The sequence below is a fragment of the Diceros bicornis genome, chromosome 13, assembly GCF_020826845.1.
Source record: "Diceros bicornis minor isolate mBicDic1 chromosome 13, mDicBic1.mat.cur, whole genome shotgun sequence".
In the NCBI taxonomy this organism is placed as follows: domain Eukaryota; kingdom Metazoa; phylum Chordata; class Mammalia; order Perissodactyla; family Rhinocerotidae; genus Diceros; species Diceros bicornis.
Window position 1 is genome coordinate 49,455,654 of NC_080752.1, and position 72,089 is coordinate 49,527,742.

At 37.5% G+C, this 72,089-nt stretch overlaps 1 protein-coding gene and 1 pseudogene across 5 annotated transcripts; both read left to right on the forward strand.

Moving 5' to 3' along the window:
• The first annotated feature begins 6,449 nt into the window (after window positions 1-6,449).
• Window positions 6,450-39,298, forward strand: ZMYM1 (zinc finger MYM-type containing 1). Of its 5 annotated transcripts, XM_058553629.1 has the most exons (11): window positions 6,450-6,516; window positions 20,713-20,896; window positions 23,132-23,301; window positions 24,441-24,513; window positions 25,627-25,876; window positions 31,320-31,494; window positions 31,586-31,798; window positions 33,602-33,755; window positions 34,635-34,772; window positions 34,959-34,996; window positions 35,527-39,298. In XM_058553629.1, the coding sequence occupies exons 3-11, from the start codon at window positions 23,143-23,145 to the stop codon at window positions 37,837-37,839; spliced, it is 3,513 nt and encodes a 1,170-aa protein (XP_058409612.1). In that variant the 5' UTR covers window positions 6,450-6,516; window positions 20,713-20,896; window positions 23,132-23,142; the 3' UTR covers window positions 37,840-39,298. The 5 variants fall into 5 exon arrangements, with proteins under 5 accessions (XP_058409612.1, XP_058409613.1, XP_058409611.1 ...); XM_058553630.1 differs by lacking the exon at window positions 20,713-20,896 and having other exon boundaries at window positions 6,452-6,516; XM_058553628.1 differs by lacking the exon at window positions 6,450-6,516 and having other exon boundaries at window positions 19,887-20,896.
• A 21,248-nt stretch (window positions 39,299-60,546) lies between these two features.
• Window positions 60,547-62,459, forward strand: LOC131412486 (large ribosomal subunit protein uL6-like; annotated as a pseudogene).
• Window positions 62,460-72,089: the final 9,630 nt, after the last annotated feature.

Consider the following 72,089-nt stretch of genomic DNA (forward strand, 5'->3'; position numbering starts at 1 on the left):
CACTACGCTACCGGGCCAGCCCTATTACTCAGTCTTCTTGTATCAACTTTTATCTAACTTTCTCCAGGAAGCCTTCCTTGACCTCCAAGCCTGGGATAGATGGTGCTCCTATGGGCCTCCCAACATCCTGTACTTCCACTCTCATAGCCTCATGTTGGCAATACCTATTTACATGTCCAAATCCTCCACTAGACCAGCTCCATGAAGGCAGGAACTGTATCTATCTTGGTGCTTTTGTTTATCCCCACCATCTAGTTATAGTGCCTATCACATAGCACTCAACAGATGCTTGTTAAATAATAATAATTACTAACATTAATTCAGCACTTACGTATATTATCCCATTTGATCTTCTCAGCAACCCCATAAAGAATGATTGTCATCGCCATTTTACACATGAGGAAACTGAGGCTCAGGCAGGTTAATGCCCAAAGTCATTCAGCTAGTAAATGAGAGAGCCAGAATTTACACATAGGCTGTCTGACTCCAAAGATAGTATTGCTATATGTTGACCTTTGAAGTGGGAAGATGAGATAGCAGGAAAAGAATAGTATTCCAGGCTGACTATGAATCCTAAAAAGTGGGAGAGTTCTTATTTCAGATGTTACCATGTAGGTTGGCCCAGATTAAGTGACTCTAAGCCTTCCTTGGAGGTCATCATGGAAACACTGGGGAACAGTGCCAAATGTTGTGCCCCCATAAAGTGTTTGATAGCTGAAAAACAAGCCAGTTTCAAGGTGAATTTAAAGATTTTATTTATTTATTTTTCCCCCCAAAGCCCCAGTAGATAGTTGTATGTCATAGCTGCACATCCTTCTAGTTGCTGTATGTGGGACGCGGCCCCAGCACGGCCGGAGAAGCAGTGCGTCGGTGTGCGCCTGGGATCCTAACCCCGGCCGCCAGTAGCGGAGAGTGCACACTTAACCGCTAAGCCACAGGGCCGGCCCAAGGTGAATTTATTTAGCACTTAGTCATTTGGATTCATAGCTCAGACTCTGTGACAATGAGAAATAGAAACAAAGACGTCCTGAGGCAGAAAGGATAAATTTACCATCCATTCATTAAACAAACATTTATCTAGTGACTCCCTGTCCGCTATTGTGTTAAGTACTAGGAGATGAACTGTAAGAGACAAAAACATCCAGTCTCAGAAAAAGAGAAAGTGCATGTCAGGCAGAGATGCAGAGCAAGACCTACACAGAAAGTTGCATTTGAGTTTATTTGTTTGATAACCAGCAAATAAAACTCCAAATATATTTCAAATAGTTGTCCTGAGACAGGATGTTACACATAATTAGGATGCTTTTTAAAAATTTTCTGTAGCATAAAGAACCTTGAAGAGAGAGAAGGGCTCTTCAAGGAGACAAACAGAATTATGACTCATTCTTCCTCTTCCTCTTGCAGGTTGTTCCACTTGTTGGCCATTAACTGCATATTGACTATCTGGTGAAATCTCATACTACTATTTTTCATCATTCTTTGACTCTTGACTTTTTCCCCAATAAATTTATGGGGCTTTCTTGCCATTATAAAAATGATACATGATTGTGGTTGGGGAAAAACCATTTTATGTATATATATACACACATATATATATGTATATATATATATATTTTTTTTTTTTTTTAAGTTACAATGTAAGGGAAAAAGAAATCCACCCTCAGTCTCATTGTCTCAAAGACACCTATTCTTTACATTTAGTGTATTTCCCCATCTTCTTTCTGTGAGTCGTTTTTTAAAATATATTTGAAATTGTGCTACTTATGCAATCCTCCATTCCAACCCTCCCCACTGTGTGGCAGCCATGTGCTTTGAATGGAACTGACACTATCCCCAAATCCAAGGGTGGTCCCTGATTGGTATAATTCAATAACAGTATCCCAGCCTCCTTACCACCCTAATTTGTTCAGAAGCAGTACAAGACCCCAAATAGGCCAACTGGTCCAATAGTTTTGAAAAGGGCTACCCTCTTTCTTCCTGGTTGTGAATGAGGAAGTATACTCCATGGTAATAACCTTGCTACCATGAAGGAGGCCAGTTTGAGAATAAAGCCAAAGCCAATCAAAGAGGGCAAAGCTGAGAGAATTACAGAAAAATGCAACCTAGTCCTGACTGAGCCAAATATGGAGCTTGTCCTCTTTCTATACTTTTCAATTTTATGACTCAATGCATTCCCTTTATTGTTTAAACCTGTTAAAGTTGGATTATATATCACTTGCAACCAAGCGTGCTAAACAGATATACCATCCACATGGGATAATCAAATGAAGCAATTTTAGCATTATGCTCTTAAAAAATAAATGAAGCTTATTTTGGGGGGTATAGAATATAAAGAATAAAGTTGAGGTATTAATTCTCATTCTTTCTGAACTTCTACTCTTGGACTCAAAGCAGGATACTCTTAATATCTAGGTCTTTTCCTAAGGGTATGAATGTCATTGGTTATGGACGAGATCCTGGAGACTTTTCTTGGACTATGGCTTGACTGCTACTGGGCCTCTCTCTTCAGATACCTACTCAAAAGAGGTAAGTCAAGGAACCAAGTTAGGTTCCAATGCTTCATCCAAAAGCAACAGGTATGAACTTTAGGACATATTCAGGTATGGAGAAAATAAAATGAATTATGATTTTCTCATAATCAACTTAAATCCAAATCTGAGACTTCATGTTGCTACACTGGCAGAAAATTTAATCACAGTCATTATTGGCATCTCAAGAAAAATGCCCCCAGAGGTATGTATAGGTCCCAGGGTGGGTCTTATCCACCTCCAAAGCATCTTTGAGGCTCTGCAGCTATTGGCTTAATAGTCCAGACTGGTTATCCCAGAGATAGCCATTGCCCCAGTGCATGTTCTCATCAGGACCAGTGGCTTGGGGCATGAGCATCTTCAGCAAGAATACAACTCCTTATGCTCAGCGTCCAGCCTTCTCCCCATATTACTGTCAAAGAACATGGTGCAGGTCCCCTCAAATCACACAACTATAGACCTTCACCCTCTTCCTAGCCTTCTGAAATCTTTTCCTTGGTTTTGTCTAAGGCACTTCTCTGTCTCCTCAAACAAAACACACACACACACACACACACTCTCTCTCTCTCTCTCTCTCTCTCCCTCCCTGGATACTTTCAAAATCTTTTCAGTCAGATTGAATTTTTACAAAACATAAGACCAGCTCTTGCCTTCCAATACCTCCTGCTTTTGGTCTTACCAAAATCCCCAAGACAAGGATGCAAGGGAGGAAAAGTATACAACAAACAATACAAATTAGTATCTCAAAAATTAGATAAGTGCCCCATGAATAAGCAGTTTGCACACCCAATGGAAGTCCTCACCTGGGACCAGGATTCAGCCTTTTTTATAGCGTTTTTTTTTTTTTCTCAGTCCTGTTATCAGAAGCAGGAATGTGCACTCACTGCTCCAGTTCTCCTAAAGTGGTTACACAAAAGCTAGGGCTTATCTTTCACTGATATTTTTTACACGTAAGAGTCATTCATTTATTAGAAACAGGAGCCTACACATCTTATAGGCTCAACTGCTTTACCTTGCTTAGTGAGACAAACTTCATTAACCTAAAAACTAAAAAACGTTTGTTGTCAGGAATTGCTCACACATTCATTTATTAGAACTTTTATCTGTGAGTGACAGAAAACCAAGTCAAAGTAGGTTAAGTACAAAAGAGAATCTGTTTGCTCACATAATTTGGAAGTTCGAGAGTTGGACATCACAAATGGCTGGATTGGGGAGGGGAGGTATCAAAATTGTTATTTTATGACCTAGACTGGAACCTGAGAACAGTAATCCTACTTACCCACAGTTTCACTTTCCATGATTTCAGTTACCCAAGGTCAACCATGGTCCCAAAATATTAAATGGAAAATTCCAGAAATAAACAATTCTTAAGTTTTAAATTGCAGATTGTTCTGAGTAGTGTGATGATATCTCGAGCTGTCCCACTCTGTCCCACCCAGGACATGAATCATCCCTTTGTCCAGTGTATCCACACTGTATACTCTACCCGCCCATTACTCACTTAGTAACCATCTGGGTTATCAGATCCATCGTCAAGGTATTCCAGTGCTTGTGTTCAAGTAATCCTTACTTTACTTAATGAAGGCCCCAAAGCACCAGAGTAGTGATGCCAGCAATTCAGATATGCCAAAGAGAAGCTATTGTTGTTAATCTCTTATTGTGCCTAATTAGGAAATTAAACTTTATCACTGGTATGTATGTATGTTACTGCCCAAGGGGGGTCGTCTGCCCACCACAAGACATGCCAATATCAAGAGTTAAGATGGTAGGAGAGAGAGGATTTTATTACAGCTTGCTAGCAAGGGGGAAGGTGGCTGACTAATGTCCAAAAGAACTATCTTACAGAACAAAGACTACAGGCCAGTTATATAGAGGACTGTTCTCCAGGTGGGGGAGGCATCTGGCTTCACGTGGGGGCATCCATTGGATCTCTGGGTGAGGGCAGACATCTGGTCTTTGTTCCTGATAATCTTTTGTTTTACTGGATATACATCAGAGACCGGAGCAATGCCCTATACCCAGATCCTTCAGTTGTCATTGATGATGGCTATCAGCATAGACTCCCTGCCCAGGGGTCATCACATTCCTAAGGAACTCAAAAGAACAAAGTTATTGACTTATCACAGCTGGGAGGGGCCATAAAATCTACAAAGCATATATATCTCCTGGAGGGTGCATATCCAGCTAGGTTAGTTAATCAGGTCATTCAAAGTTATAATATGGTTTCTTTTCTACAATATGGCTTCCCTTCTGTCAACCTTGTGTTGAGCCAGTATCATGTATAGGAAAAAACATAGTATATATAGCATCCAGTAATATCCATGGTTTCAGGCATCCACTGGGGGTCCCCGGGGGATAAGGAGGGACTACTGTACTCCATCTTCCAGGAATTGTGATTAGGTCAGTGATGGTCATCTGATGGAGTTAGCACTTTGCTGGAATTTTTTTCCCCTAACCTATCAAGAAACACACTTCTATATCCAGTGAAAATATCCTTCAGGAATGGAGGTAAAATAAAGACATTATTAGAGGAGGAAAACCAAAAGAATTTGTTACAAACAGACCTCTAAAAGAATTGCTGAAGGAAGTTCTTCAGATACAAGGGAAATGATACCTGAAGGAAACGTGGAACATCAAGAATGAAGAGCAACAGAAATGGTAAATATCTGGGTAAACATAATAGACTATTCTCCTCTTGAGTTCTTTTAAAAATATTTGATTTGGCAGCAAAAATTATAACACCCTATGATGGGGTTTACAATTCTAATACATAAGACAACTATAACTTAAGGGTGGGGAGATGATAAAGGGATTTATATGGTGGTAATATTTCTGCATTTCACTTGAAGTGGTAAGATATTGATTCTAAGTGGACTATGAAAATTTACTTATGTTTATTGTAATCCCTAGAGCAACCACTAAAAAAAAAATATAAAGAGATCTGGTCATAAACACAATAGATAAATCAAAATAGAATACTAAAAAATGTTCAAATTAGCCAAAAGAAGGCAAGAGAAGGGAACAGAGAACAAATAATGGTATACCTAATTACTGTATACTATATTAGGAAAGTAATAACTGTTGGAGAAATTAACTTCAGTTACCAGTCTAGTATTCAAAAGCACCAAAGGATCTGAATTTGAGGTTAACTGCAGAGGATATTAGGAACCATAGCAGCAGGGGTCAGGAGGCCCTTTTGGCATAGATATCCCATTCACAAAGGGCCTCATTTAAACTTTTAATAGCATCTCAAGAAGCATGGTCAGAGACAGAAGTGCAGTAAATTCATCATTCAACTTTATGTACCTTTTATAGTCCTATTATGCTATTCAAAAATAGCACAATTATTTGATCCTATACTTTTTCAGGTGTTGAAAGTGTTAATTTGTTAAATAGCATTTAAAATATACCATGATTTTTGCCACACTGTTTTGGGATTATTTCAATTTTAATATACTAAGAGCTCCCCAAAATGGAAGAATCCTGAACTACCACTCTGTTTCTGCGGATAATTCCTTTTACTGGGAATCTACTTTGTACCTAGCCCCTTACTAATACTGTCTTTCTAATCATCAGAAGCCTATGACGTGGGTACTATAATTATCCCCATTTCAAGGATGACGAAATTGGGATTTACCGAAGTTATCAATAAAGCCTTCTCTCGAATCCAGGAAATCTAATCGCCCTGCCTAAACTCTGAGTCAATCCCGACGCCGCCCCAGCCTTTAAGGGTCCATATTTGGTTGACATCTAGGTATGGCTTCAACTGTAAGCTCCCAGGCAGTGTTAAGGGCTCTCCCCCGCCGCCTCTCCCACCTTCTTTCCTATCCCAAGATCGCTGTTTCCAACAGGAAAAGGAGACGCGCTGGGCCGGCCGCGCTGCGCATGCTCGGCCGCAGAGCACGGCGGGAAGGGGGCGGGGCCCGCGGGGCCGTTTCGCGTCAAAGTTCCTTGGAGATACCTCGCGCGGGGAGCGTCCCTGAGAGAAGTTAGTAAGCGTTCTTGAGTGGCTGTGGTGTGGGTCTTTATTCCTCTGCCTTAGCGGAGACGGACGGAGAGTTCCGCCAGTGGGAGGGAGGATGAAGCATCGGGTCGGGCCGGATTCCTAGAGACGGGGCCGTGCCTGCGGATTCCGCCATAGGAGGGTCGGGAATTCCGGGTCAGGCCCGTGGATTCTGTTTGTCGTCTCCTTTAACCTTGTCCGCAGAGTCGGGGGTCATTGCCCGCGTTTCCCGCCGCCCACTGCTCCTGCGTCGTGATGGTCTTTCAGCATTTGGTCTCTCTCCGCCGCCTCTGTTTCTAAAACATGCATCTGGTCTCACCTGTGGCTCTCCTTTAAGCAATGATTTTTTCAAACAACAAAAAAATCATAGAACTCCATTTGCAAGTAGAATTGTACACGGGATCTCAGCTAAAAGAGATTAAATAATTACTCTAAAAATTTGACTCTTGATGAATTCGGACTTGAAATTGGGATTTAGATGAAGGAGCAGTATTTATCACTTGATTTCAGTAGTTGGCTCTAGTATACAGGATTGAGAGTATCTTGGTTTGCATGGACTAGTGTTTGCAAACGGTAACTTTTCCAGTTTTCTCAGGATGCAATCTCAGCATACTTTTCAATTAAACGAATCGAAAGCTTGAAAATAGATAAGTGAATTTTCTCTTTAAGAGTTGAATCACTAATAACATCTGACAATAACTTGTAATCCTCATCACAAATATATAAGACAAGAAGCCCTTAAAATTGGTAACAAGAACTGTATTTTGTTTAGCCCCGACAGTATCAGGGCGCGACACTTTGCCAATTTAACTCTTAGGATAAGGCAAGAGCATTGGAGGATTTGATGCCTTTGCTAAAATAGTGTATTTGCCTCTAGGGTTTTCTGTGAGCGAACATGTACAGGTCAGAATCCAAAAAGGATAGGTGCAAAGCTGTAACCTTCCTCATCAGTGGTACAGAGACAAGGGATTGAACTGTATTCACCCAGATAAGCAGGAAAAGCTATTTGAAGGTCTCTTAACCTAGCACAAAGTAATGCTTTGGAGGGCTCCAGAATACTTAACAATTGGTATATAACACAGTTAAATGTATCTCAAGATTTTATTAGTTTTTTAAAGTAAATTTTTGTTTAAAAAACGAAATATGAATGAAGTGTTTGCTGGACCCCCAAAGCTACTGATTTACAGGATGAAGTTCAAGGTTTTTATTGTTCAGGGACTTTCCTGATATGACCCATGTCTGCTTTTCCAACTTCATTTCCTTCCACCAGCACTCCTGCATTTTATCTTCAGCAATAACTCCCCTTCTTATAGTTCCCTTATATTGGTTTTTGCACAAGCTGTCCCTGTACCTAGAATATCCCCCATTATTGCTTCTTAGACATCTACTTTAAAACCTAGCTCAGGGCCGCCCCGTGGCTTAGCGGTTAAGTGCGCGCCCTCTGCTACTGGCGGCCCGGGTTCGGACCCCGGGCGCGCACCAACACACCGCTTCTCCGGCCATGCTGAGGCTGTGTCCCACATACAGCAACTAGGAGGATGTGCAACTATGACATACAACTATCTACTGGGGCTTTGGGGTAAAAAAGGAGGAGGATTGGCAATAGATGTTAGCTCGGAGCCGGTCTTCCTCAGCAAAAAAGAAAGGAGGAGGATTAGCACAGATGTTAGCTCAGGGCTGATCTTCCTCACAAAAAAAAAAAAAAAAAACCTAGCTCAAATTTCACCTTCTTGAATACTTCTTTAACCATCTTCTCTTCCTTCATTTCACTTTGTACCTTATATACACTTACATTGTTGCATACTGTGCTAGGCAGAGTATTATGAGTGTGACACATCCTAATAATCCTATGTCTGTAACCCCAGTACTTAGGCACTTCATAAATAGTGGCTCCCCATTGCCTGCAGAACTAAGCATGGACATTTTAGTTTGGTTTGAAAAGGATTTAGCCTTCCCCCAGCCTTCCTATCAAGCCAGTAAAAGAGCTTGCAGAACTCAACTGAATAAAACAAATCTTTGCAAAGTGTAGTGTATAAAGAAGTAGCTGTAATGCAAAGAAATAAGAGGTTGGAGTATACCTGCTGCTGGACTCTTTCGTTAGTCATTTTATTTTTGCTTGTGTCCATACCACCCTATCTTAATTACTGTAGTTTTATGGTAAGTCCTCCAACTTTTTTCTTTTTTGAGATTGTCTTGGGTATTCTAGGTTCTGTATATGTTATATATACATTAGAATCATCTTGCAAATTCCACAAAAACTCCTCCTGGGATTTTGATGTGTACCTCCATTTGGAGAAAAGTGACTTAACAATATTGAGTCAGTCAATGAGCATGCTATTATCTCTGCATTTACTTACATCTTCCTTAATTTCTCTCAGCATTGTTTTGTTTTCAGTGTAGAGATCTTGACATATTTCATTAGATTTATTCCTATGTTTGATGTTTTATGATGCTATAGAGAATGGTTATTTTAAAATTTTTATTTTCTAATTGTTCTAGTACAAAGAAATGTAATTGATTTTTGAATATTGACTGTGCTAAATTTACTTAATAATTCCAGTAGTTATTTGGAGACCCTTTTGGATTTTCTGTGTACACAACATATCATCTATAAATAATGACAATTTTACTTACTCCTTTTCAAGATTAATATCTTTTCTTTTTCTTGCATTATTGACCTGAGTAGAACCTCTAGTACTATGGTGAAGAGAAGTGATGAGAGAGGCAGTTTTTAATTATTGACCTTGTATTATCCTATGATCCTGCTGAATTCATTTATTCTTATAGTTTTTTATTGGAAGGAAGAGGAGATTCCTTAGGGTTTTCTATATACACAATCATGCTGTCTACAAATAAAAACAGTTTGCTTCTTCCTTCTCAATCTTTACACCAAATTTCATGAGTATTTCACTTTAGCTTAAAGAATTTCCTTTAGCATTTCTACAGTGTAGGTTTGCTAGTGATAAATTCTCATCATTTTCGTTAATCTGAGAACGTCCTTGTTTCACATTTACTTTTGAAGGATTTTTTTTTTTGTGAGGTAGATCAGCCCTGAGCTAACATCCATGCTAATCTTCCTCTTTTTGCTGAGGAAGACTGGCTCTGAGCTAATGTCTATTGCCAATCCTCCTCCTTCCCCCCCCCCAAAGCCCCAGTAGATAATTGTATGTCATAGTTGCACATCCTTCTAGTTGCTGCATGTGGGATGCGGCCTCAGCATGGCCGGAGAAATGGTGCATCAGTGCATGCCCGGGATCCGAACCCGGGCCGCCAGTAGCGGAGCGTGCGCACTTAACCACAAAGCCACGGGGCCGGCCCTTTTGAAGGATATTTTTACTGAGCATAGAATTTTTGGGAGATTTTTTTCCAGCACTTTAAAGATAATCCACTGGTTTCCGGCCTTCATTGTTTCTGACAAGAAAACAGCCTTCTTTCTTATTTTTGTTTCCCTGTATGTTAGTGTCCTTTTTCTCTAGATGCTTTTAAGATTTTCTTTTCAATTTTGGTTTTCACCAGTGTGACTATGATGTGTATGGTTGTGTTTTCCTTATATTTATCTTATTTGTTGTTCATAGAGCTTCTTGAATTTGTGTGGTTTGATATTTTTATTCACTTGGGGGAAATTGTCCAGCTAGTATTTCTTCAAATATTGCTTCTGTTGCATTGTCTGTTTTCTCTTATTCTGGGACTCTGTTTACATGTGTGTCACATGTTTTTGCCATGACCCACATGTTACTTACATTATTTGTATTTTTATCCTTATATGCATCAGTCTGACTACTTTCTACTAACCAGAACTGTCTTCTGGTTCACTAATTTGATACTGAATTCATCTATTGAATTCTTAATTTCCCTATTTTCCAGTTCTCAAATTTTCATGACTTTTCTTTTTTAAACAAATTCCAGGACTCTAATGAACTTCTCCATCTTTTCCTCTATTTTCTCAAACATATCAAAGGCTTTACCTGATAGTACCAATGTGCGTCACCTGTGGATCTGTTTCTATTGTCTTTTTTTTCCCTTGGTTTTTAGTCAGTCTTGTTTGGTTTTTTTGCCCATAAACTTTTATTGTGTTATGAACATTGTGGATGAAACGTTTTGGAGACCTGAGTTGTACTTCCTCCAGAGAGGACCAAGTTTCCTTTAGGCAGATGGGTAGTACTAGCAGGTTACATTGATCCATTGAGGGTTGGTGTTAGGTCTTGCTAGGCTAATCTATTTCGATTTGCCCTTGCTTCTAGGAAGCAATCTTTTCTCCTGGGATGTGGCCCTTACTCCTAGGGCATGGCACCCCTGGAGTCTCAACTGAAAGCTTAGGTGGTTAGCAAATCCCCTCTACTTTGCCAGGCTTAAATTGCAACTGTTCTTAGCTCTGCAAAGCTACTGATCTCTTCTCAGCTCTCTCGCCTCCCAAATGCTGTTTTCTGCTAGGTTTTTTGGAGTCTTACTCTGTAGAAGTACACTTTAGGAGTCAGCTAATAATTGGAGGAGGGGAATATTTGTATGCAAATTTGAGGGCTTATTTCTCTGTGGTTACCTCCTCTCCCAGATTGTGCCTCTTATGTTCCAACTACTTTGACAACTGAGAACTCCTGTCTCCTTAGCTCACTATGCTACTGTTTTGTACTTGGGCTTTTTCCTCTACTCTGTCCTGGAAAGTGCTCTCAGGGGTAAAGCCTATTAATTTTATAATTGATTCCAGTGGGAGGTTTTAGCATGCTACTCTGTTATGCCTAGATTTATCAGTCTTATTTTTAATTCATACCAATCTGATAAAATCTGGGGCTGAGTTGATTTAAAAGCTGAGTAGGATTTGAATAAGCAAAAATGACTTTGCAGGTTGGAGAACAGTATGAGCACAAGTATAGTGGAGAGGAATTAAAAGATTAAGGTGAAGCAGTTTGAAGCATCAGGTTTATATAAGCAATATTGTGCTAATTTTCCAGGAGGAAAGTGTATACATCCCCTCTGGAATTCCATTTGTGTGTCTGGAAGTAACACCTGATGACTTGCAATTTCTTTGTGGTCTCATGTTTTACTTTAAAAATGAATATGAATTTTGTTTTCTGCTCTGTGATATATCCTTCTTTGGTTTAAATTAAAATATTTTAAATTACTCATTACCATGTAGTATTAAGCAGCAGGAAGACATGCCACATTTATCCTATGACTATTAATACTCTCCAACATATGTGGTTTAGCCTCAGTTTGGAAAGATGGGTGGAACTATATTAAAAAGAGTTCTTTAGGACTTATTTTACTCTAATGTGCATCTTGTTGGAAAAGGAAGTATGGGCATACCTCGGAGATATGGCATATTCGGTTCCAGACCACTGCAATAAAGCAAATATAGAAATAAAGCAAGTCACACAAATTTTTTGGTTTCTCAGTGCGTATAAAAGTTATGTTTACACTATACTGTAGTCTTTTAAGTGTGCAATAGTATTGTGTCTAAAAAAACACAATGTACATACCTTAATTAAAAAATACTTCACTGCTAAAAAATGCTAACCGTCCTGAGCCTTCAGCACCGATAGACTTGCTCAGTGCAGGGTTGCCACAGACCTTCAATTTGTTAAAAATGCAATATGTGCAAAGCACAATAAAACAGGGTATGCCTGTGATGGATTTATTTTTCATATATGTTTTTGCTTTTTTTTGTTTTTCTCACAGCTGTATACCATTTTCCCCTGCCTCAGAAATATATTTTAGGTTAATTACATTTTCAGGCTGCTTTCCATTATTGGCTTATTTGTGTGATGACTGGCAAGTTTGAAGGAATTCCGAGATGCCAAAGCTCATAGATGTGCTTTTTTTTTTTTTTTTGGTGAGGAAGATTGGCCCTGAGCTAACATCTGTTTCCAATCTTCCTCTTTTTGCTTGAGGAAGATTGTCCCTGAGCTAACATCTGTACCAATCTTCCTCTATTTTGTATATGGGACACCGCCACAGCATGGCTTGATGAGTGGTGTGTAGGTCCATGCCCAGGGTCTGAACCCAGGAACCCTGGGCTGCTGAACCAGAGCGTGCAAACTTAACCACTATGCCACCCGGCTGGCCCCTAGATGCTTTTATTTATTTATTTTATTTTTGTGTGTGTGTGTGAGGAAGATCGGCCCTAAGCTAACATCTGCCAATCCTCCTCTTTTTTTGCTGAGGAAGACTGGCCTTGGGCTAACATCTGTGCCTGTCTTCCTCCACTTTATATGGGACGCCACCACAGCATGGCTTGCCAAGCAGTGTGTCGGTGCGCAGCCGGGATCTGAACCCGCGAACCCCGGGCCACCGCAGTGGAACGCGCACACTTAACTGCTTGCGCCACCGGGCTGGCCCCTAGGTGCTTTTATTTTTAATTGATGTTTAGACTTGCATAGCATATTTACTTAATGACAATCTAGTAGTTAATTTCCAGTAAGTTTTGCTTTGCTGGTTGTGTGTAATGCTCAGATGGGCTGGGAAGAGGGCATGTGAGCTTTTATTGCACTTCACAGTAAGGCCTATTTAATTTTCTGCCTTGGAGTAGGGACTTTCAGTAAAAGCTGAGTTAAAGATCAAGGTATGGCAGGTGGTTGAGTCCCAAACTCAGAAATAAAAGATAATGGCAGAATTTCTTGGGTCTTTCATGTACTAACTCTGTATAAAACCATAGACCTGGAATTACTCCTGTAACAACTTTAACTTATCAATATCTGTTTTACTTATCCCCTACCCTCTATAATCATTAATTTAAAAGGCAAATTTGCCTGTTATTTTACCCTCAAAATGAGTTTATTCGGGAATAGCCAAAAGAATTGCAATTCTGAATGTGCATGCTATGCCTAACCTAGGCAAATCCAGAAAACAAAAGAGGGGAGCTTGCTTTTATAGAGAAAAAAGGAGGGTAGGGCTGTTCTAAACAAAAGTCCGTTGGAGGAAAGTAACAGTTGAGGGCGGCAACAGCTGCTCATTGGCTGAACTTTGGCATTTCTCATTGGCTGTGCTATTGCTGTTTGGAGAGAGAAATTTTCCTTCAGTAGTAAAGTAGTTGTACTTCTGTGGGAGATGCAAGCTATGTCTCTTCCTGTTTGGAATAATTGAGGGTGTATGATAGAGCATGAGTGCTCCCCCTATAGGCCTTTCCAACTCGTTTAGTTAAGGTATTTTTAATTAATTTCCACAGTCATGTTACAAAACAAAAGTCAACTGAGTAAATTTGAAGATCTAATTGGCTTTATTCAATGATTCATGAATTGCCCAGCATCCTATCTAACAAATAGAAGGACTCTCCAAGGAGTTGTACAAGATAGAAGGCTTTTTATAGGCAGAAAAAGGGTGGGACAAGGAAGTTATTAGCAAAAGAAAAGATTGTATCAAGCAAGGTCAACTTCCCTTAGGGGGAAGGGCAGGGGGTCTTATCATGCAGATTACCTCACTAGTGTTGATCAGGAAGTTCCAGACTGATTGGTTTAAAATTCTACACTGAGAGAGACTGAAACTGCAGTTAGGTTAGATATTAAGTCTTGGGGTTTAATACAAGTGACTCCGTTTTGGGCTTGTTTCTTTTTAGCAGTTGTAAAGCCTTTTTTAAAAAAGAGTATCTGTTTGTCTTGAGGGTGATCAAGGAAGGGAAATCCAGGGGACTTGTATGCTGCAGCCAAGCTAGGGTGTCAGGAAGGGAAAGAGTTCCAAAGGATTCAGAATTGGAGATGGCACCTACCAGAAAAATGGAAAGTAGACATCAATTAAGGAAAAAGAGAAGCCAGCCCTGGTGGTCTAGTGGTTAAGATTTGCTGCTCTTACCACTGAGGCCCGGGGTTTGTTTCTGGCTTAGGGAACTGTCACCAACTAGGTGCCCGGGGAACTCAAGGATGGGTTTAGAAGACAACCAGTAGCCACCCTGAAGCTAACCAAGCCTCCCTACAAGAGCTACACCATGACCTTGCCTTAATTTTAATTCGAAGATCTCTTCAAGAGGAGATTAAGCCTCATTACCATAATCTGCAGTGTACTCGCCTCTCCGTTTTGAATATTCATTCCCCAACCAAATAAAAGTTCCTCCTTCCTTTTGTTCGGGGACACCATGACTTTGGAAATGATTCCTCATGTCCTCCTGTTTGCTGCAAATACACTGTACTTTGTGAGACAACTTCCACTGCTGTAGCGTCTTATTTAACTCACCAGGAGGCGAGCCCACTTGATTAGGTAACAGAACCACATCACCCATCTGTTGGTTGTCATACTGTGGCAGCCATGTGTTGCTGTGATGCTGAAAGCTGTGCCACCAGTATTTCAAATACCAGCAGGGTCACCCATGGTGGACAGGTTTCAGCAGAGCTTCCAGACTAAGACAGACTAGGAAGAAGGACCTGGCCACCCACTTCTGAAAAAATTGGTCATGAAAACCCTATGAATAGCAGTGGAGCATTGTCTGATATAGCACCAGAAGATGAGAGGATGGTGCAAAAACACCAGGCAGAGTTCTTCTCTGCTATACACAGGGTCGCTAGGAGTTAGAATTGACTTGACGGCACTAACAAAAAAAAATAATAAGGAAAAAGAAGAACACAAGGAACCAATCTGTCTTTGAAAAAGAGGCCTTGGGGCTGAGTGATCAAAAGGCTCCTGTAGCTCCTCAAAAGTCATAAAATGGAATTCTTTTTTTTAAGCCTGAATGCACAATGTTTTATATTGCGATTTGGGGTTTTAGCTATCTATTTACCAAAAAGGAATCCATTGATTGGGGGCAGGGGGGTACAGGCATGAGGTGTAATGGGAAAATAGATTCAAGACATTTAGAAGGTATATTTGATCCAATTTGGTGACTAGATGTGGGGACTTTGGGAGAAGAGGAACTTAAGACTACCACCTAGATTTCTGGCTTGGGAAATTGGGTATATTTGATAGTGCTGAAGGCAGGTACCTGAGAGTTACTGTAAATATTCAGTAAGATTACCTTTTGACCTTATGAAAAGTTAATCTTGTCAGTTTGCTATTTTCCTATTTAACCTGAGGGGTAACTCAAGGGTGACAAGGATTTATGAGCTTGTTTTACAGAATAAAGAGAATGCCTTCAAGGATCACAGGATAACCAGCCCCCAGCCCAGAAGTTGATGCCCAGAAGTCAGATTGCCCAGGGGCTTATTGAGAGTGAAAGTAACATTGATTACCCTTTTGTTTCTCTGAAACTCCTCCTGCCACACCCCTTAGCTCTATAAAACTCCCTGCCTTCTCTTGTTAAGGCAGATTTGAGAGAACCCATGCTCCCGCCTTCTCCTCTTGGCCATTTCAAATAAACTTTTTTCCATCTCCAAGCACTGATGTCTCAGTGTTTGGCTTACTGTGCATCAGGCACGCCTAAATTTGAGAATTAAGAGGTCTGGTAACAATTTGGGCAAGCCAGCCAGGAGGCTTGTGCCCATGGCTGGACAGCCCCTGGGAGGGTTTGAGGGATCAGTGGTCCCCAGCAGCTGTCCGGGCATCTTTGCCCAGAGGACTTCCTTTGCTGCTCCCGCCTTCCCATTGGTTGGAGTGGAGAAACGCATTGGACTGCAGTCTACTTTTTGTCCTTGTATGCATGTGTTTGTCTTGTATGTGAGTAGTTTCCATTTTGCTTTGCTGGGTCAGTCACCAGGACACTCACAGTCATGAATTCCCTGTCTCTCTATTTGCATTTCGTGTGAGTAAAAGGAGGGACCCTCGTTTGGGAGAGATCTAGGAGACTATTGGACTTCACCTGTGGAAAGGAGGGACCCTCGTTTGGGAGAGATCTAGGAGACTATTGGACTTCACCTGTGGAAAGGAGGGACCCTCATTTGGGAGAGATCTAGAGGATTATTGGACTTCACCTTCTGTCTTTGTTCTGCAGGGGTATGATACCAAGTGGCCAAAATAACTCTTTATGGATCCTTAAATTGGAAAAACTTCTAAATTGGGAAAATTTTTAGAGAACTGTCATAATGACTAGTCTTAACTTAATCAGACTTGGGGTCTCAGCTTCCTAACAAAAACTCCACATACACATACTTCACACACACACACACACACGCACACACACACACGCACACACACGCACACCCCCGTAGGGTAAATTGGTTTAGAGTTGAATTGTTGCTCTTGGAACAATGGCCTCTATTGAACACTTTCTGCAGACTTATTAAAGGTATGATACATTGTCCCAAAGTTTTAGAACATAAAAATCTTTTGATTCACTTAAGTTAAAAATCTCCCTGACATAAAGAAGCAGTTGGAAAAATGCAGCTGAAAGGGTGAATCAACCTCTCATCATTCAGCCTGTAATCCATTTCTTTGGGGAACTGGAAATAATTGTCTTTGTCTTGCAAATCCCTGCAGGGCCAGAGGCGCTAGAAAGTGGTTCAAAGTTGACTTGTCCTTTTGCCAGTCCCAAAGCCTCTCCTGTTATACTGGGACTGATGAGGCAAATAAGCCCCAGAAACTCATTTTGGAGCAAACTTGAATGCTTTCTCTGTGCCTTTGCGATGTAGATTTTCTGCTCCCATCTTCTCTAGGACCTGAGAATCATTCTTTGAAATGACGGAGACTTGTTATTGAAGTCCTAATGAAAGCTATAATTAGAGGTATAAGAGTTTATGGAATTAAGTGATTACATCTATTTTGCATGATTGTATTATAAATTGTATTGTGGAGATAGGCATCGTGTCTCACTGGAGGAAACACTCCCTGAGTATTAATATTGTAAAACAGCATACTTTTTTTTGGTAAGTAAGCTTTGGTACAAGTGACCAAATTCTTATTTCTTCTTCCTTCTGGTTTGACTTCCAAAAAGGAAGCCTTGGTTTGGCCTTCAATGTGAGGGTCTTGATTTGGAGGATGCCCAATATTAAGGAAGAATTAGGGGATCTGCTCACAGAAGTTCTCTTGGCTTGGTTTGGTTTTGAGATCTCATTCTAGCTGCAGCATAAGTATACTTTTGACTGGCTGTGTCTAAATTCTGAAACAATGAGAAACTGCTACCCTTAAACAGTCAAGGGGAAACTAAAATTAAAAATGTTAATGGAGTTGGAGTTAACGCTGTCTGGAATAGTTACTGTTTGTCCCAGCTGAAACTTGACAAGATATTTGAAAGGATTTAGTAACTTACGATCAGAAATTTGGCCAAATTGGAAGTTGATATTTAAAGCCTGATAGGAATTTTTTTAGGCCTTCTTCCCTAAATTAAGATAAAGCTATGTACCCAGAGGGAAAGAAGCAAATTTAAGGATAATGTGACTGGATGGACATTTAAAACAGAGGCTATAAAATCTTTGTTGCATCTATCTATTGTTATGTGTATGTATATATGTTATAAATGTTAGATATTTTTCTACCTCTGGATGCTATCGCAAAAATTAAGAGCTCTGTTTAATTGGCTTAAAGTAAGCGCTTACATAAATTCACTAAAAATTAAGGTATATGAAATAATCTTTGGTAAATAAAAGCTTATTTAAGTTTGTTGGTTTGATTGAAATAGGCATGTCCTTAGAGTTATATAAGCATTGAATATGATACAGACATGCAACGTGGGCTTACTAGTCAAATACAAATTTGTCAGCAAAATAATAGCTTAAAATTATAGCTAATTTTGTGTAATGTCTTACGAAGTTTCCATGGGTAATCAAAATGCAATTCTTGGGAACAAATGGTTTAGATAGATAAAAATGGGTAAGAGTTTTTGGGTATAATAATTATGTCTTATGGTCTGTATACCTGAAACAGCTTCCAAATTCTTTTTTTTTTTTGTGAGGAAGATCAGCCCTGAGCTAACATCCATGCTAATCCTCCTCTTTTTGCTGAGGAAGACCAGCTCTGAGCTAACATCTATTGCCAATCCTCCTCCTTTTTTTCCCCAACGCCCCAGTAGATAGTTGTATGTCATAGTTGCACATCCTTCCAGTTGCTGTATGTGGGATGCGGCCTCAGCATGGCCGGAGAAGTGGCGCGTCGGTGCGCGCCTGGGATCCGAACCTGGGCTGCCAGTAGCAGAGCACGTGCACTCAACCGCTAAGCCATGGGGCCGGCCTACTTCCAAATTCTTTTTGGTAACTTGAAACTTTATAATTTTTGCTAAATTAAGTTAAATGATGAAAATTTGTTGAGTATCTAGGTCTTTTTGGTAACTTGAAACTTTATAATTTTTGCTAAATTAAGTTAAATGATGAAAATTTGTTGAGTATCTAGGTCATTAGCACATAAGATAAAATATTAGAAATTGATTATTAAGGATAGATTTATCTGCCTTTGGTTTCTTACCTCAGAGAAACTAAAAAATGCTTCAGTTTGTTGATAGGCATGTTTTGTACATTCTGAGGAATATTCTAAGAGAAGGCATGTATTTCTAGAAAGTCTGTATACAAGGAAAGTAAAATGTTTTCAGTAAATAAGGTATAAAGAATAGAGATATTTGTTTGTTTTGTTAAGAAAGATAAATTTGTCCTAAAGTACTAGGAAAGAAAAAGGAAAACTTGGGACAAATTCTGAATGTAAAAAGAAAGTTACAGAAAGTTTGTGAAGGTAAAACCCTGAGGAGTTGTATGCATGGTCAAGTTGTCTAAGAGTAAAGTGAATCCAATTAAGTAAATTTTTTGTGTGTGTGTGAGGAGATCAGCCCTGTGCTAACATCTGCCAATCCTCCTCTTTTTTTTTTTTTTGTGAGGAAGATCAGCCCTGAGCTAACATCTATTGCCAGTCCTCCTCCTTTTTTTCTTTCCCAAAGCCCCAGTAGATAGTTGTATGTCATAGTTGCATGTCCTTCTAGTTGCTGTATGTGGGACGCAGCCTCAGCATGGCCAGAGAAGCAGTGCGTTGGTGCGCACCGGGATACGAACCCGGGCCGCCAGTAGCAGAGCATGCACACTTAACCACTAAGCCACGGGGCCGGCCCCCAATCCTCCTCTTTTTTTTGCTGAGGAAGACTGGCCCTGGGCTAACATCTGTGCCCATCTTCCTCCACTTTATATGGGACGCCACCACAGCATGGCTTGCCAAGCAGTATGTCAGTTCGCACCCAGGACCCGAACCAGTGAACCCCAGGCCGCCGCAGCAGAGCGCGGGCGCTTAACTGCTTGCGCCACCAGGCCAGCCCCAGTAAATGAGTTTTAATGTCAAAAGTAAGTTGGTGCAAAATTAGAATTTGCTATAATTTTCTTTAACTTTGGGTCTGCTCTTGATAAAGAGGATATAAAAGGTTTTCTTTACCTTTGAATAAGTCTACATAAAAGACAGAAAAAACTATGTTTTATTAAAATAATTTCTGTTGTCACTTTGATTAAATGGATAACTAAGCCTTGTTTCCTATTTTACCAAGTGTTTTAAAACTTTTTGATATTTTTGATGAACTTCTCCCAAAATTAAAGTCTTTCTTTTGACTTAAAAAAAAAAAAAAAGGAAACTGAGAACTTCCAGTTATTCTCGGGACTACTGGAAGAAATTTGTTCTCTGTCTTCCTACAAAGAAGATACTAAACTAATTAGGCTTATTTGGTATGTTAAATTACATGGGAAGCATTGTCAAATAAGTGATGGTAAACCTTCTTAGGTGGTATTATGTGGGTAAATGTTATTGATATAAATGTTTTAAAAATTATATAACCTTCCTAAAATTCTGATCTGTCATGGTTGTCAGCCATAATTCTATTTATTATCTTGAAGTGTTGTATGTCATAGCAATAGCCAAGTTTCCTTGTCTTTTGCAGATAGTTGTTGTTTTACTCTGATGTTTTTACGGATGTATTTCATCTTCAGAGAGATTCATGGAAAGGACACAATCTAGAATACAAGTTTCTGATAAACTTTCAGATTATAACACTGAACAGGGTAAGAAATTACAGAACTCTAATGGAGAAACTAATGACTTCATGAAACTGCTTACAGAAGATCAAGATCAAGAGTTGATTACATGGGACTGGATGAACTGATGAGGAAATTTTTTTCTCTTTTCTCTCAAGCTAACTATGACTTATAGCAATTTGGTAAATTATACTTTTGCAAGCAAAATTGAAACTTTTATCTATTTCTCCCTACCTGATCCCTCCAGAATTTGGAAACTCTTAGTGAGTGAGTGAGTGAGTGAGTATTGTTTTCATGGCAATGTAGTTATTTGCATAACTGCACTAAGAATCTGTTCTTTGCATAAGTGCAATATAGTTATATGCATGAGTGCAATAAGAATCTGTTCTCCTTATAACAGGGCACAATTGGAAACATTGGTTATATTACCAAAGCTTTGACTGGAATGTCATATTTGAGAGAAACATGCATAGACTCAGATATGACCAGACAGCTTTTGAGGAATAAAGGTTGACTTTATGAAATAAAGCCACTTGGAAATATTGGCCTGATACCTTGTACCTGATACCTAGCAACCTTACCAGGTGAGTAAAGATCACTTCTCTAGCAGGTGCCTGGAACCTCAGAATATTTTGGGGACTTCAAGAAGAGAGGAATTCACCGAAATCTATAGGTATCACAGGTGGAGTCTGTTGACAGGTTCTTGGCTTGGCTTTCCTGGCCTCAATAGGCCTTTAAAGTTCAATCTGAGATTCCTTATAAAAAGTTCCAGCAAAGCAGATTTAAAAGAGTTTATATGATCAATTGCTATTCTTGGTGTACATATGTAAATAATTGGGCCAAGTTAACTGATTAGTCTTAATTTGGCTATATTTAGTAAAAATGAGGGTGATTTTAGAGAGAAAAATTATGTTTCAGTAGAAACTATAATACACACTTGTGGATATTAGATTCTAGTTGTGTAAATTGTCTTTGAGGTTTTTGTTTTCTATCTGTAAACTGGCTATTATGCTTCCTTGTTGACTTTGACCCCCAAGCCTGGAAGGACACTTGGATTATTAGAATTTCTCAGATGTTGTCAAAGGCAAGTAATCTTTCTAGAGTTGGATATGTCATACAATGTCTAGACTGGTTTTCAAGACTGTTCTCTTGGATTCCCCAAGGGATTAGATCTATTCTTCAGGGACTATTCAAATATGGATTGTCTGTATACTACTTATTTTTCTGGCCAGATATTTGATGATAAAATGTGCTTTTAGATGTTGTACTAAAATTGGTGAATGAGGTGCAACAATTCTAATAACATACAATGCAAAATATAAGCCAGTATCCAAGAGTATTTTCAGTCTCAGGTTGAAAAATTTCATTCCACAGTTTCCCCCTCTTCACCCCCTTTCAGCAGGAAATAGCCAGAATGATTGACACTCTGCTTCCTACAAGAATGAGGAAGGGAAAAAAAGACAGTGAGGATTGAAGCCAGGTACCTGAGGGTTACTGTAAATATTCAGTAAGATTACCTTTCAACCTTGTTATGAAAAGAAATTAATCTTGTCAATTTGCTATTTTCCTGTTTAACCTGAGGGGTAACTCAAGGGTGACAAGGATTTATGAGCTTGTTTTACAGATTAATGAGAATGCCTTCAAGGATCGCAGGATAACCAGCCCCCAGCCCAGAAGTTGATGCCCAGAAGTTAGATTGCCCAGGGGCTTATTGAGAGTGAAAGAAACATGAATTATGCTTTTGTTTCTCTGAAACTCCTCCTGCCACACCCCTTAGCTCTATAAAACCCCCTGCCTTCTTTTGTTAAGGCAGATTTGAGAGAACTCATGCCTCCCACCTTCTCCTCTTGGCCATTTCGAATAAACTCTTTTCCATCTCCAAGCACCAGTGTCTCAGTGTTTGGCTTACTGTGCATTGGGCACACAAACTTGAGAATTAAGAGGTTCGGTTACAGTGCAATTTACCAAGAAAGAGAACATGTGTAAAGCATGTTTATAGCGATAATATAAGAGTATAGTTTTAAGTCTCTTGAGTTTGAGGGACCACTGGGACATCCAAGTGGAGATAATTAATAGGCAATTAGTTATATGGGCTGCAACTCAGGAGTATAGGGGAAAATCAGCCTATAGATGATAGTTGAATTTAAGGTTGTGCTCATACAGCAAGTGAGAAGAGTCCTGGGGAATTGTGCTTTGGAGGAACACAAATATTTTAGAAGCAAGTGAAATAAATGAGAAGACGACTGGCAAAGAAATAGGAGAAACAGATCTTGGAGTCATAGGATTCATGGAAAGAGAGAATTTCAAGGATGAGGGAGGGAGTGGTCAGAGAGGGCAATAGCTTTAGAAGTTGGATCCTTGAATGTATTTAAGTCCTTAAATGTGAGGACCAGTAGGAGGGAAAGAGGAGTTGAAGATGCAGATGATAATGGGCTCTATAGGAGGGCAGTGTCGGGGAGAGGTAGTGAGTACAGGTGGTTGGATTAACCTCAGATAGAAGGCTTTATATTTTCTAAGACTGTTTGATAAGTTAAAAATAAACTTGTAGGTTTGGTGTTTTTATGCTATAGTTAGGCCTGGGGGAATAGAAATGGAGAAGACCAGTCCCAGAAGAAAGCGTAGAGGTATATCTACCGGAGAGGTATAAAGCAAAGTTATATTGGGGAATAATGGATAAAGAAAAGGAAGCCAATGTTGGTACTGTGAAAGAACCTTGAGGCCGAGCTGTCTAAAGACCCTTTTGTACTTCTAGAAAATTACCATATTTAAAAGGACTGATTTTAAAATCAGACTCTTCATCAATTTATATTTTATTTTAGGAATCTGGAAAATGTTCCCCAAGAAGAAGCCCATTAGTTTGGAACTGAAGGATTCCTTTGCATCAGATACTAAGATGAAAGAATCACTGGTAGATAATGAATGTGACAAGGCAGTGGCACCACAGCTAGGGGAGCTAAATGAAATTAAGACAGAACCCGACAATTCTCAGGTAAATATTTTACCTTATTTTCTTTTTTCTAGAGCAGCATTTAATTATAAATTTTAGTTATTAAGATGCTGGTTTATTGGTTGAAAATCGTAAATCCTTATCATCCCCAAAGCAGTTGATCAAATGATACAAGGTGTGTGCTATTAAATGCCATAACAAGTATACACAAGAATGTGATTTGAGAGAAGAATGGACTGTTTGGAATTTGGTTTTGGATTGATAAAAGCATTGCTTAGGATATTATGGGCCTAGCTAAAGGTACCACTTTTTTGTTTTCATTTTTCTTGAATAGAAACAATACAAATAACCCATTATATGTTTTTATGCTACTGCCTCTATTAAGTGGTAGAATTAGTAAATTTTAAATTCTTAGAATTTTTTTCTTTATAATTTTTTTATCCAAAATAGTTTCATGTTTATTCTTAAACTTTTTTAGGCGTATCAGATGCTAAAAAACATATAAAGGATAAAGTGACTAAAACTGTGAGTGTTCTTAAGTAGGGCCAAATTTCCTTAGAATGTTTGCATGTGAACCACTTGAAATTTCTAACGAAACAAAAAGTAAATTCAGTTTTAATTTATTTCTAGTATTCTTTTTAGCAATAGGCCTAAAGTAAATCAGTATCAAGTAAGGATATGACTCCCATTGAGCTGGTGACACTGGGCAATGTTGTCCATTTAGGAAGTATCTGTTGCTTCTTCAACCCATGGACATTCAAACACATAGATCATGTTTAGATAGATTACCTGCTGCTCTGAAAAAATCCTCCTTTGTCAGACTCATTCAGCCCAATCTAACAATTTTTGTGTTTAAGGTCTTTATGAAGACAATTAGCTGTTAGTGATTAGAACAAGGAGGGAAAATAGGTGTCATTATTAAGTCTGTCTATTTGTAGTAGCTACTGAGGGACTGTGTTAACAAAAATTTTTGAAGTCACATCTGAGTACAATAGAAAATAATGCAGTAATTGATTGGTATTATCAGCCAAAGGTCACCAAAAGGGGAGTGCTTACATATGTACCATGGTTCAGTTCAATTATACAATTCACTGAACAGACTTGAGCATAATTTGTCATTTTCCATAGAATGGCTGGTTGTTTTAAACACATTGTATTCATTATTTTCAACTCTTTTTTAGGAGTATTGTCAAGCCCAACAGCCCAAAACTCAGGAGAATGAACTGAAAATAAATTCTGCGTTTTCAGACAGTGGTAACAGAATTGTTTAAGTTAATCATATTTATTCTGACCAATATAGTAGTCAATTTATTCTACTTCTTAATTTTATTTTATCTATTTATTTATTTTTGGTGAGGAAGATTGGCCCTGAGCTAATATCTGTTGCCGGTCTTCCTCTGCTTTGTATATAGGACTCTGCCACAGCATGGCTTGATGAATGGTGTATAGGTCCATGCCTGGGATCCAAACCCAGGAACCCTGGACTGCCAAAGCAGCGTGCGAACTTAACCACTACGCCACTGGGCTGGCCCCCTACTTTTTTTTTTTGTTTATTTTTTAACATTAACTCAAATATACCTTTTAATGTTTTCTCATAGTCTTCATTTTTTTCATGGTTGCATATTTATTCCATCATATTGATAACATCGTAGTCCCTGTAATCACTTTCCTGTTCCTGGGTATTTGGGTTATTTTCAGTTTTCATATTTAAAAGGAATATTGCTGTATACTTTTGTCCTATTTTCAATTGTAAGACTATGCTGTAAACATATATAAAAATCAAGAGAATTTATATGCACAGGAAAACATTTGCTTTCTAATTATTTTGAAGAGACTAACTTATTAAATTATTGGAGATATTATTATGGTTTAAAGATGCAATGTAATCCAATTACTGCAGGACCTAAATTTATAATGTCATAGCGACTATTGACTAATCCTGAATTAAATGTAATCACTTTGATGTGTTTGGCTTTTTAAATTAAGATAAATATATTTTTCATTTTTGTTGCGTATTATGTGAAACTAAAAAGTAATGAAATATGTGCAAACTTGCATTTCTCCATTGTGAGCTAAATTTTTTTTTGCCTCAGCGTTCACATTTAAAAAATAATGCTTTGCATTAAAAAACGTAAAAAGTTCAACCTGCTATAATTAACATGCCACTTATTTTTTCAGGCATGTGGGCACATTCCATGATAGTACAGGATTATCAGGATCTTATAGACCGAGCATCGGCCCCCTACTTTTTTAGAATGCCTTTGAATAGTGCATTGTTTGTTTTGGGTTTCAAATCCAGGAGAAGTAACCTCTAAAAGAAAATGAAAGAAGCATACTAATTTTTTTCTTTCTGTTTTGTGTTTATAGCTTCACAGTTGACTACTGGCATTCAGCTTTCTCTGGCATCATCTGGCATGAGTAAAATGCTTCCTTCAGTTTCAACTACAGCTATTCAGGTTTCCTGTTCTGGTTGTAAAAAAATTCTTCAGAAGGGGCAAACAGCTTATCAGAGGAAAGGGTCTAGTCAGCTTTTCTGCTCCACACCGTGCATCGCTGAATACATCTCATCTGCCAATTCACCAGCAACTCCCAAGAGAACTTGTTCAAACTGCTCAAAGTATATAATTCTAAATTACACTCCCTATTACTTCCCTACATAGATCTTGATCAGAGTGTTGGTTGTAATTTTCTACATTTTCACTTTTTCTGAAGAAGTATCACCTTGGTTGAGTGAAAAGAAGCTGCTTCTGCTTTCAGTTCCTCTAATACATTCTTCAGAAATAGTTTTTTTGTTTATTGAGAGATTTGCAGAAATGAAAATGTGAGGAGTTCTGTTTCTCTTCAACTTTAAATAATGTGACTTCCAAAACTTATTTTCCTACTTTTTCCACTCGGAATTCTCTATATGTGGGATTATTATATGCCCATTGTATTTTATCATTTAACTGTATAGGGAGCAACTACTAAAAAATTAAGCATTTGACAGTTATTTTGGATCTTCCAAGGTGTAAAATTATGTGTTTCTCTTGTAATGGTAAATGAAGTTATTTAATTGTTTTGAAAAATTTAATAGCCATAGGTAAACATAGATGGACGGATGTAATCTTTTCAAGATTTCTATGATCTATTGTTGGGGTCTTTGTTGCTAACTTTTTTACTTATGTGAGGCACTTTGGATACAGAGAAAGCAAGTAGTAGTAATTTCACAATGAATTAGTGAAAAATGTCCAGAACCTTGAACTCTACCCTGAGATGTATAAAGGATCAGTGCTTCACGTGTTCAGAGCCTCCTTATTGTACTATAATTCTGGTTGGTTTGTACTCATTGAGTGCAAATACTAAGTTTTAAATGTCGTTGTTTCAGAACAAGAAAACACATAGGCCACCAATTTTGCTTCTAAATATAATAAATTCCTTTCAAATAATGTCTTGTTTTGGAATCAGATTGCCATAATTTGAATCTTGCTTCCCTCATTTACAGTTACATTTTGCTACTCAAAGTGTGATCCCTGAGCAGCGGTCATCTGGGAGTTTGTTAGAAATGCAGAATCTCAGGTCTTGCCCAGACCTGCTTAATCAGAACTGCATTTATCCCCAGATGATTCAAATACATGCTAAAGTTTGAAAAGCATTAAGAACTTCTTTCTTAGTATTCCCATCTGTTTTAATAAATGTACATAAGAATTATGAGCATTAAATAATATATTTAAGGTATCAGAACAGTACTGGCATTTATTAAGAACTCAGTAAATTTTAGTTATCACTATTATTATTCTCTTAACAAACTCACAAACCCTTTTTATTGGTTGCTTCAGCTCCTTGTTTGACTGCTGCTTCAGGTCTCACTCCCTGGAACTCTACTTGCCTTTCTCTTGTGCTTTTTCAACTCTTCAATACTATGCTTTGTCTTTTTTCTTTTTTGCTATGCACTATATGGCACTCTCTTCAGCCTGCTTTCTTTCTCTGCAGAATCAAAACTGGAAGGGACCTTAGAGATCATCCAGTCCAAACATTTTCTTTTGGTTTTGAGGAAACTGAGGCCCTGAAAAGTTAAGGTATCTTGTTGCTGTGTTGAGTTTACCCGTTATACATCTTTAGCAGATGTCTCAGACAGATTGAAAAGGCTGTTAGTGTGTAAGTTGTTCTCTAAGGCAAGGAGATCCAGTATGAGCAAAAATACGAAACAAGTTTTCCTTCCTTTGGAATAAAATTTTTTTGATACAAAATACTATTTTATAGGTTGGCAGAAAGGTGGTAGTAATGCTTAGACTGGGAGAGGCCATCTACCCATTGTTCAGAGTAACCTATGCTTTTTTCAAAACTTTTATTTTACATTCATTAGCCTCTTGTACTAATATTTAGTTTCTAAGATTTTATAGCTAATTACCACTTATTGTTGAAGTTTCTTTTATGGCAGTGATTTGAAATCTGTTTTGAGTTAATGCAGTTTTTATTCTATTTCATGAGCCAAATGAAAGAGCTTTGAAAATGACGTTTTAAATCATATTAGAAAAATAAGACTTTTTTTTGAGAGCTGTGTATTTCAGTGTTGTTTCTGCACTTAGGTATGCCAGTTAGAACCAACCAGAGATCCTGGAAGCAATCAATAGAGTTCAGAATAGGCCCATGCACTAATGCCGTAACATTTATTTGTAGAAAAGTTGTTCAGACCTATGCTCAGAATTTGTTCAAGCTGTTTTTAGGCACTTGTAACAAAATTCATTTTTTGATTTTTTATTTATGAGGCCTTAGATTAGAAGCCAGCAATCTAGCGTGCTGATAGCAGCAAAAACCAGTAAGCGTTTTCAGACTTCCACGCTTCTGCCGATGCAGTTCTTCTGCCTCCCTTCCCATCTGGCTCATTTCTTTCTGTCTTAAAGGCCTGCCTCAGATATCCTTACCTCTTGTCTATTCCCACACCATTCCTTCCTCTCCTCTTACTACCCCCAACCTTCCCCAGATTGATTGTTCCATGGTCTGTGTTTTCATGGTGTTCATAACTCCCAAAGCATTCATTGATCATAAAATTAATGTTTTTGAAGAATTGATATTGCCCTGGTTAGACTATGAACCTCTTGACATTAGGGGCTAGATTATACTCATTTTTATATCACCAAGGCCTAAACACTACCTGGCACACAGTGAATCCTAGAAAAATTTTTGTCAAATGAAGTACAAGGATAGCACAATTCAGGTACTGCATTTAGAGCTATATTTTAAACCAGTTAAATGACTGATGTGATAGAGAAATGCACCTGTTATTTTGGGTGCCATCTCTTTAAGAAGGAGATCCTAATACATTAAAAATTTATAAATTTTGAAGTGTTAAAATAGTGTTGATTTCAGGAGTATTTCATCTGGAAAACTATTATGCTGAAAGACTGATATTCTGAGGGTTCTAGGTAGCCAGATATCTTGGCATTTCCTGTAGCAGCAGTTCTCAAATTTTCTGGTCTCTGGACCCATTTACACTCTTAAAAATTGTTGAAGACCCAAAGAGCTTTAGTTTATATAGGTTATGTCTACCAATATATACTGTGTTAGAAATTAAAACTGAGAAATTTTTAACTATTAACTCATTTAAAAATAATAAACTTCAGTGCCTGTTGACATAAATAATATTTTTATGAAAGATAGCCGTATACTTTTTTAATTTATTGAGAAGAGAAATTTTAAGAAAAATTTAGTGAGCATTGTTTTATCAGTTTTGCAAGCCATTTTAATATCTGGCTGGATTTTCATGTCTGCCTCTGCATTCAGTTTATTGGAAAATGTTATTTTGGTTGAAATCTGAAGAAAATCTGGCCTTACAAATATGTGGAAAAGGGAGAAGTGTTTTAATAGCCTTTTAGATAACTGTGGTTGCTCTTCTTTGATACTACACCAGAAAACAAATGGTAGTTTCCTTTTCTTTTTTTTTTTTGTGAGGAAGATCAGCCCTGAGCTAACATCCATGCTAATCCTCCTCTTTTTGCTGAGGAAGACCGGCTCTGAGCTAACATCCATTGCCAATCCTCCTCCTTTTTTTTTTCTCCCCAAAGTCCCCCAGTAGATAGTTGTACGTCATAGTTGCACATCCTTCTAGTTGCTGTATGTGGGATGCGGCCTCAGCATGGCCGGAGAAGTGGTGCGTCCGTGCACGCCCTGATCCGAACCCGGGCCGCCAGTAGCGGAGCAAGCGCTCTTAACCGCTAAGCCACGGGGCCAGCCCACCGGAAAACAAGTGGTAGTTTCTTAAGGATTAGTTGTGATGTGGAATCTGAAACCATATCAGTGAATTTTTTGTACTGTTAATGTTAAAATTCATTGGTCTATTTGTACTTTGAATGATTCTTTTACCCATGAATGATTTGCATTACATGCTATCATTTGGAAAATATTGGTTCACTGAGTTGGGTAGATCTTCCAAATGTTGACAGATTTCATTATGCAATATTTTTAAAATCACATTTGTTAAAAAAAAAAATCACCACTAATCTCATTAGGAAAGTCTTAAGTGTTGGGAAACGATGAAGCTGGAGGTGGCAGATACAAGTTTTCCAAAATTCTAATTTTCAATGAAAGCTCAAATCTTATCGTTGGCAATAAATATTGGCAGTTGTTTTCCTTGAAGTAACAGTTTTACTTTATTCATTTTTGAGAAAATATCTGCCAGATACTCAGTTCTGGTTAACAGTTTGTCTGATAGTTGTTCTTTCAAGTAAAAATGTGTTGTGTGAAAAAAGTCTAACTCACATTGTAACTCTTGAACGTTCCCACATGAGATTTTCCTTGAGACAACCATCATACTTGGGTGTGCAGGGGAAATACTTATGCCTGTGTCTCATTTCATCACGCAGAATAATGAAAAGTTGTACTCAAGGATCAAGTTTAATAAAGTGAATAATTTTTACAGCAAATGCATGGCAGTGAATAACACAAATACTAGTACATTTTGGTGCCACTGCCTTGATTTGTATAAAAGCTCTGGCAGTTTTACCCACCATTGCTTTTTCATTCTTCCCAATTTATTGAGGTGAAATTCATATAACAAAAAACCATTTCAGTAGCATTTAATACATTCACAGTGTTGTGCAGCTACCACATCTAGTTCCAAAACATTGCTGTCACTCCAAAGGAAAAATGCCTTATCCATTAAGCAGTGTCTCCCCATTGCCCTCCCTCCTCTCCCCTTGGCCCTTGGCAACTACCGATCTCTGTGTTCTGTTTATGAGTTTATCTATTCTGGATATTTCATATAAATGGAATCATACAGCATGTGACGTTTTGTGTCTGGCTTCTTTCCCTTAGCATGTTTTTGAAGTTCATCCATGTTGTAGCATGTATATCAGTACTTCATTCCTTTTTTATAGCTGAACAATATTCTGCTCTATGTATATGCTGCAATTTGTTTAACCATTCATTCATTGATGGACATTTGAGCTGTTGCCATCTTTTGGCTGCTGTAAATAGTGCTGTTAGGAACATGCGCGTACATGTACTTTCTTGAGTACTTATTTTCCATTCTTTGGCATATATGCCTAGGAGTGGAATTGTAGGGGCCCACTGTTGCTTTTGCACCATTAATTCAAATGTCAACACAGTGAAAAAGGCAAATAACATCTTAATATTATGAAAATAGTTTTGATCTTGTGAACCCCCTGAAAGTATCTGGGAGATCCCCAGGGATTTGCAGACCATACTTTGAAATCCTCTGTCCAGTAGATTCCAAAGTTGGTCAGGTATGATTTCTCATCATCATTCTGTTCTCACTAACACCAACTAATACAGGCTAGGTAATCCTCAAAACTGCACTAGCGGATGTGTTTTATAATTCCTACTTTATAGTTGAGGAAATAACATTTAGGGAGGATAAATGACTTATCTATTGTTACTTAATAGTAGAACTAGATGCCAAATTCAGGTTTTCTTATTTCAAGGCTGATGTTTTTACTACTAATTCACAGTTCTTCAGGTAAATGAAACAATGGGAGAGAGGGTGGTTTGCGGGAGTGATTTAGCTTGTGAAGAGAAAAATTATAATTGTAAAAGTGTTTAATGGTGCTCTTATTTATTTTTAGAGACATTTTAAATCTAAAGGATGTGATCAGTGTCCAGCTGGAAGATACTACCTCTAGTAAAAATTTTTGCAGCCAATCTTGTCTTTTGTCATATGAAGAAAAAAGAAAACAATTTGTTACCATATGTACTAATAACATTTTAACCAAGTGCAGCATGTGTCAGAAGACTACTGTTGTAAGTTGCAATTTTTTTAAAACCCTTAGGAACCCTGATTATTCTGCTTAAATATCAGAGCTTTTACTGAATCTTTTTTCTTCAATCCTAGATTCAGTATGAAGTAAAATACCAGAACATGAAACATAGTCTTTGCAGTAATGCCTGTTTTTCCAAGTTTCACTCTGCTAACAACCTCATCATGAACTGTTGTGAGAACTGTGGCGCTTACTGTTACAGTAGCTCTATTCTGTTCCATATACTTCCGATGGAAGGACAGTCTCATTACTTTAGTAGTTCAAAGAGTATTACAGCATATAAGCAGGTATGCATAAAAATCTGTTGCATAAAGTGAGGACCGCTCCATTTGAATCTGACTGAATAGGAGTCAAATGAAAAATTGGAGATTGAGTTCCTTCCATTGGTTGCCTTGTGAATGGTTCCATTTTGGGGAAATGTGGGGATGTAGATTTTAGTACCATTGGACATAGTTTCAGTTGTAAGATGATGAAGGAGATGAAATAAAAGACTACTGACAGTTCCTTCTTGCATAACAATTCATAAGAGCTGTATGGAGATTTTCCTAAAGAATCTCAGGGTAATAATCTTACCTTGAAGAAAAGGCAAGCAGTTTTTAATTCCATTTATTTAATTCCTACACCTGAGCAAAGTTAAGATGAATCAAGTATGTCGTGTGCTTTTTCTGAATCAGTCATAGGAGGAAATAAACCAATGAGAAATAATCCCCTGTTTCTGATAGGAGAGCCTTGAGTGGGTGGTTCTGAGAGCAGAGAAGCTGGCCCACTTGGTGGACTAAGTGAGGTGAACACAATTAGTCATCTGATCCCCTTTCATGAGGTGGAACTGTCATATATCTTGCTTGTTCAGATGATGCTTTGAGACCCAATATAAATTCTTCCTTAGAAACAAACAATTATATTGAGTACTCAGTTATTCAGCCTGTGTGATGGGGCGGGGCTGACCTGGATGTATGGAGTGAAAAAGCACCACCTAACACTATGCCCTGCGTGTAAGATATTGTGCGATAGTGATCATGGAGAAAACCCATATTGTTAGTGAACTATAATCAAGAATTAGAAAAATGTTCAAATTTATGAATCTAAAAACGGGGTATCTTTTTATTTTAAAAAGTAGATTGTTTGGTAAAATTGTAATTATTTTGGCCACATCTTCATAGAGTGTATTAGTTTACTATTAGCTTTCTCAGATGAATAGTAAATTAATTATAAATTATACCACTAATGTTGTTTAAGTTAAATACTGGTGAATTGTTAGGGGTTTCTCAAAATATAAAAATTGATACTAATAAAAGATAAAAATAGAAATTTTCAAAATTATACTCAACTTTTTGTTACATTGTTCCTTTGAGTATTCCATTCTTTCACAGAAAAGGAGAATCTGTACAAGTTATTTTCATTTGTCTTTGCGCCCCCAAAAGCAGTTCTATTTCGTCATTGCTATTGGTGTTAAGTCCAGGAATAATGGTTCATGTTTCACTAGAAAGAATAGATGGTGAACCTCACAGTTTATATCCTTTTCCTTTGCATACTTACTGCTTACTGAAGGCACTGTATTCTATACCTCTTACTGCTTGTATCCTGCTTTCTTAGAGTATGCTTGCAATTTTTACCATGAAGTTAGCCTAGAAAAACAGTGATTCCCACAGCATCTTGTAACATGTGTTAAGCACCCTTTTCTGGCTTCTCCTTAGCACCAACAGAAGGCTTTCCTGAGTTGATGCCCAAGCTGGCATTGAGGAAAGACCTATAATTATAAGACTTTTGTTTATTTATCCAGTTGATTACTTGGAATGATGAACATCTTCTATGACCACTTTCTTCATTGCTTGCATATGTATTATTATTGCCACTAATATATCTGACAAATAATACAAGTAGTTATCTAATAGATTGACCAGTTTCCTTTATTTTAGTCATTGCAATCTATAGTGCCTTTTTTTCTGGTTTTTAAGAAAGTGTAAAAATGTGGCCTCATTGTCATTATTTGTAATATTTCAACTAAGAGCAGTGGTAGTGGGTATTTTTTTGTTGGTTAGCAATGTATGTCATATACTAGGAATATGAATATTATTTTAATCTCTAAACAGAAACCAGCCAAAACACTTACATCTGTTCTTTGCAAATCATTGAAGCCCTCAGATGAAATGATTGAGACTACCAATGACTTGGGGAAGACAGAGCTTTTCTGCTCTATTAATTGTTTCTCTGCTTACAGTAAAGCTAAGATGGAATCTTCTACAGGTAATGGTTGTTTAGCAGTTATCAGAGGTTTAGTAATTTGAAGAATATTACTGCTTTCCTTTACTTTATAACCTTGATTCATTTTCCAATTAAACTGACTTAAAAGTCAATCCAAAACTTGTTGCAATGTTTTCAAGTATTTTTATATAAAAGGAAGGCTACTTCACCACCAGAGATTTAATACTTATTTGTAAAGATTGTTGTCTTAGACTGTAGAATCTTGTACTTAGCCCTGCTTTGTACAAGGCTGTTAGTTACATTTTTCACGTGAAGTAGAGGTAGTTGGAAATACTTTGAAGTTCACTGATAGAAAAGCATAAATAATCCAGGGTCAACTAAGTATTCTATCAGAGAGCCTCACATAGGACCATTGGTGCTATTTACCTAGACAATAGAGTGCATGATGCCCCTGGGGCTTATACATCTTGCACACTGGCTTATTAGAGAAATCGCTGCAATACTAGCTTAAACACCAATCTAGATCATTCAAGTTGGGGTTTATGAATTCTGAAAGAGTTAGAAATGATACCCATTAGGAGATTCTATAGGAATCTCTTTTCTCTTCTTCATGGGTAATTTTCACAGTAAAGATTTGCTTGAAATTTCAAGCAAATGATATAAAAGGACTGAAAAATTGTGTGCAAAGGTAAAAGATATAAGATGATAGGAAATGCAAATTTTTAGTTTAATGTTATTATTAATGTTAGTCTAAATAACCTGGCTATCCCTAAGCCCTAATAAAAGTTACTCCAATACCCAGCAATACCTAAAGCTATTAGGTATTTGCATTGTTTGTTGAAACACTTGTTCTTAAACAGTGCTTTGTGATTGATTGATTCTGCCTGGTTTATAAGAAATCTTTTTGTTTATTTTTATCAGTAAATGTTTCCATGGTGCACGGTGTTTCAACGGAGCTCCTTTCTCCAAAGAAAGATACAACTCCAATTATAAGCAATATAGTGTCATTGGCAGAAACTCATGTTGCCCTGCCCATCGTGAACTCTGATGTCTTACAAGGTAAAAAGTGATATGAAGATATTTGACATATATAACATACACACTATTTTGCCATACGTGATGAATCTATCTGTATTCTAAGTTTGTTTTTGTTGCCTGATATGAGATAAGCAATTACAGTTTACGATGCTATTTTATAGATTGTAGTATAAGATCTTTAATTTATGCTCTAATTTATTTTACTAGGTACAGTTTCTTCAGTAACAGCAAATGTCATTGCAGATGTAAGTTTTATTCTTAATTTTTTTTGCTGCTGTCTTTTCTTTTTTAAGCATATTTTGTATGGGTGTGTATATTCATTTATATATTTATAAGCATATTCATTCCAATTTTGATCCTAGAGCTCAAAAAAGTAGAGCAATAAACACCTTCTGATATTCACATTCAATTTTCCAAATCTCAAGTTTGACTTGAAATTATTAATAGGAATATTTAAACAGAAGTATTGCTAGTCATAGTTTTTCCTTTGGGGTCTTTAATTGCCTTTTTTAAAATTTATTAAGCAATTCTAGTCACCTGAGCAATAAAAATTATTTTTGTCACAATTATATACCTAAAGATCCTTTGAACATTTAATGCTGAATCTAGATAGCAAATGAATAAGTTATAAATAATTGTTAATGTTTCCCCCTAGCAGACCTCATACTGTAACTCACCCATTCATTTTATTGTATTAGAATAGATGTGTTCGATGTTTTAATTGATTATTTGAAAACTGTTAAAACAAACGTTGTTTTATCATTTTCTCTCGAAGATTTCTAAGAGTTCACCCAGTGAATCAAATAGTACTGTTGCTAATAGTAGTGTGGAACAGCCAAGCCTTTCACCGTCTTCATCAATACTCGGTCAGCGTACAGTTGGCTCCAGTATAGAAGTACAAAAAGATCAAGTGTCAAAACAAGATGCTACATACAGTATGAAATCTGTGAAAATAAGTGATGGACTATGTCATCCAAAATTTACATCCAAAGTACAAAAAGTTAAAGGTAAATCACGAAATATTAAAAAATCTTGGCGTTCAAATTTGCAGCATTTGGGAAACAGTTTTAAAAAGGATGTGATATTCTGTTATTCGTGCCAGTTGTTCTGCGAAAAAAAATTTAGCTGTGGAGGAGAGTCACTTGCAGCCCAAGGAATTTCTAATTGGAAAAAAACTCTGGAAAAATTCAGAAAGCATGAAAAAAGTGAAATGCATTTGAAGTCATTGCAATTTTGGAGGGAATACCAATTTTGTGATGAAGCTGTCAATGCTAATTTACCTATTCATGCAAAAAAGATTGAAGAAAATAAAAAGTACCTAAAGCTTATAATTGAAAATATTTTATTTTTTGGAAAGCAGTATTTACCCTTAAGAGAAAATGACCAGTCTGTTTCATCTGTGAATAAAGGCAATTTTTTAGAATTGGTAGAAATTAGAGCAAAAGATAAAGGAGAAGAAATATTTCGACTTATGAATTCACAAGTTGAATTCTATAATAGTACACAAATTCAGAATGATATTATTGAAATAATAAAGACTGAAATGTTGCAAGATATTGTGAATGAGATCAATGTCTCCTCAGCTTTTTCAATAATATGTGATGAGACAAATGATAGTGCTACTAAAGAACAGCTTTCAATTTGTGTAAGATACCCACAAAAAACAGCAAAGTCTATCTTAATTAAAGAAAGGTTCTTGGGTTTTATAGATGTTGAAGAGATGACTGGGACCAATTTACATAGGACTATCAAAACTTACCTGCAGCAAATTGGAGTTGATTTGAATAAAATACATGGCCAGGCCTATGATAGTGCCACTAATTTGAGGGGAAAATTTAATAAAATTGCAGCAGAATTCAAGAAGGAAGAGCCAAGAGCTTTATACATACATTGTTATGCGCACTTTTTGGATTTAGCAGTAATTAGGTTTTGTAAAGAAGTAAAAGAACTCCGAAGTGCTCTAAATACTCTCAGTTCTTTGTTCAACACTATTCATATGTCTGGGGAAATGTCTGCAAATTTTCGAAACATTTGTAAGCTAAGTCAAAACAAAACATGCAAGAAACATACATCACATTCATGTTGGACAGTCCATGATCGTACGTTACTATCTGTGATTGAGGATCTTCCAGAGATTATTGAAACACTGGAAGTTGTATCAAGCCATGCTTCAAACAAAAGTTTGGCCAATGAATTGAGTGATTTGGTGACATCGGTTTCCAAATTTGAATTTATCTTTTGTTTGAAATTTCTTTATCGAGTGCTGAGTGTTACAGGAATTCTTTCCAAAGAGCTTCAAAGTGAAACCATAGACATTTTTTCTTTGTCTTCAAAAATAGAAGCAATTTTGGAATGTTTATCATCTGAAAGAAATGATGTCTATTTCAAAACTATCTGGGACAGAACAGAAGAGGTATGTCAAAAAATAACCTGTAAAGGTTTTGAAGTTGAAAGACCTTCTTTTCAGAAAAAAAGAAAAATTCAGAAAACAGTAGATCTTGGCAATTCAGATAGTATGTTTTTTCCTACCTCAACAGAAGAACAATATAAAATTAATATTTATTACCAAGGATTGGATACTATATTACAAAATTTAAAATTATGTTTTTCAGAGTTTGATTATTGCAAAATGAAGCAAATTTCAGAACTATTATTTAAATGGCATGAACCATTAAATGAAGCAACAGCCAAACATGTCCAAGAATTTTATAAACTTGATGCAGACATCATTCCAGAACTTAGATTTTACCGGCAATATGCAAAGCTCAACTTTGTCATAGATTATGATTGTATCAACTTCATCAATCTTGGCTATTTGTTTATTCAGCATGGTCTTCACAATAACATTCCTTGCATATCAAAGCTATTATATATTGCTTTGTCTTGGCCAATTACTTCAGCAAGCGCTGAAAACTCATTTTCTACACTGCCTCGTCTTAAAACATATTTGTGTCATACCATGGGACAAGAGAAGCTTAGTGGCCTGGCCCTAATGGCTGTTGAGCAGGAATTGGTAAATAAACTGATGGAGCCTGAAAGACTCAATGGAATTGTGGAAAAGTTTATCCATCAGATGAAAGAAATGTAATACTTTCTAAGTTGAATTTACCTAACAGAATTTTGTATTTCTGTTGGACTGTTACAGTTTTTATTTCAAAATTTTGTCTTTTAAGAAAAAAAATTCTTTCATCAGAATATGTAACATTCACTTAGTTCAAAATTCAGAAAACATAGAATGATATACAGTGAAAAGTTTCCTTCCCTTTTATAATACCCAGTTCCCCCTCCCTGAAGTGTTATCTGTTTCTCAAATATCCTTCTGGAGATATTTTTCATAAATGGTACTGTGCAGTGCACACTGTTCTTCAACCTGTCTTTTCCACTTAGAATGCTATTTTTGAGATTGTCCCATATCAGTACATAAAGAGTTTCTTGATTCTTTTTTTTACAACTGCATAATATTTCTTTGTATGGATGTACCAGAAAATATTTGAGCAATCCCTGCTGACAAATATTTTCTTTCCAATCTTGCTGTTGTAAATAGTGCTGCATTTAACAACCTTTTTCATAGATCATATTGCACATGAATGAGTTACTGTAAGATAAAATTTTAAATTGGAATTACTAGGTCAGAAGATTTGTGCATTCTTTTTTTTGTGTGAGGAAGATTAGCCCTGAGCTAACTTCCGTTGCCAATCCTCCTCATTTTCCCTGAGGAAGATTGGCCCTGAGTTAACATCCATGCCCATCTTCCTCTACTTGATATGTGGGACGCCTGCCACAGCATGGCTTGATAAGTGGTGTGTAGGTCCGTGCCCGGGATCCGAACCTGCAAACCCTGGGCCACCAAAGCGGAGCGCGTGAACCCAACTGCTACACCACCAGGCTGGCCCCTGTGCATTCTTATTTTTGATAGATATTGTCAAATATCTTTCTGTAAGGAGTCTGCCAGTTCACAGTCCCACTACCAATGTGGGAGATTGCCTATTTCCTGGAATCCTTATTAAACAGTGTTATCGAACATTTTGATCTTTGCCAACCTGTTAGTTGAATAATGGTATTTTAACCTCTGGAGGTTAAATCTCAGTGGAGTTTTGTATTTTCACTTAGGAATAAGGTTGGGTATCTGTTTGAGCCATTTGTAGTTCTTTTTCTGTGAACGGTCACATTTAAATGTTAAAATTCTAAACCTTGCTGTGTTTTTGGTTGACACAGTAGCTGCATGACACAATAGGAATTCTTAACCTACTTTATGAAAATATAACTATTTTTCAAAGAATGCCAAAAGAAAGGACTCTTTTTCTATCTTTATACTTTAGAAAAGTTTAGATAACAAAGGAAATCTGTTCCTCAAGATTTGAAAGAATTTAGTGGTAGATATATCTAGGCCTGGATTTTTTTTTTTCGACGAAAACTTCTCTGCCGCTTTTTCCCTTGCTGTATCTTTCTCTCTCTCATCAATTTTTGTAATTTGTCATTTTTCTAGAAAGAGCATACATTTCATTGAGGCTTTCTTTTAAATGTATTTGCTTAGAGTTGTAGAAAGTATTCTCTTAATTTCTTCGATATACCTTGACTTACTTTCTTCATTGATCTTCTGTACATGTTTTCTTTCTTGATTAGGCAATCTATGATTTATTTTATTTAGTTGTTTTTCATACACATTCTTAGATTTATTATCAATCCTACTTTACTTTTTAAAAAATTATAGTTGATTTTAACATATAAAGATACAAAGAACATAACAAATAACATTCAGTCCTATTAAATCCTAACATTTTGCCATGCTCCAGATTGTTACTGCAGAAGTAAAATACTACAGATCAAGTTGAAGCTCCTTTGCAAATATTTTCCTGATAACATTCCTCTTCTATTTTCCCCAGAGGCAACGATTATTTGGTATGCATCATTCCATGCGTGTATAATTTTATACTTAATACATAGCCTTGTTTCACATGTTTATAAACTCTATATAAATATAAACTTATATGAGTTGCATCGTGCATATCTTTCTGCAATTTGCTTTTTTCCCTCGTTGTTTTTGAGATTTATACATGGATTTCTAGTTCATTTATTTTAACTGCTGAATAATACTCCAAATGGAGTATACATGTTCATTCTTTCTCTATTTAAATGGACATTTTATAGTCTCTGATTTTGCACTTTTATAATACTCCAATGAACATTTTTATATGTAGTATGCATTTGTACATCCAACATATATTTGTTGAGCAAGGACTATACATAAGATACTTTCTAGCTACTGGAGATCCAGCAGAGAATAAAATAAGGCCCTGACTCCAATAAAACTTAGCTTTCTAATGTGGAAATCCAAGAAAGATACTAGAAGAGGTTGCTTACCAACTCTTCCTGTATATAGATGATAATACAGAAAAGAATATTTGTATACCTCACTAGGATAAAAGATGAGGCTTTGGAATTGTGGCCAATTAAGCCCTTACCCAAACACCCACCCCTGGCACACCAGTGGGGAAGGTCTGCTCTGGGGTACTTACCTAGAAGTAGACCTGATGAGTCAAGGCTATGTGCATCTTCCACTTTAATTAGACCTCTCAGTGATACCATTTTTCCTCTTCCACCAACAGTATCTGAGTGTCTCCACTGTTCCACAAGCTTACCAACATTTGGAATTGTCATTTTACTTTTTTAAAAAAGAATCTTTGATTTCTATTTTTATCTTTTTTTTAAAAGAAAACAAAATAGAAGGCAGTTAGTTAACTTCTTGTATTGAATGCTTATTGCATATATTTTTATTCTTTTCTGTTTGTAATGAAAGTGCTTAATACTATGAACTTTTCTCTGAAATCATCTTGGTCTACCATGTGTTTTTCTCATTTTCATTATTTTTTAGCTATTTGCAGTCATGGTTTCTATCTTGTCATGGAAACGAGAATTAATTTCAAGAGGTTGGGTTTTGTTTTTTTTTTTTTAATTTTCAAATGTTTGTTACTTTTTTTTCTGTTCTATTTCCTCTTTATTTTATTGAGGTCATGATAGTTTATAACATTGTGAAATTTCAGTTGCACATTATTATTTGTCAGTCCCCATATAAATGTGCCCCTTTACCCCTTATGCCCACCCCCCAACCCCCTTCCCCTCTGGTAACCAATAATCTGTCTCTTTGTCCATGTGTTAGTTTATCTTCCACATATGAGTGAAATCATACAGTGTTTGTCTTTCTCTGGCTTATTTCGCTTAACGTAATATCCTCAAGGTCCATCCATGTTGTTGCAAATGGGAGGATTTTGTCCTTTTTTATGGCTGAGTAGTATTCCATTGTGTGTGTGTGTGTGTGTGTGTATACATATATATATATGTATACACACACACACACACACACACACACACACCACATCTTTAGCTGTTCATCAGTTGATGGGCACTTGAGTTGCTTCCACTTCTTGGCTATTGTGAATAATGCTGGAGTGAACATAGGGGTGCATAAGCCTCTTTGAATTGTTGATTTCCAGTTCTTTGGATAAATACCCAGTAGTGGGATAGCTGGGTCATATTGTATTACTATTTTTAATTTTTTGAGAAATCTCCATACTGTTTTCTGTTTGTTTGTTTTTTTTGTAGTCTACTATAATGCCGTATAAGACCTAGACCTGAGAGAGAAAACTACAGTAATTAAAACAGCTATGTTTGTTGCATAGCTACTTTGTGACCTAATACTTTTCTCAGTACTTTACATATGTTATTTCATTCAGTTCTCACAACAACCTATTATTTTACAGAAGAAACTAAGACACAAAGGTTATGGATCACACAATGAGTGAGTAGTGAATCTAGGATTTGTACCCAGACAGTGTGACTCTAAAGCCCATGCTCTCAATCAAAAATAGTAGCCCATGCTACTATACTCTACTGCCTGTTATACATTATGCTCTACTACCTGTTTGCTATCACAAAATTCATGAATGAAAAATTAACTACTGGACGTGCATTAAAGAACAGAAGGTGGCAGATAGCAGTTTAGTTTTTTAATTTTCCCAAATCCCTCCATAAAAGCAAAAACCCATGCACAGTATCTACAACAAATCTTGGTGACACAGTATCCCCACAATCCCAAAATAAGATTAGGTAGTGACAAATTCAAAAGCAGCCAAAGACCTGAATGGTATCAGCTATCTGTATAGAAGGCCATGGAGAAGGCTGTGGATGGCTGATGGCCTTGAGAATAGGAGATCCCCAAAATCAGCAGCTTTCACTGGAAAGCGTGGCAGGCCAATTTGAAAACAACAGCCAAAACAAGGAAGATTCGTGCAGATGCCAATTTGCAGGTGAGTTTAGTGGGACTGTGCTAAGTTCTGAAGATGTTGGAGTAGTCTAGGTCCTTATGAACTCTTGAAACTAACGTAAGCTTCATTCCAAAACAAAACCTGTTTAAGGAGACGCTACAGCTGTAGACACCAAATTGAGCAGGACAGGGACAGTAGGGCCGAAAGAATCACAATGTACAGATTAAAGTGAGAGAGAAGCAAAGGAAGCAGATCTCAGTACTAGGTCATTTATTTTAGTCACTTTATGAAAATAGTAGGGTTTCATGAGCCTTGAGGTTAGGAAAGTTTACTCTGTCCCTTCTCTCCCTCCTTAAAGTACAGGAAAATGTATTTCACATGAAAATGAACAACAGAAAAGAATTGTGGAATATGATACAAAATTATAAAAATATAGAACAGAGTAAATCCTTACAAAACAAAAATTAATGTTTCAAACCAAGCTAAAAGAAATTAAGAAAATGATAAAAGCTATAGAACAATATAAATCAGGATTAGAAAAATTCAAGGGCCAGCCCATAGTGTAGTGGTTAAGTTCAGCATGTTTTGCTTTGGCCACCCAGGTTTGTGGGTTCAGATCCTGGGTGTGGACCTACACCACTTGTCAGCCACTCTGTGGCGGCGACCCACATATAAAGTAGAAGAGGATTGGCACAGATGTTAGCTCAGGGCTAATCTTCCTCAGCAAAAAAAGAAAAAAATTCAGAAGAGTAGATAAAAGAAAGATTTGAATAGCTAAGTGACAAGAATTCAGGAATGCATTAGAAATTAAAAGGAATAAAAATCACTTTGAAAACTAAACTAGAAGGAACTCAAAAGTGAGTAAACACAGTTGATAATCCCTAAGAGAAATAGAGGATGGCAGGGAGGAAAAATGTCTTAAATAGAAGAAAATTTAAATGAATTCAAGAGAAAGTGATGTTGAATATAGAAAATCTGATATCCATGTAAAAAATCCTCGAAGAAGAAATCCAAAGCAAAGGAAAGAAATACTAAAAACTATATAGCAATCCACAGCAATAGAAAAGAGCAAATGCTAAAAACTATGAATGCCAGTTATTAAGCCTTTGTCTCTCCGCTCCATACCCAGCCTTCTATACAGTTATACTTCACTTAACAATGGGGATACATTCTGAGAAACGTGATGTTAGGCGATTTCGTCATTGGGTGAACATCACAGAATGTACTTACACAAACCTAGGTTGTATAGCCTGGTACACACCTAGGCTCTATGGTATAGCCTATTGCTCCTAGGCTACAAACCTGTACAGCTGTTACTGTACTGAATACTTAGGCAATTGTAACACAATGGTAAGTATTTGTGTATCTAAACATAGAAAAGGTACAGTAGAAATATGGTATAAAAGATAAAAAATGGTACAGCTGTATAGGGCACTTACCATGAATGGAACTTGCAGGACTGGATGCTGCTCTGGGTGAGTCAGTGAATGAGTGAGGAGTGAGTGTGAAGGCCTAGGACATTACTGTACTCTACTGCAGACTTTATAAACACTGTACACTTAGGCTACACTAAATTTATTAAAAAATACCTTTCTTCAATAATAAATTAACCTTAGCTTACTGTGACTTTTTTACCTTATAAACTTTTTAATTTTTTTAACTTTTTAACTGTTTTGTAGTAACACACCTTAAAACACAAACACATTGTACAGCTGTACAAAAATATTTTGTTTATATCCTTATTCTATAAGCATTTTTCTATTTAAAATTTTTTTTTAACGTTTTTGTTAAAAACTAAGACACAAACACCACATTAGCCTAGGCCTACACAAGGTCCGGACCCTCGATATCACTGTCTTCCACCTCCACGTCTTGTCCCACTGGGAGGTCTGCAGGGGCAATAACACGCATCTAGCTGTCATATCATGATAACAATGCCTTCTTCTGGAGTACTTCCTGAAGGGCCTGCCTGAGGCTCTTCTTGAGGAGGTGTCCCTCTTCAGATATAAGTCCATGGTGGTTTGCTTGGCCTGTTTCTATTTTTCGTCATAGATTTGCTTGTAAGCAGATAATGCACCATGAATATTCCTCTCTATTAATGAAAACCTTTCGGGTCCATGTTTTCAAACTTTTTAAGTAGCTTGTTGAAGTCTGCAGAAGCTTCTGCTAAACCCTTCACTATGAATTTTCTTGAGGGTTCTTTTTCTTCTGCGGTTTCCTTTTCTCTTGCCTCTTCTTCAGCTATACAATGTTACGAAGGCTACGACCTCATTAGGCGAGAGGAATTTTTCAGCTCTATTATAATCTCATGGGGCAACTTTCGTATATGTGGTCTGTTGTTGACCGAAACGTCGTTATGCAGCACATGACTGTGCTCTGCTTTGTGGTGATGAAGCTAGAACTCTGGAAACCACATTTCTGCTCCTCTAGATGGATCTATGTTAGCCTCTGCCAATAGGGGACACTAGGGGGAGACTGCAACTCTGAAGGAGAAAAGATTTGTTCCTTCCTATCCGCTTCCTGTAGGCTTTATGTCTGCTTGTGGGTCCTGGGAGCTTCATTCCAGCAATGCTGCTTCCTTCTGGCAGCAGCACTTCCTTCTCCAGCAGCAGCTGAATCCGGTTGCAGTTTTTACAACACTTGCAGAACCAGTTTCATCATGCCCCCTCCTGTCAGGGACTCCAGCACCCCCTCTTCAGGGATCTAGGTCTTAGGCTCAAGCTGAGAGAGCAGCACCAGCATCCCTCCTCAGAGGTCTAACTTTCAGTTACATGAGGCCCCTCTAAATTTTAATTCCTATCTCCTTTTTTTGTTCTTTCCTCTCTGAGGGTTTTAGCTGCTACTACCATGACATCTTGGTGTTTTTATTTTTCAGTAACCTAGTTAACGTTATACTTACTTAATATGTTTTGATATTCTCTCCATTCAAATAACTAGTAGGGCTTCTGTCTCCTGACTGGACCCTGGCTGATACACTGTAATTCAAGAGAACTTCCTTGAAATGAGTCTTTATGTATTGAAAAGACACATGTGTGCCTAGGAATATTGACCCAGAATGGTCAATACTGAGTCACAGCCTAAAAAAAATGAAAAAAGGAAATTTTAAAATGTTTTTTAAAGAAAAGGAAAAATCCTTTGAGAATCCAGGCAAAAAACCAAGTCATTTATAATGGAAGGTGAATCTGGTTATTTTCATTTTTTTGTAATGACACTCTATGCCAGAAGACAATGAAGTAACATGAACTTACTCAGGAGTTTATATCCAACCGAATTGACTTTCAGGTATAAAAGCCACAGGCAAACTATCAGCAATATGCAAACTCATGGAACATTGTTTCCATGCCCCCTACCTGAGGGATCTACTAAAGAATGAGGTGCAGATAACCAGATTGACTGGAGAGGCATTTACATAAAAGGTGATAAAGTTTTCCAAAAGTATTAAATGAAGGAGTAATAATAAAATTCGAATATCACCCTTTTGAGTTAATCGATCTAGGCAATGATAAGATCACTAAAAAAACCAGCCAGAACATTGTGTACTTCTTAACGGAAATCAGCACCAGCTGAGCAGTGTCATCCTTCTCAGAGGTCTGAATTTTCAATTCCACAGGACTCTTCTTCCAGGTTTTTAAGTATTAATTCCAAGCTATCCTCTTTCCCCTGCCTCCAGTCCTAGAGGTGGTAGCAGCTACCTGCGGTTGCTGCTGCTATAATACCTTAGTGTTCTCTTTGTGCCTTTTTAGCTCTATAGTTCAGATAACTTGTGTGGTTTCAGTCTCTTAACTGGACTCTGATACAGAACCACTCATGAAGTAATCTTGCTAAAGTAATTCAATCTTGAATTTCATCAAGAACCTAGATCTGATTGCTCATTTACTGGAGAGACAAGGGGTCAGGAACATATTAAACAACATCTTTGAAGTGTAACCAACAAAATCCAAATTCTGAGACCCTGCACAGGATAAACACACTTTCTTTAACAAAAACGTACAGGGAAAAAATGACATGGCAGAGGATCCTATAGATTAAAAGAGAAGTAGGAGTCATGTCAACAAATTGCAGCATGCGTACCTTGTTTGGATCCAACTTTAAATCAATGTGAACACTGGATATTTGATAATATTAAAGAATTGTTCATTGTGAGGGCATAATAGTGACATTATAGTTACATGTTTTTTAAAAAGTCACTGCCTTTTAGAAATATTTCAAGTGTTAGTGAATAAAATTTTCTGAAATCTGAGATTTCAAAATAACATGGTGGGAGAGGGGGAGTGTGTGAGAGTCGAGATGAAACAAGATTTGCCATGATTTCATAGTTGAGTCTAGGTGATGAGTACATAGGGGTTCATTGTGTTGTTACTCAACTTTTGTATGTGAAGTTTTCTGTAATAAAAAATTTTTAAATGAACTATTACGCATTGAAGTTCATGTCAGGAATGTAAACGTATTTCAATATTAGGAACTTTATTAATGAAATGCATCACAATAATATATCAAATTAAAATAATAATAAATACTATAGGGGCTGGCCCCATGGTGTAGCGGTTAAGGGCACGCGCTCCACTACTAGTGGCCCGGGTTTGGATCCCGGGCGCGCACCGATGCACCGCTTGTCAGGCCATGCTGTGGTGGCGTCCCATATAAAGTAGAGGAAGATGGGCACAGATGTTAGCCCAGGGCCAGTCTTCCTCGGCAAAAAACAAAGGAGGATTGGCATGGATGTTAGCTCAGAGCTGATCTTCCTCACAATAAATAAATAAATAAATACTATGAAAGCATTGAAAAAGCTTTAACATTTGTACCTGGTTAAAAAAACCTTGGCAATGGGGGGGCCGGCCCCACTTGCTGCTGGCGGCCTGGGTTCAGATCCCCGGTGCACACCAACACACGGCTTGTCAGGCCTTGCTGTGGCAGCGTCCCATATAAAGTGGAGGAAGATGGGCATGATGTTAGCCCAGGGCCAGTCTTCCTCAGCAAAAAAGGAAGAGGATTGGCAAGGATGTTAGCTCAGGGCTGATCTTCCTCACAAAAAAAAAAAAAAAAAAAACCTTTGGTAAAATTGGAATAAAAACTTATTTCTTTAACAGTAAAATATAGGTAATATGAGTATTTATTAATATATAGAGAGAGACCTAGCCAATAGTATGCATAACATTATGCTTTAAGGTAAAATATTAGGAGCACTACCCCAAAAAGTATCAGAAACAAGCCATGGATACTCACTATCAACTATCAATCTTATATAATATTTTTAAATTAAGCTATTTTTAGATAATTTTAGATTCACATAAAGTTGGAAGAAATAATACAGAGAGATCTCACGTATCCTCACCCAGTTTTCCCCTATGGTAGCATCTTGCATAACTATAATACAGTATCACAATAGGAAATCGAATATTGATACAATCCACCAGTCTTACTCAGATTCGTCAGTTTTACATGTGCTTGTGTGTGTATGTTTAGTTCTATACAGTTTTATCAGGTATAGATTCATGTAATCACCACTATAGTTAAGATAGAAAACAGCTCCATCAACAACAATCCCTTATGATATGCTTTTATAAATACAGTCACCTTCCTCTCTCCGTTCTCCTGTCCCTAACCATTGGCAACTACTAATCTATTCTCCATCTCTATAATTTTGTCATTTCAAGAATGAATGGAATTATACAGTTTGTAGCCTTTTTGGGTTGGCTTTTTTCACTTGGCATAATACCCTTAAAATCTATCCAAGTTATGTGTATCAACAGTTCTTTGCTGTTCATCCCTGAGTAGTGTTATTGATGTACCACAGTTTGTTTAACAATTCACCCATTGAAGGACATTTGGATTGTTTCCAGTTTTTGGCTATTACAAATAAAGCTGCTATGAACATTTGTTTACATGTTTTTCTGTAAACATAAGTTTTCATTTTTTCTAGTCTAAATGCACAAGAGTACAATTGCTGGGTTGTATGCTAATCGAATGCTTAGTTTCATAAGAAACTGCCAAACTGTTTTCCAGAGTAGCTATACCATTTTACAGTCCCACTAGCAAAGTAAGAGTGATCCAGTTTTTCTGCATCCCTGGCAGCATTTGGTGTTGTCACTACTTTTTATTTTAGCCATTCTGACAGGTGTGTAGTGATATCTCATTTTGGTTTTAATTTGCATTTCCCTTTGATACCAGCTCAAGACAAGGTTGACATAAGGGAAGCCATACTGTAGAAAAGAAACCCTATTGTAACTTTGAATGGCTTCTGACTAACTAACGTAGCTGGATGTGCACCTTTCAGGAGATCTAACTGCTCTGTAGATTTTACAACCCCTGTTTGTGCATGTACCTTCCAGCTGCGATAAGATGATAACTTTGTTCTTTTGAGTTCCTTAGGAATGTGATGACCCCTGAACAGAGTCCATGCTGATAGCCATCATCAATGAAAACTGAAAGATCTGGTGTGGCGACTCCCAGTGTGTAACACTCAAGGGTCAACATTCCTAATCCCTTCCCCTATAACCCACCAGCCTATATAACTGCTGTAAGATTTTGTGCCCCCTTAAGATGGTTCTTTGAGACATTAGTTGGCCATCTTCCCCCTTGCTAGCAAGCTGTAATAAACTGCCCTTTCTTTTGCACCATCTTACCTCTTGATGATTGGCTTTTGTCTCACAGTGAGCAGATTTTGCTCTTTGTGTGGTAATACCTGAGGATAATGATGTTGAAAATATTTGCATGTGGTTATTTGCCATCTGTATATCTTCTTTTTTTTTATTTTTTTAAAGATTTTATTTATTTATTTTTACCCCAAAGCCCCAGTAGATAGTTGTATGTCATAGCTGCACATCCTTCTAGTTGCTGTATGTGGGACGTGGCCTCAGCATGGCCGGAGAAGTGGTGCGTCGGTGCGCGCCCGGGATCTGAACCCCGGCCGCCAGCAGCAGAGCACGTGCACTTAACCGCTAAGCCACGGGGCCGGCCCCTGTATATCTTCTTTGATAAAATGTCTCTACCTGTCTTTGGCTTGTTTTCAAATTTGATTGTTTATATTGTTGAGCTTTGAGAATTCTTTATATTAGTCCTTACTTTTTTCATTTATGGATCATGCTTTTGGTGTCACAACTAAGGGCTCTTTACTTAGCCCTAGATCCCAAATATTTTCTCCTATGTTTTTGGTTCTAAAAGTTTTATATTTTTACATTTTATATTTAAGTTTGTGAAACATTTTGAGTTAATTTGTGTATAAGATGTGAGGTTTAGGTCAAAGTTCTTCTCCCCCCGACCCCCAAGGATGTCTAATTGCTCCAACATCATTTGTTGAAAGGCTATCCTTCTTCCATTGAAATTCTTTTGCAGCTTTTTCAAAAAAATCAGTTAGGCACAGACATTTAGCAAACTAGAAATAGAAGGGAACTTCCTTAACATGATAAAGAGATTTATTAAAAAAAAAAAAAAAAAAACTCACAGCTAACATTATACTCAATGGCAAAGGACTGAAAGCTTTCCCCTTAAGTTCAGGAAAAAAACAAGAATGCCCACTTTCACCACTGCTACTCAATATTGTACAGAGCAATTAGGAAAAAAGAAATAAAGAGAAAGGGGTGGGGAGGAGGAAGGGAGGAAGGGAAGAAAGAGAAAGAAAGAAAGGGAAGGAAGGATGGAAGGGAGGGAGGAAGAGAGGGAGGGAGGAAGGAAGGAGAAAGAAAAGAATATATCTTTTTTTTGAGAAATTGTAGATGATACTGTGTTTTTTATTTTGTTTTCCACATTTCTATTGTTAGTATAAAGAAATGCTATTGGGTTTTGTGTATTTATCTTATATCCTGCAAACTTGATAAACTCACTTCTTCGTTCTAGGAGGTTTTGTTTGGTAGATTCTCTGGGATTTTCTACATAGATATTGTCATCTGCAAATAGGGACAGTTTTATTCATTTCCAACTGCTATACTTTTATTTCTTATTTATTCTTATTGTGGAGGTATAATATTTTTTGATGTACTAGACAATATAATCAGATAAGAACATTTATCTATTCAATAAACATTTATTGAAAATGGCTATAGAAGGATAGTACATCAACATAATAAAGGTCATATGACAAACCCACAGCTAACATTATACTCAACAGTGAAAAACTGAAAGCTATCCCTCTAAGAATACTAAGAGAAGGATGCCCACTCACACCACTCTTATTCAACATAGGATTGGATCCTAGCCAGAACAATTAGGCAAGAAAAAGAAATAAAAGGTATCCAAATTGGAAAGGAAGAAGTGAAACTGTCACTATTCGTGGATGACATGATTTTATATATAGAAAACTCTAAAGAATCCACCAAAAAACTATTGGAAGTAATTAACAAATACAGTAAAGTTGCAAGGTACAAAGTCAATGTACAAAAATCTGTTGTGTTTCTCTACACTAACAACAGACTAGCAGAAAGAGAGATTAGGAAAACAATCCCATTTATAATCACAACAAAAAGAATAAAATACCTAGAAATGAATTTAACCAAGGAAGTGAAAGACCTGTACACTGAAAACTATAAGACGTTGAAAGAAATCAAAGACACAAAGAAATAAAGATATTTGATGCTCATGGACTGGAAGAATTAACATTGTGAAAATGTCCATATTACCTAAAGCAATCTACAGATTCAATGCAATCCATATCAGAATCCCAAAGACATTTTTCATGGAAATAGACTAAAAAATCTTAAAATTTATATGGAACAAAAAAGACCCCAAATAGCCGCAGCAATCCTGAGAAGAAAGAACAAAGCTGGAGGAAACACACTCCCTGATTTCAAATTATACTACAAAGCTATAGTAATCAAAACAGCATGATATTGGAAGAAAAACACACAAAGAGATCAATGGAACAGAATTGAGAGCCCAGAAATAAATCCACACATATATGGACAACTAATTTACAACAAAGGAGCCAAGAACATACAATGGAGAAAGCAAAGTGTCTTCAGTTGGGAAAACTGAACAGCCACATGCAAAAGAATGAAACTAGACTACTATCTTACCCCATACACAAAAATTAACTCAAAATAGATTAAAGACTTGAATGTAAGGCCTGAAACCATAAAATTCCTGGAAGAAAACATAGACACTATGCTCTTTTACATTGATCTTAGCAATGTCTTTTTGGCTATGTCTCTTCAGGCAAAGGAAACAAAAGCAAAAATAAACAAATGGGACTACATCAAACTAAAAAGCTGCACAGCAAAGGAAACCATCAACAAAATGAAAAGACAACCTACCAATTGGGAGCAGATATTTGCAAATTATATATCCAGTAAGGGGTTAATATTCAAAATATATAAAGAACTCATACAACTCAACAACAACAACAACAAAAAACCTGATTAAAAAATGGGCAGAAGATCTGAATAGACATTTTTCCAAAGAAGGCATACAGTTGGCCAAGAGGCACATGAAAAGATGTTCAAAATCACTAATTATTAGGGAAATTCAAATCAAAACCACAGTGAAATAATATGTCATGACCGTGAGAATGGCTATTATCAAAAAGGCAAGAAATAACCAAGTGTTGGAGAGGATGTGGGGAAAGGGAAACACTTGTACACTGTTGCTGTGAATGTAAATTGGTGCAGCCACTATGGAAAACATTGGGGAGATTCATCAAAAAATTAAGAATAGGGGGCCGGCCCAGTGGCACAAGCAATTAAGTATGCGAGCTCCGCTTTGGTGGCCCGGGGTTTGCAGATTCGGATCCCAGGCGCGCACCAATGCACTGTTTGTCAAGCCATGGTGTGGTGGCATTGCATATAAAGTAGAGGAAGATGGGCATGGTGTTAGCTTAGGGCCAATCTTCCTCAAGAAAAAAAAATGAGGAGGATTGGCATCCGATGTTAGCTCAGGGCTGATCTTCCTCATAAATAAATAAATAAATAAATAAATAAATAAATAAATAAATAAATAATTAAGAGTAGAACTACTGATCATGGCGGAGTGAGCTTCCCCCATTGAACTCTCCCCCATCTAAGACACAACAAAAAGGACATTCATATTCCAACAGAAGCTATTCACACAATGCAAGGGACATCTGAGGCACCCAGGCAGCCGTACACCCAAGGACTGAGGAGCTGGAATCCCCAGAGTAAGTGGAAGGAGGTAAGAGGAGCTCCCTTCCTTCCCCAAGGACTGCAACCCAGAGACTGAGAACACACAGCTCTCAGAAGAGGGGGAGGGACTGCTCACCATGTGAAAACTGGTGCTCTCCAAGACCCCTCACTGCCCCTGGGGGATCCCCCTACAGAGGGAGCAGAACTGCTGCAAGGGTAGTTTCAACAAGCTAGCCCCTCAGGAGAGCAGAGAGCAACAGAGAGGCAAGAAACCTCTGAGACTGGGGAGGCTAAAGTAAGCGCCCCTCCCCCACCCAGCCTGCCCGGCCGGTGCTTCAGCACAGTGGCACTTCAGCTCAGCCCCATCCCCAGACGCAGTGGCCCTCAGGCTCCTGGGCCCCACCAGCAGGGGTAGTGTGACCACGCCCCACCCCCACAGGCAGCGGCCCCCAGGTGCTTAGGCCTGACCAGCACTGGGGCAAGCCTGCGCCCCCGCACCAGAGGCAGCGGCAGCTCAGGCCCCACCATGCCACAGCCCAGCTTCCCCCACTCCACCGTGCCACAGCCTCAGCTCCTTCAGCTTAACAGCACCCCCTCCCCCCAGCTCCAGCTGCTTTGGCTTGGCCTGTGCTCAGGCTCCAGCTGACTTGGTGCCAGCAACTTCGGTCCACCGCACTCCAGTTCCAGTTTCTTTGGCCCAGTGGTGCTCCAGCTCTTCCTTCTTTGGCCCAGCACACTCCAGTTCCAGCTTCTTCAGCCCAGCACACTCCAGTTCCAGTTTCTTTGGCCCAGAGGCACTCCAGCTCTTCCTTCTTTGGCCCAGTGCACTGCTGTTCCAGCTTCTTTAGCCCAGAGGCGCTCCAGCTCCTGCTTCTTCAGCCCAGCAGCACTTCAGCTGCAGCTGCCTCAACCCACCTGCACCCGAGCCCCAGCTGCTTTGGCCTAGCTGTGCTCGAGTCCCAGCTGTTCCCACGCTCCAGCTCCAGCTGTTCCCATGCTTCACCCCCATCAGCCTCCACTCAGCCACACCTCAGATTAGCCAGGGGCTGACGAGAGTGCCTGTGGATTGCTGTGGGCCAGAATACACAGCCCTTGACCCCCACCCAGTGGCAGCAAGAGGAAACTGCAACCATATATTTTCACTATGAGGAAAAGTAAGCCAACACCAACAGGCACTATGCAAAAATATATTAAATCTCCAGACCAGAAGGAAAATGACAAGCACCCAGAAGTCAACCCAGAAGCACAGAAATGTATAACCTTAATGACAGAGAATTCAAAATAGCCATCATAAAAAATCTTAATGAAATACAAGACAACACAGACAGACAATTCAATGAAATCAGGAGTTTCTTCACAAAAGAGATTGAAACTATAAAAAAAAAATCAGAAATCTTAGAGATGAAAAACACAATAGAGGAGATAAAGACAAATCTGGAAGCCTTAAGCATCAGAGCTGACAATATGGAGGAAAGAATTAGCAATATTGAGGACAGCATGCAGAAATACTCCAGATGGAGGAGGAAAGAGAACTAAGACTAAAAAGAAATGCAGAAACTCTCCGAGAAATATCCGACTCAATTAGGAAATCCAACATAAGGATTATAGGTATTCCAGAGGGAGAAGAGAGGGAAAAAGGAGCAGAGAACTTGTTCAAAGAAATAATATCTGAGAACTTCCCAAACCTGGGGAAGGAGCTGAAATACCAGTGAATGAAATAAATAGATCTAAATATATCAACACGCAAAGAACCTCTCCAAGGCATATAATAGTAAAGCTGGCAAAAGTCAATGACAAAGAAAAAATATTAAGGGCAGCTAGACAAAAAAATAAATAAATAACATACAAAGGATTTCCTATCAGGCTCTCAGCCAATTTCTTGACAGAAACTTTACAGGTTAGGAGAGAGTGAAATGATATATTCACAATTCTGAAGGATAAAAACTTTCAGCCAAGAATACTCTATCTAGCAAAAATATCCTTCAGATATGATAGAGAAATAATAATTATCCCAGATAAACAAAAGCTAAGGGAGTTCATTGCCACAAGACCCCCACCACAAGAAGTGCTCAAGAAGGCCCTCATCCCTGAGAAAAAAAAGAGAAAGGGGATTCACAGTTTTGAACAAGGAGGAAAATAGGTTGACAAAAACAAAAAAATTGCAGTCCTCTACCAAAATAGATTAGCAAAAACTTAATTATAAAACCAAAAATCAAGGGAAGGTAAGCACCAAGCATAAATATAACCTCATCATGTTAAACACGAACTCACAACACAAGAAGGAATAAGATGTGACAACAATAATTTAGAAGCAGAAGAGGATAGGGATCGAATTGACTTAGTCTAAGGGAATAAGAGGCCATAAAAAAATGGATTATCACGTCCATGAGATTTTTTATACAAACCTCATGGTAACCACTAACCAAATAATCAGAACAGAATCACACACGATTAAGAAAGAGAAAACTAAGAGAACCCCCATACAGAACTACCAGACTGAATTGGACGAGAAACAAAAGAAATGTAAAATAACCAGAAAAAGAGCAATAAAATAACAACAACAAGCCCGCATGTATCAATAATTACCCTAAATGTAAATGGAATGAACTCTCCAATCAAAAGACACAGAGTGGTGGGATGGATTAAAAAACAAAACCCAACAATATGCTGCCTCCAGGAAACACATCTCAGCTCTAAAGAAAAAAAACAAAGGTTCAGAGTGAAAGGATGGAAGACAATACTCCAAGCTAATGGCAAACAAAAGAAAGCAGGTGTTGCCATACTTATATCAGACAAAGTTGACTTCAAGATAAAACAGGTAATGAGAGACAAAGAGGGACACTATATAATGATAAAAGGGACACTCCACCAAGAAGACATATCACTTTTAAATATATATGCACCCAATACAGGAGCACCAAGGTACATAAAGCGACTATTAACAAACCTAAAAGGAGATATTAACAACAACACAATAATAGTAGGGGATCTTAACACCCCACTCTCATCAATGGATAGATCATCCAGACAGAAAATCAATAAGGAAATAATGGACTTAAACGAAAAATTTGATGAGATGAACTTAACAGATATATATAGAGAGCACTCCATCCAAACACAGCAGATTACACATTCTTCTCAAGCTCACATGGAACATTCTCAAGAATAGACCATATGTTGGGAAACAAGGCATGCTTATATAAATTTAAGAAGACTGAAATCATAACAAGTATCTTTTCCAACCATAATGCCATGAAGCTAGAAATAAACTACAAGGAAAAAACCAGGAAAGTGACAAAGCTGTGGAGACTGAACAACATGCTACTAAAGAACCAATGGATCATTGATGAAATTAAAGGAGAAATCAAATCATATCTGGAGACAAATGAAAATGAAAATACACCATACCAACTCATATGAGATGCAGCAAAAGTGGTCCTGAGAGGGAAACTCATAGCAATACAGGCCCACCTTAAGAAATAAGAAAAAGCCCAAGTTGGCAACCTCAAACAATGCCTAACAGAATTAGAAAAAGAAGAACAAAAAAAGCCTAAAGTCAACAGAAGGAGGGAAATAATAAAAATCAGAGCAGAAATAAATGAAATTGAAATTAAAAAAAAACAGTAGAAAGGATCAATGAAACAAAGAGCTGGTTCTTTGAGAAGATAAACAAAATTGACAAACCCTTAGCCAGACTCACCAAGAAAAAAAGAGAGAAGGCTCAACTAAATAAAATTAGAAATGAAAAAGGAGAAATTACAACAGATACCACAGAAATACAAAAGATTATAAGAGAATACTATGAAAAACTATATTCCAACAAATTGGACAATCTAGAAGAAATGGATAAATTCCTAGACTCATACAACCTCCCCAAACTGAATCAAGAAGAAATAGAGAACCTGAGTAGACCAATCACAAGTAAAGAGATTGAAACAGTAATCAAAAACCTCCCAAAAAATAAAAGTTGAGGACCAGATGGCTTCTTTGGAGAATTTTACCAAACATTCAAAGAAGACTTAATACCTATCCTTCTCAAACTATTCCAAAAAATAGAGGAAGATGGAACACTTCCCAACACATTCTACGAGGCCAACATCACCCTGATACCAAAGCCAGGCAAAGACAATACTAACAAGGAAAACTACAGATCAATATCCCTGATGAACATAGATGCAAAAATCCTCAACAAAATATTGGCAAACCAAATACAGCAATACATTAAAAAGATCATACACCATGATCAAGTGGGATTTATACCAGGGACACAGGGACGGTTCAACATCCACAAATCAATCAATGTGATATACCACATTAACAAAACGAGGAATAAAAACTGTGTGATCATCTCAATAGATGCAGAGAAGGCTTTTGACAAGATCCAACATCCATTTATGATAAAAACTCTCAAAAAAAGGGGTATAGAAGGAAAGTACCTTAACATAATAAAGGCCATATATGACAAACCCACAGCCAACATCATACTCAGTGGGGAAAAACTGAAAGCCATCCCTCTGAAAACAGGAACAAGACAAGGGTGCCCACTCTCACCCCTCTTATTCAATACAGTACTGGAGGTTCTGGCCAGAGCAATTAGGCAAGAAAAAGGAATAAAAGGAATCCAAATATGCAACGAAGAAGTGAAACTCTCACTGTTTGCAGATGACATGATCTTATATATAGATAACCCTAAAGAATCCATTGGAAAATTATTAGAAATAACAACAACTACAGACAGGTGGCAGGGTACAAAATCAACTTACAGAAATCAGTTGCATTTCTATATACCAACAACAAACTAACAGAAAGAGAACTCAAGAAGACAATCGCATTTACAACTGCAACAAAAAGAATAAAATATCTAGGAGTAAATTTAACCAAAGAAGTGAAAGACTTATACAATGAAAACTATAAGACATTATTGAGTGAAATCAATGATGACATAAAGAAATGGAAAAATATTTCATGCACTTGGATTGGAAGAATAAACATAGTTAAAATGTCCATACTGCCTAAAGCAATCTACAGATTCAATGCAATCCCAATCAGAATCCCAAGGACATTCTTCACAGAAATAGAGCAAAAAATACTTACATTCATATGGCGCAACAAAAGACCCCGTATAGCTAAAGCAATCCTGAATAAGAAGAACAAGGCTGGAGGCATCACAATTTCTGACTTCAAAACACACTACAAAGCAATAGTAATTAAAACAGCATGGTACTGGTACAAAAACAGACACACAGATCAATGGAGCAGAATTGAAATTCCAGAAATAAAACCTCATATCTACGGGCAGCTAATCTTTGACAGAGGAGCTAAGGACATACAGTGGAGAAAGGAAAGTCTCTTCAATAAATGGTGCTGGGAAAACTGGACAGCCACTTGCAAAAGAATGAAAGTAGACCATCTTCTCTCGCCATACACAAAAATTAACTCAAAATGGATCGAAGACCTGAAAGTGAGACCTGAAACTATAAAACTCCTGGAGGAAAATATAGGTAGTACACTACTCGTCATCAGCCATAAACGGATCTTTTTGAATTCCATGTCTACTCAGACAAGGGAAACAAAAGAAAAAATAAACATGTGGGACTTCATCAGATTAAAGAGCTTCTACAAGACAAATGAAACCAGGATCAAAATGAATAGGGAACCCACCAGCTGGGAAGAAATATTTTCAAACCATATATCTGACAAGGGATTAATCTCCATAGTATATAAAGAACTCACACAACTGAATAACAAAAAAACAAACAACCCGATCAAAAAATGGGCAGAGGAAATGAATAGACACTTCTCCAAAGAAGATATACAGATGGCCAATAGGCACATGAAAAGATGCTCAACATCACTAATCATCAGGGAAATGCAAATCAAAACCACACTTAGATATCATCTTGCACCCGTTAGAATGGCTATAATCACCAAGACAAAAAGCAACAAATGCTGGAGAGGCTGTGGAGACATGGGAACTCTAATCCACTACTGGTGGGAATGCAAACTGCTGCAGCCTCTATGGAAAACAGTATTGAGATTCCTCAAAAAACTAAAAATAGAAATACCTTATGATCCAGCTATCCCACTACTGGGTAATCCAAAGAGGCTTATGCACCCCTATGTTCATTGCAGCATTATTCACTATAGCCAAGACATGGAAGCAACCCAAGTGTTCCTTGACTGATGACTGGATAAAGAAGATGTGGTGTGTGTATATATATATATATATATACAATGGAATACTACTCAGCCATAAAAAAAGACAAAATTGTCCCATTTGCAACAACATGGATGGACCTGGAGGATATTATGTTAAATGAAATAAGCCAGACAGAGAAAGACAGACACCACATGATTTCACTCATATGTGGAAGATAAACTAACACATGGACAGAGAGAACAGTTTGGTGGTTACCAGGGGGAAGGGGGGTAGGGGGTGGGCACAAGGGGTGCAGGGATGCATTTATATGGTGACTGACAAACAATAATGTACAACTAAAATTTCACAATGTTATAAACTATTATGACATCAATAAAAAAAAAGATATCTTCTCTGACCACAATGGCTTGAAGTTAGAAATCAGTAATAGAGGGAAAACTGGAAAATATATAAAGCTTTAGTAATCAAAACAGTATGGTACTGGCATAAAGACAGACATATAGAACAATGAAATACAGTCCAGAAATAAACCCTCACATATGTGGTCAAATGATTTGCAACAAGAGTCCCAACACCATTCAAAGAGGAAAAGACAGTCTTTTCCATAAATAGTGCTGGGAAAACTGGATATCCACATAAAAAAGAATGAAGTTGGACTCTTACCTAACACCATAAACAAAAATTAACACAAAGTGGATCCATGACATAAATGTAAGACCTAAAACTATAAAACTCTTAGAAGAAAACATAAGGCACAGTTTCACTACATTGGATTTGGCAGATTTCTTGGCTATGACACCAAATGCGTAGGCAAAAAAAGAAGGAATAGACAAATTGGACTTCATAAAAATTTTTAAGTCTTGTGCATCAAAACACACTATCAACAGAATAAAATGGCAACCCACAGAGTTGGAGAAAATATTTGCAATTCATATATCTAATAAGAGATTAATATCCAGAATATAGAGAACTCCTAAAACTCAAAAAAAAGAAAAAACCAACCAGATTCAAAAATGAGCAAAGATCTTGAATAGACATTTCTACAAAGAAGATATACCAATGGCCAATAAGCACGTGAAAAAGATGCTCAACGTCACCAATCATTATGGAACTGTACATCAAAACTACAATGAGACCGCCTCACATCCATTAGGATGGCTACTTTAAAAACAACAACAACAAAGTAACAAGTGTTGACCAGGATCTGGAGAAATTGAAACGTTTGTGCACTGTTGGTGGGAATGTAAAATGGTACAGCTCCTATGAAAAACAGTATGGCAGTTCCTCAAAAAGTGAAAAATAGAATTTCCATATGGTCCAGCAAATCTACTTCTGGGTATGTACTCCAAAGAATTGAAAGCAGGGTCTTGAAGACTCATGTTCATAGCAGCATTTTTCACAATAACTAAAACACAGAAGCAACCCAAAGTGTCCATCAATGGATGAGTAGATAAGCAAAATGTGGTACATACATACAATGGAATATTATTTAGCCTTAAAAAGGAAGGAAATTTTTACATATGTTACAACATAGATGAACCTTGAGGACGTTACGCTAAGTGAAACAACCCAGTCACAAGAAAGCAAATACTGTATGATTCCACTTATAGGAGGTACTTAGAAGAAGGGAGAAGGTACTTAGAAGAAGGGAGAATGGTGGTTTCCAGGGCTGGGGGAAGGAGGAAATGCGGAGTTATTGTTTAATGGGTATAGAGTTTCAGTTTTGATTAAAAGAGCTATGGAGATGGATGGTGGTGATAGTTGCACAACAATATGAATGTACCTAATGCTATGGAACTGTACACTTAATGATGGTTAAGATAGTAAATTTTATACTGTATGTATTTTACCACAATAAAAAAAATTGGGGGAAAACAAAGGCAGGTTGAACAACAGAAAGCCTACTACCAAGAAAAATACAAATAACTTGATAGTGATATCAGGTTACAGAATTGTCCCAAAAAGCATTAGGAAACATACAGAGACAGAAGAAGGAAAAAAACAAAAAGCTGAGATGTGAAGAATAGAAGTAGAAATAACATCTGTATAAAATGACTTCTGGGGGGTTGGGGGGGTGGGGAAAGGAGTAAATAATTCCCCAGAATAGCAGCTACAGTCAAATGGTTCATTAAAAAAATGTATTACGTGTGTAACATAGAAAGAGAGCTCTTATATGATAAAGTAAATGGAGTAAAATGTTGTCAATAGGAGAAACTGTTTATAAACAATGTTATATGGATGTTCTTTGTAGTATTCTTATACTTGCAACTTTTCTGTAAGTTTGAAATTAATTACAAATTTCAAAAATGTTTTTAATTTCCCAGATTAGAGAAAGAGATATATAACTGCTAAAAAGAGTGCAACAAATGCCAAACAAGATAGACTTAAAAGGTCTTTGCCACATCTACTACAAGAATGAAGGCCATTCTTAGCAATCAGATTGTCAGCATTCCAGAAAATGTCAACATCACTCTCAGGGGATGCACAGTTATTGTGAAGGGTCCCAAAGGAGGGACTTCAATCACATCAACATAGAACCCAGTCTCCTTGGAAAGAAAAAGAAGAGACTCCAGGTTGACAAATGGTGGGGAAATAGAAGGGAACTGGCTACTGTTCCCATTACCTGTTCTCATGTACAGAACATGATCAAGAGTGTTACACTGAGCTCCCATTACAAGATGAGATCTGTGTATGCTCATTTCCCCACCAACGTCATTATTCAGGAGAACAATTTTTTTGTTGAAACCTGAAATTTCTTGGGCAAAAAATACATCTGCAGGGTTCAGATGAGGCCAGGCATTTCTTGTTCAGTATCTCAAGCCCAGAAATAATTTCTTGAAAGAAAAGACTTTAAACTTGTATCAAATTCAGCTGCTTTGATTTAGCAAGCCACAACAGTTAAAAACAAGGATATCAGAAAAAATTTTGATGATATCTATGTCTCTGAAAAAGGAATAGTTCAGTAGGCTAATGAATAAGATTAAATTGTCCAGCTACAGAAACAACAAGATGCCAGATTATTCCTATGACTTATTTGTGATATAAAATAAAAGATGCAATAAAAGCCCAGTATTGATTTGGGGGGAGAAAAAAAGATAGACATTTAAAAATCTAGACAGTTTATGGTAAGATTTAAAAGACATCAAAGACAATGAGAAAAAAAATTTAAGTTTCCAGAGAGAAAAATAAAAGTTGGGCCCTCCCACTACAAAACATCTAGATGCTACAATAAACACACACTTTCCATACACAAAAGTCATCTCAAAAGGGATTAAAGACTTGAAAGTAAGACCTGAAACCATAAAACCAGAAGAAAACAGAGAGTAAGCTCCTTGATATCAGTCTTGATGATAATTTTTTGGATCTGACACCAAAAGCAAAGGCAACAAAAGCAAAAATCAAGAAGTGGGACTACATCAAACTAAAAAGCTTCTGCACGGCCAAGGAAACTATCAACACAATGAAAAGGCAACCTACCGAGTGGGAAAAAATATTTGCAAATCACATATCTGATAAGGGGTTAATATCCAAAATATATAAAGAACTCACACAACTCAATAGCAAAAAAATAAACAAGCCAATTAAAAAATGGGCATAGGAACTGCATAGACATTTTTCCAAAGAAGACATACAGATGGCCAACAAGCACATGAAAAAGTGCTCAACACCACTAATCATCAGGAAAATACAAGTCAAAACCACAATGAGATATCACCTCATACCTGTTAGAATGACTGATAAGTGATAACAAGTGTTGGCGAGGATGTGGAGAAAAGGGAACTCTTGTGCACTGTTGGTTGGAATGGAAAACAGTATGGAGGTCCTTCAAAAAATCAAAAATAGAACCACCATATAATCCAGCAATTCCACTTCTGGGTATGTGTCCAAAGGAAATGAACTCACTATATCAAAAAGATATCTGCACCCCTATGTTCACTGCAGCATTATTTACAATAGCCATGATGTGGAAACAACCTAAGTGTCCATCGACAAATGAATGGATAAAGGAGTGTGGTTTATATATACAGACACAATAGAATGTTTTTAAGCCATGAGAAAGAAGGAAATTCTGCCATTTGCAACAACATGGATGGACCTTGAGGACATTATGCTAAGTGAAATAAGTCAGACAGAGAAAGAAAAATACTGTATGATCTCACTTATATGTGGAATCTAATAAAACTGAACTCATATAAACTGACAACAGATAGGTGGTTGCTAGAGATGGAGGGAGGGGGGTGGGTAAAATGGGTAAAGCTGGTCAAAAGATACAAAATTCCAGTTATAAGATAAATAAGTCCTTGGGATGTAATGTACAGCATGGTGACTAAAGTTAACAATGCTATATTGTATATTTAAAAGGTGCTAAGAGAGTGGATTTAAAAGTTCTCATCACAAGAAAAAAATTGTAACTATATGAGGTGATAGATTTTAACTAAACTTATGGTGGTAATTATTTCACAATATATACATATATCAAATCATTATATTGTATACCTTAAACTAATACAATGATATATGTCAATTATATCTCTAAAACTGGGGAAAAAATCAACACACACACTTTAAAAAGAACTGTGAAAAGTAAGCCCTGAGAACAAATGCTGATCACAGCACTGCTATTGGAAGACAAAGCCTTGGGCCACCAACAAGGAATTGGAGCTAAACTCCCACATTAGCCCAGGATCTCAAATGGAGCCAAAGTGGTCTCAGTTTGCTAATGCCCTATGGATCCTAAAAGAAGCAAATGCAAATCATTTCTGGAGAAATGTATCTCTAATGTAGGCTCTCAGGATTCCTAAGGAATAAGATCAAAAAGAATGAGCTCACAAAAATCACCAAACACACAAGGAAATAAACCACAGCCAGAAGGAGTAGAAACAACAGATTTAGACACCTCCTGAGATCTTAGATATTGCAATTATCAAATGCAGAATATAAAATAACAAAGGATGATATATTTAAATAAATAGAATATGTAATCACAAAAATGAGCCTATTCAACCAGAGCCTATGCAAAAGGACTAGGCATGTTTGGGAAAGGACAAAATAGTATTTTAAGAAATGAAAGATATTGTTGAAATAAAAAGCACAATGGATGAGTTTAACAAATTAAATACAACTGAAGAGAGAACTCATGACCTAGAATACAGAATTGAAAAATATTGACAAAATACAACACACAGACACAATGAGATGGAAAAAAAGAGAAGTGAAGTACACGATGAAAATGTCTGATATAATCCAACCAGAATCTCAAAAAGGGATAAATCTGAGAATGAAGGAGAGGCAATATTTAAAGAGATAATGGCTGATAATTTTCTAGAACTGGTAAAAACCATAAATTTAGAGATACAGAAACACAACATATATCAAGAAGGATAATATCAAGAAACCTACATCCGAGCTAGTGCTCTATAGAATAAAAAGACAAAAGAAGACCTGAAATACAAACCAGAAAGAAAAAGACAGATCACCTACCAAGGAATGACAATCAAATTGATAGCAGATTTCTCAGTGGCAACAAGGGACAGAGGACAAGTGGAATACTATTTTTAAGCACCAAGAGAAATACCACCTAAAATTCAGTATCCAGAGAAAATATTTTTTTTAAATAATGACAAAATAAAATTTTTTTTCAGAAAAAACTAAGAGAGTTCATCACCAAGAGGTCTTCACTAAAGAAATTTCTAAGGAATTTACTTCAGGAAGAAGGAAAAGAATAATTACAAAAAAAAAAAAAAATTCTGAGATGCAAGTAATAATTACTAACAAAGAAATTGGTAAATATGAACGTATGTCTAAACAATATTATAATATTAATAATTTCTAATTTCTGTGGTAAAAAAATAAGACTAGACAGCAATAATATGTAATTGAGAGGGAGTGATTAGATTAAAAGTATCCTAGGTCCATCGTTTTATTCTGGGATTAGGTTACGATATTCATTAACTTTATATTCTAAATGTGCATAGTAATATGTCAGGGGCAACCACTAAAATAATAGAGTGTATAACTCACAAACTAGTAGAAGAAGAAAAAATGGAATAAGGAAAAACAGAAAATCAATGTGAAGGGGAGAAAAAGGCAAAAAGAGAAGGAAGGAAGGATTTTTTTTAAGCTGAACCAATATATATCAAAAGTAAACTGGTGTAAACATCCAAATATATCAATAACTGCAATAATACTAAATGAATTAAAGTTGTCAATTAAAAGAGATTGTCATAGTGGATAAAAAACCAAACAAACCTAGCTATATTCTGTTCAAAAGAGACATGTCTAAAACATAAAGATCCAGACAGATTGAACTTAAAAGGTTGAAAAAGATATAGCTGGCAAACACTATTGAAAAGAAAGCTGACATAGCTACACCAATATCCTAAAAATAGGCTTGATGACAAAAAACATAAATAGAGATAGAGAAGGTTACTGCATAATGATAATAAATTTAGTGCATCAGAAAGACAATTCTAAACTTATAGGTTCCAAACAACATACCCTTAAAATATTTGAAGCAAAAATACATACAGTTACTGAAAGAAATTAACAAATCCACCATCATACTTAGAGACCTAAACACACATCTCAATTAGGAAGAACAGAAAAAAAAGCTATAAACCTGCAAGCAGCAAGTTTGATTTAATAGATGTAAATAGAACCCTGCACCCCAAAATTAGAGAATACACATTCTTCTCAAGCACACATGCAACATTTACAAAAATTGATAACCAGGCCATAAATCAGGTCTCAACAAATTTCAAAGAACTTGTATCATACAGACAGTATTCCTTGACCACAATGCAATTGATTTATAACTCAATGACAAAAAGGTTATTTTTTAAAGTGTACAGTTTAAAAAATTTAAACATGTGTCTAAGACTTCAGCTTCTATTAATTGTGAATTAGGAAATTTGGACCATCACTCCAGCTGAAGACAACTAAAAAGGCTAAATATCATATTTTTGTTAAATCTTCCTAAAAGGATCAAATTGCTAAAGAAATACCAGGCCAAGATCGAACCCAAAACAAAAATCCAGAGAGGTTAAACTTAACATTTGACACCATTCATGCCCCACAGGACAAATGCTAATCAAAAAGAAGCTAAGAATCAATTTTTGACAGCTCTCCAGGCCTAGGAGGACAGAAGTTGGAGTCCAGAGCCTACCAAGAGTGAGGAAACTTAATGAGCCCCCCAAGTTTATAGATAGAATCCCAAAGGGCTGCAGTCTAAGAGCAAAGGTGTACTACAAGTAAACCAGACCTTGAATATCTTGAAGCCAAGCACCAAGTCAAGACCAAAGTTGGATTAAGGGGAATTAATATCCTGAAGCTCAGCTTTTTAGTACCCCTAGGTGTGAAGCAAAAGTAAACAAGAATCCTTCTTGAGAAAGCTTTTCTAGGATATAAATTATTTTTACAAATAATTTTTAAAATACAATTTTCAACATACAAGCATAACCAGACACTTGAGGATACAGGACAACATAAATGAGAGCAGGCACAAACAACAGAAATTTTTAAAAGATCCACAGGAACTCCAGCAAGTCAGATTGCCAGACACAGACTTCAAAACAACAATGCTTACTATGACCGTGGACACAAAATTGAATTTTAAAACTCAGCTACACAAAAAGTGACATAGAATTTTGTAAAACACCAACTAGAAATGCTAGACCAGAAAAATACCATAGGTAAAATTAATAACCTGATGAATGAGTTGTTGGGGTTTTTTGTTGTTACTAGGACAGCTTAGATAAGCCCCAGAAAAAAATGAGTGTACTGAAAGGTAGGTCAGAAGACACTATTCTGAATAAAGCATAGAAAAATAAAGAGAGAAAAATTCAGGGGAATGAGAACCACAGAATGGGAAAAAATATTTGCAAATCATATCAAATAAGGGCCCAGTATCCAGAATACATAAAGACCTCTTACAACTCAACAACAAAAAGAACCCAATTTAAAAATGGACAAAGAATGTGAGACATTTTTCCAAAGAAGTTACACAAATGGGTAATAACCACATGAAAAGATGCTCAATGTCATTAGGCATTAGCGAACTACATTTCAAAACCACAATGAAATACTACTTCATACCCACCAGGAGGGCCATAATCAAAAAATGGAAAATAGGGGGCTGGCCCAGTGGCATAGTGGTTAAGTTCGCACACTCTGCTTCAGCGGCCCAGGGTCCGCAGGTTCAGATCCCGGGCACAGACCTATGCACCGCTCATCAAGCCATGCTGTGGTGGCATCCCATATAAAGTGGAGGAGGATGGGCACGGATGTTAGCCCAGGGCCAATCTTCCTCAGCAAAAAAGGAGGAGGATTGGCAACAGATGTTAGCTCAGGGCTAATCTTCCTCACAAAAAGGAAAATAACAAATGTTGGTGAGAAATTAGAACCCTCATATATTGCTGGTGTGAATGTAAAGTGGTACAGCCACTGAGGAAAACAGTTTGGCAGTTTCTCAAAATGTTAAAAAGTTACCATATGACCCAGGAATCTCATTCCTAGATACATACCCAAAAGAACTGAAACACATATTCCCACAGAAACTTGTACATAAATATTCATAGCATCACTATTCATAATAGCTAAAAAGTAGAAACAACCCATTGTCCATCAACTTGATAAATGGATAAACAAAATGTGGTATATCCATACATTAAAGAATATTATTCAGCCATAGAAAACAATGAAATAGTGATACATGCTACAACATGGATGAACCTTGAAAACATTACACTAAGTAAAAGAAGCCAGGCACAAAAGATCACATATTATATGATTCCATTTATATGAAATGTCCAGAATAGGGAATCTGAAGAGACAGAAGGTAGATTAGTGGTTGCCAGGAGCTGGGGGCAGGGAGGAATGTGGAGTGACAGTGCAGTTTTTTGTGTGTGTGTGTGTGAGGAAGATCAGCCCTGAGCTAACATCCATGCTAATCCTCCTCTTTTTGCTGAGGAAGGCCGGCTCTGAGCTAACATCTATTGCCAATCCTCCTCCTTTTTTCCCCCAAAGCCCCAGTAGAGAGTTGTATGTCATAGTTGCACATCCTTCTAGTTGCTGTATGTGGGACGCGGCCTCAGCATGGCCGGAGAAGCGGTGGGTCGGTGCGCGCCCGGGGTCCAAACCCAGGCCGCCAGTAGCGGAGCGTGCACACTTAACCGCTAGGCCACGGGGCCGGCCCCAGTGCAGTTTTTTTTAATGAAAATGTTCTGGAATTAGGTAGTGATGATGTTTGCACAGCCTTGTGAATATACTAAAAACCACTGAATTTGATGGTATGTAAATTATATCTCAATTTAAAAGAATATTTTAAAACTATAGGAGGGAAAATAAAAGACATAAAGTGACCATATATCATGGTTGCCTAGGACAGTCCAGTTTATGCTTCTTGTCCTAGGATTAGTACTAATAGTTGTTATTAATAACTTAATTATTATTATTAGAAGTGTCCCAGGATAGACAATAAGTTAAATGGTCATCCTAGCCATAGAAGATTTGATCAAAAGTTCTAACATTTGTTTAATTGGAGTCTCAGAGAGGAGAGATTGGAGCAGAATTCATGTTTGAAGAGATAATTGCTAAGAACTTTTTTTAAATGGAGAAAGACATTAAATTAGAGATTCAAGTAGTCAAACGTTCCAAGCAAGATTAATAAAAAGAAATCTACCTAAATACATCATAGTGAAACTGCAGAGAACCAAATACAACAAGACAAAAGTTGGGAGTGGGAAGAGATTCCCTTAAAAGGAGCAATAGTCAGACTAACTACTGACCTCACAGTAGGAGCAATAGGGGCTGGATGGTATCTTCAAAGGGCTGGAAGAAAATAACTGACAACCTAGAATTCTATATCCAGTGAAAAATACCCTTCAAAAATGAGGATGACATGAAGATACTTTAAAGATTATTCATGGGTTCCAAATTTGCCAATTCACCTTCTTGCTAAAATTTATTTGTAATCCAAAAATCAATACTCGGGCTTTTTCACAGTTCTTTGCGGACATGTTCAGACACGCACATTCCCAGCTGAAGCCCAACAAGAGGACACTCTGCCTTCTTGTTTCAGGTCTTATACAAAGATGAGCAGAGGATGGAGACAGTAGGGAACAGTACACTGTAGTGCAAGAAGCTCCAGCTCTGGGGCCAGTTGGATGGGGTTTGAATCCCAGCCCTGGCACCTGTTAGTGGGGCAGCCTCAAGCAAGTCATTTAACACTTCTCTTTTGCAAAAGAAAGAAAATGGTATCTACCAGGATGAGTTGCTTAGAATTTAAGATTATAATCTATGTGAGCTGTGTGTGTGTGTGTGTATTTCCACTGAGGATTCTTTTTTCAATATGGGTCATGTTTTCCTCCTTTGCATGCCCAGTAATCATCAACTGAATGGTAGAAATTATGAATTTTACCTTGTTGAGTAATGACTATTTCTGTGTTTTTATACACCTTCTTGAGCTTTGTTCTGTGATTCAGTTAAATTACTTGGAAATAGTTTGATCCTTTTTGTTCTTGCTGTCATAATTTGTTTGGCAGTTCTGAAGCAGTGCTCAGTCGAGGGCTAATTACACTTGACACAAGACCTTCCTGAGTATTCTCTCAATGAGAATTATGAGTTTTTCTAGTCTGGCTGGTGGGAACAGCCACCATTCACCGCCCTGTGTGAGTGCCAGGCACTGTTCTCCAATCCATTCTAGTGGTTTTATCTTGGCCTTGGGAAGTTTCCTCACACGCATGTGCTGATTAGTACTCTGATGAATATTGGAGGGAGATCTTCTGCAGATGTCCAGAGTTTCCAGTCTGACATGTAAAGATCTTGGAAGTCATCACTCCCATCCTCACAATGAGAAACAGCTGAACGAACTGAAAATCAACCTGTCTTAGATCCATCAGAAAGTTGAAGTCACAGGGCAAACTGCTGCCCCCAAAACTGGAGAGACAGGCAGATACAGAAAATCACAGCTTACTGGGGGCAGAAGCCCAAGGATGCAGCTGAAGCCAGCACCAATAGGAACACCTTAAACTATCGTTAACAATTGCTGGAGGCTCCGTGTGGACAAGCTTGAGAGTTAAAAACTCCAAGGGGCCCACTCTCCCACTCTTAGGGGAAGGCCCACACTTTTGTGAGTTTTACCTTCAGGATCCCTGCTATGTTCTCACAGTGCAGACTGGAGAAAAATCTCCCTTGTTCTTCTGGCAAGAGGATGGGAAAAGTAACCATTCTGAAATACTTCCAGATCTCTATGTTCTCCCTAACAAGGCCTGCCCTCAAGGGAAAACGTTTTGCCAGAGCTTAATTGACTAGGGTTATACTAAAACCTAACAAACCTAGGGGAAGGGCAATTTCCAACTCAGGCTCACTAAAAGACTGAGACCTAATCATAGGACTGTAGAATGCTTCCTCTCCCCCACACCTCACCACCACCTCAGTAGGGTTCCTGTACAATAACAGAGGACTGCAAGCCCCAGACACCATTTAGAGACTCTCTAGGGACACTCAAGACAACAAGAGAAACAAAATGAGGACACCAGAGGGAATTTTTGCCTCTGACACCAGAGCTTTAGGCAACAGCAAACACAGCCTGTCTCCTAGCCCAATAAACATACAACTTCACACTAAGGCCTACCTACCTGAGTTTCTTTTACCGAGTATCTGGGGCTCTCTATGTGTGTAAGGCTCTCCTCTTTCCTGTGAACGCTGGCCACCCTGAATGCTCAGCTGCACCTCCTGAACTGAGTCCACTGAGCCTGCCTGGTTTCCCCTTCCTGTACCACACCCTGGAATCTCTCTCCAGGCGGAGTGCTGGGGCAGTCCTCAGGCTCTCCTCGTTGGTTTCTTGTCTCTCAGCAATCGTCGTCCTTTCTTGCCCGACGTCCCGTGCCTTGAAGACCATTACTTCATATCTTTTGGCTGGATTTGTGGTTACTTGTTTTTGTTTTAGGCAGGAGGGTAAATCTGGTTCCTGTTGCTCCATCTTGAGCACAAGCGGAAGTCTTTTCAATTTTGATATCTGGAATAGATTCTTTAAAAGTGTGCTCCAGATCGCCCCATCTTAAACAGATGGTACTAAACATGACAGGGTCACCACAGGCAGAAAGTCTCTTCTTCAGAGCTAAGTGACCTGTCGATGACACTCTGCCCCTACAGAAATGGCTCCAGACTACTACGCTGAGTCAGTTCATCTGCCTTCCAGGCTGTGTCCTCTCTGACTGACTCTGCACTCTATTTCAATGTATTTTTTTTAGAGCTTACAAGTACCTGCCACTGTAGTAGACCCTATGGATAAAAAGATAGGTACTATCTGGTCACCTCCTCAAAGAGTTCACATTTTAACACACATATACACAGAGATTCATAAAAATTTGATATGTTTTATGAGAACTATGGTTAAAGCATTACGGGCACTGTGAGGAGCAATTAATTGATTCAAGGTGCTGAATGAGAGGTGGGGGTCGATAAATAAGGTTTTGGAGAAGGTATAAAAAGATGGTGACACTTGAGGCAAACCTCTAAGAGCCGAGAGAAGTTACCTTGGTAGGGAAGAAAAAATTCTCTGCAGAGAGAGCAGCCTCTTGCGTGAGCAAACACATGGCAGGTCCTCTTCATGATCAGCAAACCAAGTCGACGCAGCCCTTTTTCTACTTTACTGCTCCCGATTTGCTGGAGTCTTACAAACCAACTAAGCTTTAAGCTTGCTGAAACTACCCTAAATCATTTTTAAAGAGCTTAAAGGGCAAGATTTATGGGCTTTCCCATGAGAAAATTAAATGCAAGAGTTTTAATACACGACCTAATCAAACCTGTTTTGGAATTAACTGATTATTTCTTTGGATCTTGAGTATATTTATATTGAGAAAAGTGTGATTGTATGTCAGACCTCATATTTCACAAAAGACGCTATTTGAGTTCATTATCTAAAAAAAAATCATACCTTTAGACCAGACTTTAAATCTACATATTTAACGAATTTTATTAAAGAATAATATTATTAAAGAATCTACGTATTTATGGAATTTAAACACTACTATAAATGAGATAGGAATACACATTAATGCCAGCTAACATATACTCAGAGGGATGAATTAAATTCTAAAGGTTTCCAGACATAGGGTACAGAAGCTCTAGAAAATTCCTCAACAGTTAACTCTGACCAGCTCTTGGCCATCCTGCCAAAATTCTTTCCCTGCATCTCCACTTTACTAGTAGGTGAACTTGGGTGATTTACTTCAGCTTTCCAGATTTCTGTAAAATCAAGATAATATAAGAACCTACCTTATAATGTTGTTATGAGGATTAAATAGATGGATGCATGAAAAGCATTTGCTAAGCACATTATAAGGACTCAACAAATATTAGCTATTTTTTATCACAACCTAAGTGTTGCCACTATCTTTCCACTAGCTTGTCAATTTAGTTTAATTTTTTAGCAAAGAGAATTTTACTTCAGAGGTAAGTAAAAATTTTCTCTCTTCTTCTTTTATTGCCTTACAGCATTAGTTCCCAAACCTGGCAAGGCATAAGCTTTTCAACGGATTCCCATGTCCTATCCATGGAGATTCTGATTCAGTAACTCTGGGGCAAAGCTAAGGAAACTGTGGTTGTAAAAGTTCCACAGGGTATATATATATATAATGCAATATTATTCAGCCATTAAAAAAAGAGGAAATCCTACCATTTGCGACAACATGAATGAGCTTTGAAGGTATTACGCTAAGTGAAATAAATCAGACAGAGAAAGACAAATACTATATGATCTCACTTATGTGTGGAATCTAAAAAACAACCAACCAACCAAAAACACCAAACTCATAGAACAAGAGTTCAGATTTGTGTTTACGAG

Coding starts and splice junctions, on each gene's coding strand:
- ZMYM1 (XM_058553629.1), top strand. CDS start 23,143: ATGTTCCCCAAGAAGAAGCCCATTAGTTTGGAACTGAAGGATTCCTTT. Junction 34,773..34,958: donor GAACTCTGATGTCTTACAAG/GTAAAAAGTGAT, acceptor TTATTTTACTAG/GTACAGTTTCTTCAGTAACA. Junction 34,997..35,526: donor CAGCAAATGTCATTGCAGAT/GTAAGTTTTATT, acceptor TTTCTCTCGAAG/ATTTCTAAGAGTTCACCCAG.